Here is a 64,477-nt window from a genome sequence, read left to right on the forward strand (position 1 = left end):
TCCCACCAGGAATTTGCCCCAACTACTGGCCTGTGCAGAAGCCACCTCTAATTTTCTTGGTGGCTTTTCACAGACCCCTTAGAAACAGCCTGGGGACACCAATGGAGCTGACAATTCATAAGACTCAGGTGCCAGGACATGGAGTAAGAAACCTACCAGGACCAGGGCGGCAACTACAGAGCTCAAGGCTGGGAGGGATGTGAGGGTCCCCTGCAGTTGCCTCAGAAGCTGTCTAAGCCAGGTTCTACCAGCCTGCCTCCAAATACTGACAGCTGTAACTTGGGTTTGCTTAAAGCATCTCCATGATAAAAACCACATGCAAAAGGATCCAATTTTGCTCTGCAGACAACGCCACCTCTGATCTTGGTGGATGGGGTTATTTCAGCCCCCACCCCCCCACTGCTAAAACAACTGGAAAACAAAATGGACCTTATTTTTAAGTGTTTTTCTTGTTTGAACTCAGGTCCAGATTCATATTTTCCCTTTCTTTGTTTCATGAGCCAGTCCTTCAGCACTTGGTGATTCCTCCTCACAAAGTGACCAGGGGTCCCCACACTCATTTTGATAAGCTCAATCCACCAGACCCTACAAGGTATTTTCCCTGGGCCTGAAATCCCACCACAGCTCTTCCCTGTGCCAGCTCCAGTGGCACCTCCATCCTCCCACCCCAGAGATGGCACTGACCGTCTGACCCTCCACCCCAGGAAGCTCACAGCCTTTGGATGGCTGCCCCTTGCTGTAGACCCTGGGACAGCAGTGGAACCTGATGCTGGGCTCCTGCCCACTCACAGTCCTGGTTGCTTGGGACCATTTTTGGGGAAAAACTGCCACTGCAACCTATCTCATGGGCAAACACAGCATGCTGGTGCTATACCAAAGACACATCCCAAGGGGTCCTTTCTGCTCTCCTCCCCAGACACAGGATCTTCGATGTCCAGAGCACTGCAAGACACTGCACAACAGCACATCCCACACCAGGATCCAACCCTAAACCCAGTCCCCAGCTCTGGCCAGAGCTGCCCCATCCTTCCCCAGCCTCCACACACCCACACAGAGGACTGGGAGTTTGATACATCATCAGCCTTTCCACAAGCCTCTTTGGATGAGCATGACCCAGGATGTGGCTGCCAAGTGCTTTTGGCATTGATTTTCCCTCATGCTCATATGAGATGAGGCTGCAATGTGTGCTGGACGGGCATCGGTATGTAACGAAATGCAGTGGCCACTCTGACTGCCAGCCCAGCAGTCCTGCAGAACCACCAAGGCACAGACACCCAAGCCAGACATCAGCCCCTGGACAGCTTTTCCCAGTTTCCATGCAGGGGCGGGCTGTGTTTCCTTGGAGGAAACTTTCCCAGCCAGGACAAGGTTGCTACCAAGGATCCGTCGCAGGAGATGGGAGATCAGGCTCCCTAACACCCAGGGGTCTGCCCTAGACCTCAGGCCCACCCTGGTGCCAGGCTGATGCTCCCCAGCGGCTCACCCTGGGGCTGGGACTACCCATCCTGGACCACCCTGACGGCTCTGCTCCTGCACACCTGTATTCCACCCACATCAGAAACAACTTGAACCCCTAAATATAATCCCCCCTCGAGGACTGTGCCATAAAAACCCCTAACCCAGCCTGCCCCGAACAAACTTTGCCCCCTCAGCTCCATAAGCGAGGGTGGCGAGGAGCCAGCCCAGCAGGGAAGGGCTGCAGGTGCCAGCGGCTCTTCAACCGTAATGAAAGTCTCGGGTATCCCAGCCTGGCCAAATCACCTCCTACAGATGCAGCACAGCGCTGGAATAGCAATAAAAGTGTCAGGGACGTCTTCTCGTGCATCACCAGACTGCGGCATTTCGGGAGCGGCCTGCACAGAGGTTAATTATTGCTTCCCTCTCTTCCCCTCTCGCTCCCATTTTAAGATGGATCTGACTGTCAGGAGGGGTGACAGATGAAGACAAAGCACAGGTACGGCTCCCATGAACTCTGCGCCCGCTTGTATCATCCTAGAGCAGCTGGGAACGTGTGGAGTGGAGATGGCGGGGGGGAGGCAGAAGAGGAGGCAAGGAGGGGGGAGAGTTGAGAAAGCAGCAACCCTACCAGCGCTGGAACAGATCCCTACCAGCGCAGGGGATGTGGGGTTGCTGGCCTGGGAGAAGAGAAATTACAGCTCCTTTGGCCCCACTCTTATGGGAGAGGGATTTTTTTTTTTTTTTCCTCCTTGCCTCTTCATGCAGCTTTGAGGCTTCACATAAGATCAGCAGAGGCCTCTCCCCAGACATCAAGGGTTTAGGCTGAGCATGAGAAAGAGCACATGGTCAGATGCCATCTGCTCCACAGAGGTCCCAATCACTGCAAGCAGAGATGCATATTTGAGCATCTCCCCCTTGAGGTTTAACACAAGAATACCTGGGATCAGGGTCTCAGGTCTGCCACCATCACAGGTCTCTGAAGTCTCATTCTGTAAAGCAACCTCTGACTGGAACAACACTCAAGTCTTCTGGGTGGAAGAAGGTTTGGAGGTGCAGTTGCTAGCAGTTGCTAGCAGGCAGACAGCTCTGAGCATCCCTCCTCCATGTGCAGTGCCAGACGACTTGTCCTTCACTTTCTTCCCTGGCTTGTGGCTTTAGTGCTAGCATAATTATTGCCATTAAAAACTTTATTTGGCCACTGGAGGTGGAAGAGAGGACCATGAACTTTCTCTGTTTCCCAGAATACATCTCTTTTAGATTTGCTGGCCTGCTTCGACCACTTTTGTCCTCCCAGTGACCAGACCCACTGCCCAGGAGGCACCCAGCCCCACTGTCCCTTCGGGGACAGGACACAGCTGCCTTCAAAGTGACTTCTCTCCCTTTTCCAGCCAGATGGGGAAAATCAGTTCCTATGGAGCAGACAGGAGTATGCTAGGCTCTCCCAGGAAAGGCCAGCTGCTTTGCCTCCCAGGCAGTTTTTTGGCAGTTGAGGGATGCTATGACAGGGGAGCACGTGCCCTGCTGTTGCTGGTTTTCCCCGCTGTCCCCACACAGGAATTCCCGGGGAGGCGGGAGCAGGGCCCAGCCTTTTCCTCTCCAGGAGGATTTGGAGGGGTTCATCAGGAGGATGGATTTGTGCCCCTTCCCCCAGCACTCCCTACAACCTGGTTTAGCCCTTGCCCATGTGTAGGGGCTGCCACAGCAGCACTCAGCATCTGGCTTCAGGGAGGCTGCAGGCTGGGAAAAACAGGCCTGGGAGACGTGCTGGCTCCTCGGGGCAGAGCGGCACCCAGGTCTTCATCTCCTGCCTTCCCCTTTCTCATGAGCACTGACACTGCAGCCAGTTCAGAGGGGTAGAGCTGCCTCCAGGCACTCAGGAAGGGAAATCACCCCATTCTCTCTTCCTAAAGGGTTTGGATTTTACCCCATGCCATGAGCTGAGGGACCAGCATTGCCAGTTTTCATCCCCATGGAAAGGCTTTCACCGATGACCCCAATGGGAAGGTCTGCCTCAAGCCGTTCCCAAACGATGCCTTGCCTTTCCTTTCCAGGCTTTCCGGCTGTTTCAGCCTTGTTTGATGCCATTTAGCTGCAGTTGCTGAAGGAAACATCACTTCAAATTAAACCAAAGGGGAGCACTTCAGCTGGACAACTTTGAAGTAGGAGGTTTTGATAAAAGCCTGTATTTCCTCCCCCTCTTGATCTTTTTTTTTTTTTCTTCCTCCTCTCCAAATGGTGAGCTTTGGCACGGCTGCTCCCCCACAGCCCAGGGAAAGGCTGCCACACCCCCACCCGGGGACATCTCTCCTGACTCAGCCAAACAGCCTCTCCCCCAGGATGACGGGCTCAGTACCAGCAGCCGAATGCAAGTTCAATCCCTCCCTGTCACCCAGCAGCAAGACAGCAGATTTAAAGCAGAGCCACCCAGGGATGCTTTCTCCCTCCGTGTGCACCCTGAACAGGCCAGGAGGGTGCAGAGCCCAGAAGACATTTCCAAGGACTTGCATTCCTAGAGGAGAGGAGCAGCACAGTTGTCCTAACCTGCTGCCAGCCTCCCCCTTGGCTTATACACTGAGGTTGCCACACTGCAAGCAGGGTACGATGGCTTCTTCAGAGCCAGAAATGTTCTGCCTCATCTATACCATGGGAATAAATGAGAAGACACTTTTAAGCTGCCATTTAGTTACCCTCTGCCTTCCAGACAGCTCCCACGACCCCAGGAGGCTCCTGTCTCCCCAGCTGCTTTCCCAAGCCCTTTAGAACCCCAGTGCTCAGCCCTGGGCAGGCTAGGCCATCAGTGCACCGAGCAAGCCAGGGCTCTGCCCAGCCCCTGGCAAGCCCCCAGTGCTGTCCTTGGATGGAGGCTCATCTCCCACCTCCTCGCCTGTCCTGGAGGGCAGCGGGAACACCCGGGCTGCAGGCGAGCACGTGCGCCTGCTGGGGAGAACACATAGGGAAGGCTGAAGAGCTCGGAGCACATCCCTCTCTGCGTGACATCTAAACGAGCCAAGACAATTAAATGTGCCATTTGATGGCTGCCTGGCAGAGCTAGAGTCTCTCTCTCTTTTAATAAAAGGCCTCTTTCCCAAAGTCGCTCAGACTGCAGCGAGGGCTGCAGCTTGCGAAGTGCGAGAGCCCTTCACATTTAATTAAACAGCCCATCCAAGCCTACCTCATGTTGGCAGAGCTCGCTGCGCTGCTGGAGGTGCCCTGGCACCTCACTCACACTACAGCCCTCACCAGGTGAAGCCACCCCTACCTATTTGGGCACCCCCCTCTCCCTCAGGCAGAGCTGACCCCCAGCTTGCCTGGGCTGCACGATGCCACCCCAAACTGGCCTGCCTTGCCCTCAGATATCAGTGCCCAGAGGGTGCTCAGACCTTGCAAGCTGCCATCCCCTGTGATACGAGTCCTGCTCCCCAGAGACGAGCTGAGACCCAGCAGCTCATTACACATGGGCTGCAGAAATGAGATTCCTCTGGAGGTCTCTGGGCTATGAGACAGCCTGTATGGCACAGCCAGCGACAGGGCATCCCCTCAGTGGGTCCAGCCCTATGGTGGACCACATCATCCCTCCACATCTTTGACCTGCAGATAGAGGCCACCCCGCAGCCGGGACGCCACGGCCATGGCCTCCTTGAGCCATGTGCGCAGTCAGCGTCAGCTTCCGCCTGTCGCCAGCTCTGGTCCTTGTCAGCCCGAGGAGGGGAAATGTCCTGCTCTTGCCGAGGGCAGATAAGAGAGATGGATAAGGGTAGGGGCAGAGGGGAGGCCAGCATTTGGGTAGCTTGGCTGGCTTTTCAGAGAGCACTTGCTTTTCTGAGACCTCCAGCTTAACCCTTCCTTCCCCAAGGCCAGAACAAGCTGGCGACACAAGAGAGCTGGAGGTTGGGATGAGTCCTGAGGACACCACTCTAATGTGCTCAGTGCTTTCAGCCCTCTCCCTGCATTTAAACTGAGACTTGTTGAGTTGGAATCAGCAGCACTTGTTTCTGGCTCCTCCATCCTCAAGCAGGACAGGCAGCATCCTCCCTCTCAAAATGCTTGGGAGGGAACTGCTGCTCCCATCATCCAGCGGCTGACGGTTTGTTATCTACAGACACGGGGGGCTTCAATCCACTGGCAGCAGCTGCTACTTGCAGGACACCCCAGATCAGGGCTCCCAAGACCCTCTTGGTCCCACTGACCCCAGCCAAGATGCAAGAATAGATTTTTTTTTTGTTGTTTGGGTTTTTTTTTTCCTCCCTACCTGAGATCCTCTGGCAGGGAAGGGCTGGCTCCAGCAGGTGCCCCAAAGAGATGCTGAACAGCCACCCCAGCCCTCCAAAACATACAGCAACACGTAGCTCCAAAGCAAGAAGGGTGGGTGGGAATGGGAGACGCTGCCTTTCCTCCCAGCCGGGGAGTGCTCAGACTGTGCTTTGGATGTGGACACCCAGCCAAGTGAATTTTTAGGGTGTTCACTAGTAGCTTAAAGTTGCTATCCCATGCTCCCCTCCCTTGTCCCCAAACCAGCTGAGCCCAGGCAGCCAGGGAGGCTGCTGATGGGTTCAAGCACTCCCCAACCCACCAGGGCTCAGGGGCTGCTCCACAGAGACCCCATCACTCACACTTTCAGGCCTGCCAAGCCAAAGGCACGGTAATTGCAAGCCAGACACCCCTCCACTTCCGAAGCAGTGCGCTCTGGCAGGGACCAGGCACAGGGGCTCCCATTTCCGCCTGCCTCTGGCTGTTACGGAACAGAGAAGTGACAGAGAGCAGCCCTGGGGCAGAAAGAGCTGCGAGGAGAGACAGCAACCAGCACTCTGATAAGGCAGGTCCCTGCTGAGCACATCCTTGCTTCTGAGATAACCTGCCCCAGACACTCGCCAAAGGGTACCACAAGCACACAAGATGAGATATAACAAGGACCATCTCCACCTACGACCAAGGAGAAGTCCTTTCCCCAGCCGAACATGGCTGAAGGCCAAAAGCCATCTGCATTATGAGAAGACCACCCCATTCCTTCACGTGGAGAGCTGTGAGGGCCCTCCAGCCCTCCTTGGGCTGATGCTTCTCCTTATGGAGAGTCACCTCAATAAGACAAGCAAGACACCGCATCCCTTCACTAGATCCAGGTTCAACATCCCACACTCAGCCTTGGTAGCAGATACACACAGAGTCGTATCAGCAGCCCTTGAGCTTTTAAAGCCAGAGGTAGTGAAGCTTTCAGCAAACAGCTGAGAAAAAAAAAAAAAGTAGTATCAGCTTAAAGCCTTCACAGGCTTCACCAGGCACCAGTGCTGGCAGAAGCCAGAGGGTGTTACACAGCATCAATCCCAGCATGAACCCTCCGCTGTCAACACCAGCTAAAGAGCCCACAAAAGCTGCCCCACACATAGCCCTGCCAGCATTTCAGCCAAGCTGGATGACAGAGGCTGTCTGCGTGGCTTTATCTGGCTGGAAATCCCTCCTTAGGATAGGAGGTTACTTGCTCTGATGGAAGGAGGTGCAGGTGCCCTGGAGCCCCTGGCTCAGCCCCAGGCTGCTCCTTGGCTGGACTGGGACAAAGACCCCCATCTCCCACAACCTTAGTGGGGAAGGAATTCTCTGTTGTCTAATCTAGCAAGAGCAAAGCTTGCATCCATGAAAATGCCTCTCCTTGAAGCCATTCCCCCAAGCCAGAGCATGGGGCAGTCATACAAACCTAATTTCCATAGGGAACCCTGCATCATCTCCCACTCTTCTTCCAGCTGCTGTACTGGTCTCTGCAGGATTAGGTACCAAGATTTGCCAGGACCCTTCTCAAACAGAAAGGCAGCTACTGCTAGGATGTAGACTGAGAAAAGAAAGCAAGAAAACCTCCACCATCTCCAAAAGCTCAGCTTCCCCCCCTCTGCTTTTAAATGCAGTCCTGGGGCAGCAAGGGTAGGGCATGGCAGGGCTGCCCAGGCGGAGCTGAGTTAGGAAGGGAGGTGGGTGAGAAAGTCTTGGGGGAGAGGGACTAAAACTAAGGCTTTAATCTGCCCTCAGAATTACGCTCTGATGGCAGGGCAGAGCTCTGCCAAGGTGCCCTGGGCAGCTGCGAGGGGTGTAGCAGGCAGTGTTTCACACCTTATCCCTGCCTGTGCAATAATCCCATTTCCCCCTGGCTCCCATCTCTGTGCCCTGCCCTGGGGTCCCAGCTCGAGGGGCACGTAGCAAAGCGAACCTGGCTCTGCGTGCCCCTGCAGCCAGCTTGGTCAGCCTCCCCCCGCAGCCAGCATCCCCCCGCTTGCCGTGACTGATACGGGGAACCTGGTGCTTTTATTAAACTCTTTGCTTCCTGTTATAAGCTTAATAATAAATTGCATGTCACATTACAGCTGTGTTTATTAAAACCCATTGGCGTGGGCTCTGCTCTGCAATGGCATTTGAATTATTGAAAGCAACCCCCCGTGGAGACCTATTTGCTGCAAACACAGGAGGATTTATTTCCATTTTGTTTATCTGATGGTGTAAGTGCTGGGTGGAGGCAGGGAAGCGGTCTTTCTCTTTTTATTTCCTCCCTGAACCAGCACAGCAGGGTGAAGAGGTGTCATCCAGAGGGCACAAGGGAAAATGCCACCTCTCCAGGGATGGGGACAGGCAAGGGACAGAAGTGTAGCTGGCCCCCCTGCACCGCTTGTCTCTGCTTCAGTTCCCCACGCCTGGCTGCTCTGTGCCTCAGTTTACCTCTTAGCAGAGTGAGGTTGCAGCGTTACCAGTTTCCATCCAGGCGTGACCAGCATTTGGCTCAGGCTGGCCAAGACCCCTGCTAGAAGCCATCCGCCTCCCACGGGAGGTACCGACCGTGCGTGGGGACCAGTGGGGCAGCCAAGAGGTGTTTTGACCCTTTTGCAGCTCCAGTTTAAAGCACACCCCCCAGCACAGAGGCTGAACGTCTCCGAGCTCTGCCCCATCCCAAGTGTTCTGCCACAGCCACCCAGAGCCGGTGCCAAGGGGATGCTTCGGCCCCCGCGAGCGTCCCGAGGGACAGTTTAGGACCCGCATCCCTCGGGATGGCATCGCCCCTCCCTGCAAGGCAGAGCTGCTGCCAAGGGCAGGGGGAGGGCATGGAGCAGGCGGGGCTGGATCTGGGGGGTCAGGGGGCTCCGGGGGTGCCCCGCGTGCCTTCTCCGGCCGCCCAGCACGGTGGCAGGCTCGGCGCGGCCGGCGGCTTTGCCAGGAGGTGGCACTGTTTAGCGGCCGATCGCGCCGGTGGTCCAAATCCGGACTCCTGCTTGGGCCCAGGGAGGCGGGTCCCGGCACCCCCGAGGGCAGGGAAGGACTTTTCACTGCTGGGTCATCTCCATCTTCCAAAGCCGGTGGGGTTTCCCCACAGAACTCCAAGCTCTGTGGCTTGGCCGCTGCTGTGGGTGCCCACTGCCAGGCGAGCTCTGGGCAGCCCTGGGGGGGTGTGCAAGGATGGGGGAGGCACCGGGGGTGTCAGGTTGTCTGTTCGGGGTCACCGCCGTGTCAGCCACCCACCGTCTCGGTGGCCTCCTGGCCAGCGGTGGTCCATGGAGAGGTCTGGGGACCCAGATGGTGTCCACGCACCAGAGGCTGGAGTAGTGGAAAGAGCCGAGGTCCTTCCAGCAGCTGCTTTGGAGGTTGGGGCGAGGGGGGGGCTGCTTTACCTGAATTTCCCCCATAGCACACACAGGTATGGAATGGCTGAAACGCTTCAGGGTGGCAGGGCACTGCCAGCCCTGCACGTGTCCCCGCAGGGACTGGGTTCTGGTGAGTTTTTAACAACATGGTTTTGGCTCTTTAGCACATGTTTTCAGGGTCTTTCAGGTGCTGGCAGGATGAGCCTCTTTCTTTACCCCCAGACTCATGGTGACCTCTGGTATCCTGGGACGTTCCTGCACCCTGCTCATCCCAAGCGTCCAGAAGGTGTCCGGGCCAGTGGCCACGTTAGCGCTTGCTGGTCCAGCTGACCCCATCCCTGACGTCAGCCCAACATCTGGGTCAAGCTGCTGCTCTGAGTGCAGGCAGCTGGGCTGGCAGGAGTCGCTTGGCCCCCTCCACTCCCGCCACCCTCAGAAAGCAACCGCCCCAGAAAACTGTTTGCAAAGTGATTTGGTGCTGCACACTGTTCTGGCACGATCTGTGTCCCCACACTGACACCTGGTGAGGTTGGGCTGGGTCCCCAGGACCCTCCACGTGCCCAGAGCAGAGCAGAGCATCTACCACCAGCAGACCCCGGGGGTCCACCTCCTCAGGGCAGGGGCCACGGGAAGCATCTGAGCGTCCAGCAGCAGAGCTGACCAAACGTTTTTAGAGCCAACAAATAACCTCAATTAAGTTCTGTGGCAGTGACCGATTCCAGCCATGCAGCAATATTGGCTCCTTTAATTTTTAAGTGGCTGGAAACGGCCAGACTGGGAGCTGGGGCAGGGGGACACCAGCCCACTCCATGCCCCTGGGGCTGCTCTGCCACCCGTTATCTCGGGAGGAGCAGAGCCCCAATACTGCCCTGTTGTGGGGCCAAGCTGCCAGTCTGCAATGCAGACAGCCCTCTCTTGCACAGGGATTTGGGGAAGCTGGGAGATGCAGCCCCCAGTGTGGTTAATTTTGGCCAAGGGCTCTTGCTCAAGCTCCCCCCTCTCTCAGCCACCACATTGCCGCTGCCCTCCCTGCAGGGCACGAGCGGGAGCCGGCAGCATCCCCTGCCAGGTAGCCAGGGGGTACCACATGAACCAGGTGTGGAGCTGAGGGGGACAAGGACTGAGGCCAAAATGCAGATGCCCGCCCACGCCCGGGCACGGCATCACCCTGCAGAGCACACAGAGCACCCAGGATGGGGGTCCAACCCATGCGACCCCCCCGCCCACAGCCAGCCCACTGGTGCACCCACTCCCAGCGCGACCTGGATTCATGCCGGCATGGGCAGGGGGAGCCAGGCCCTGGGGAGGGTTGGCATGGCAGCCCTGGCCGGGGGCCAGGCCCGGGCACCAGCGAGCAGCTCACGCCTGCTGAGGCGCCGGGATGCTCTCGGGTTTCCCCACAGCAGCCTCAGCCTCAACGTGGCCCAGTTCCACCAGCCAATTTGTATGCGAAACCGGGAGGGGATCAGGATGAGTGTAAACACCCTGGCTTCTCCAAAAGCAGCTTTTGCACTCAAAAAAAAAAAAAAAAAAAAAAAAAAGAAGCAAAATAAAAGCAAACAGCATATTCCTGCCCCTAGTCTCTCTGGAACGCCCTCCAGCTCTGATGTGGCAGCCCCAGGAGGATGCTATCACACTGTTAGATGAAAGGAGAAACTAAGGTAGGGGTGGCTTTTGCGTGTCCCCAGCCGAGAAGCAGAGGGCAGGCAGGGCGGCAGCGCTGCTGGCCGTGCCCTGTTACCAGCGGCACAGGGGCCGGGGCTGGCCCAGCCTCACCGGCTGCCGGAATTTTGCTCTGCTGCCAACTCCAGACAAATCCCTTTTATTCGCTCGTTCAGGTTTTGATGCTGTAATTGCATCGTCTGAGCCAGCTCTCGAGAGAAAGAGGAAGAAAAGAAAAGAAAAAACAAGACAAGGAGTGCAGAGCGGCGCCCGAGCCGCCAGCCTCCGTCACATCCTGCCTGGGGACAGGCCAGCTCCTTCCTCCCGGGATCTGGCTCCCCACTGAACCTCTGGACCTCCCTGGAGCTGGGACTGAGTAACCAGGAACAGTTTGGTTCATGGGGAGATTTTGAGTCTCAAAAGTCCCGTAAATGCTGCTGGTCTGGAGGGGGAAAGCCCCCCTTGAGCGTGAGCTCATCCCGAGATGCCTGTGGGAAGGGGTCCTGCCAGCCCTCTCCGGGCACGGACCAGCACAGCACAGCTCTGGGTTTCCTTCCCACCCTCCCCCAAAATGATAGTTTGCTCTGTATCACCAGCACCAGGAGTCAGGTGGGTTTTGTTTAAAAATGGAGCATTTCCAGTGGAAATGGGAGCTTCCCTGCCCTTCCCCAGCCAAGCACAGAGTTGCTCTGGAGGGGCTATGGCTACCTGGGTGGAGACCGCGGTGTCATGGGGCACAGGACCCCAACATGAAGATGGGAAGAGGAAGGATGGGACCTGAACTGACAGGGGTGCAAAGAGCCACCCTGATGCATCCCCACTACACAGGGGAAGGTCTGCTGGGTACCTCCATCCCCATGCAGGGCGAGAGGGGCAGGACCCATGCTGTGAGCACCAGGATGGGCAGGAGGGCTCCTCAACCCAAGCACCCCTACAACAGACAAGGTGGCATCGACAGTGTTTGCGCCCTCCCGCATCCCCAGAATAATCCTTGCGGATAGAGGACAGTCACCTGATCTCTGTTGGCTTGGACCTACGTGTATATTTTAGCTAACGTCAACTGAAATGGCAAAGTAACGAGCTGCTTGGTAGGGAAAGCACAAAGTCGGTCAAAAAAGGCCAACGTGTTTCTGACCACAGGGGCAGTTGGGTCAACATTGTCCAGAAGAGCAAAGATAGCACTGGAAACCACAAGTGTCTGGTTTCCTCAAATCACTACTTTTCTGGTTAAAAGCAACCTGGGAAAGAAGGATGTTTTGGCAGAAAGTTCCCCAGGTCTTGGGGAGAACCCTAGCTGTTCCCACCTTGGGGGACACAGATTGCCCCTGGGGGTGACACACTGGGTGTCACGGCCAGGTCCTAGCCCTCTGGTCTGGCTTCCCCAAAATGCTTCACACAGGGCAGAGAAGCCCCTGCCCAGGCCTCCCTCTCCCGGAGGGGCTGCCTCCACCCCCAGCACCAAGTCCTTGCCACACATGGCGTGGCTGTTCCTGCAGCGTCCCACCTGCCACCACGTCCTGCTCAGTGCCACAGGACAGACCCACCTGCCCCTGGTCCCAAACCTGTGCTACTAACCAGACAGTGTCCCCTCCCCGAGCATCTCCAGCAAAGGGATGTGTCACCCTGTCCCCCACCCCCAAAAAAAAGAGGCTGCTGTGCCAGGATTGTCCAGAGAAGGATTCTTGGGCTGGAGTGTGCTTGCTCCGGAGATGTCCCCAACCTCTGGGAATGGCCACCATGGGCAAGGTGATCTCTGCAGCCGGGCGTCCTGTCTCTGGGCTAGTAGTAGTCCTCCTCACTCTCCCCGTAGTCCTCGGGCATCATGCGGGGCTTTGGCAGGGAAAAGCCTGTCAGGTTGAGCTGGTCTGAAACGGCAGCACAAGGACAATGTGACTTTGCCCGCCTCAGTGCCTGTCCCCTTCCCCACCAGGACCAAAGCCAAACCGTGCACAGCAGCTTACTAGGGCATCCCCAGCACAGCCCTGTGCACCAGCAGCTCCCACCATGCCAGTGCACCCTGCCCCAAACATCCCTCCTCTTGTCCCCATGAGAGCATGGGGACAAGGACTCGGTGCTCACCCGGCGTGAGGACAGTCAGGCTGGCTAAGGCCACCACCTCCCCGACCCTGTTCCTGGCGAAGCAGCGGTAGGTGCCTTCATCTGTCACCCGCACGCCCTGGATCTGGAGCCAGCCCGTCACCTCGTATTTCTGGGGGCCACCTCTGAACTGCAACAGCAAGGGGTTTCTGTTAGCCCTGGGGCCAGGAAAGCGCTGCATGGGGCTGGGATAGATTAAAAGGGGGACACAAGCCCAGGGAAACTCTTTGCCCCCCGGAAAGTTCCACTTTGGGGACAGGTGCAGATGCCCTGGACGCAGGTCCCTTCTTTTCCCACTACCCAGGGAGGGTGGGGGGAATGGGCATCTTCTTGCCCCCAGAAGGGTCTAGGAGCCCTGCTTTGGGCAGGACCCTGCAGACGTGCCCTAGACTCCCAGGTGTCCCTCCAGTGCCACCGTGGTCCCCAAACAGCAGGAGGATGCTAGGGCTGATGCTTGGCAGAATGGCAGAAGCAAGGGGGCATCTGTGCTATGGGCACAGCTAGCCTGGGATGGCTCGGAGAAGCCCCAAGACCCTGTTTCAGCAGGCAGTGAGGTCCTAGGAATGCTCTGGCACCAACTGTGCTATTTTTGTTTGTCCCCAGAAATAAATACCCTTTTCCTGACCCAGCTGGGCTGCAGCTGTGTTTGCAGGCTGCTATTACAGTGCGGTGGCCAGGGTGGAGGACAGCCGAGTCTCCCCCAGCCAGGCAGGGTGGCCCTGCTCGGGGTGAAGGTCCTCAGCCAGACCCTGTGACAGGGTGTGGGGTGACATGAGGGTCAGAAAATGGAGGGGAACCAGCACGTTACCCTGCAACGGTGCCAGGTCCCACATGGTCCCCTGGCTTCCCCATCCATCCCACCACAGTTTCCTTCCTGCTGCTGCCTCGGTGCAGTGCACGGTCCCTGTGCTGCTGCCCACACCCTCTAATAGCTGGGTACACCCGACTGGGCACTATATTTGGGGCAGGATGCTGACCCCTGGGTGCGCCAGCTCTGAGAGGGGAGCCCTGCTTGGAGTGATGGGCAGAAAAGGGCAGGGACTGCCAGAGTCTGCTGGTGGAAGCAGAGGATAACCCAGGCTGGAAGGCACCTTGGGAGGTCTTCTCCTCCAGTCCTGCCAGTGGGACGGCAAGGGAAGCCAGCAGGCAGAGCAAACTAAAGTCAGGGAGGTGGGAAAGTCCCTGCTGCAGGATGCTGCAGGACTCTGCAGGTCCTAAAAAATATTCAGAAGTTCAAAAACTACTAAAGTTGCAGAAGAGACCTACGCTTCTGGCTCCTGCCACCAAGACACAAGCACTGGCTCAGCCAGCCCTCATGGTGTGCAGGCTCCAGTCACCACTTCTCATCCCCAGACAGCCAGACTTGGCCATCTCCTGAGTAGGACCATCCTCAGGTCTGGTTGCCCAGGAGCTCTGGGAAGTGCTGGGTCACCCCGAGGCCACATTCAGCATCCCAGGTGCACACTGCTTACCTGGACAGAGATGTGGGGATCATCTCCAGGCAGCAGCATCTCCGTGCCATCCTTCCTCCACTCGATGGATGCCATGGGGTAGGCAAAGACCTCGCAGCCAAAGATAACATCCTGCCCGGTGACATTCCACGTGTCGTAGGGAGGAGAGGTGATCTGGGGCTCTGGGGAGGGGGGACAGGAGAGCAGGGTGGGCTCAGATGAGGTCTCACCCTCGGCAGGTCCTAGGGGCTCTCCTGGGCTGGTCTGAGCTAATCCCCTCCGGTGCGGGAGCATTTGGCTCACATGGAGATGCCAAGACCCTTCCTATGCTCCTCTCCCACCCACAGCAGACCCTCACCTTGCCCCAGGACACAGTCCCTCCTCGCAGCCAGGACTGGGGGCTCCTTCCCCAGCCCCCAGAGCCCCTGGAGGTTGCCATCCCTTGTGGCCTCACTTTCCCTTTTTCTCCTCCTGTGGGGCAAAGGCAGGCCGGTGGGAATGGATGAGGTGGATGAGCTTCCAGGCGAACGAGGACTCTGCTCTGGCACCGGGCTCATGATAGCAATTAAGGGAGCGAGCAGGCCCCTGCTGCTTATGGAGCCAACACCTCCAGGTCCCACATCCCTTCCCTAGAGCGATGTAGTGAGGACCACCCTTCCCACCCACACCTGCTCCGGGATCTGGCCTGTAGCACAAGCCAGAGGTTAAGGGAAGTCCTCCACCTCCAAATATACCTGGGGGAAAAACTCAAGAACGTGATGATCTACAGAAACTAAAGTCAACCTTGCCACCCCTCCGGCTGTGGCGACAGCTCTTTGTGGACTGGGCAGGCTGGGGCACGGCTTCCCCAGCGCTGCCTGGCCCCCCCCAGCCTCCCGATGGGTTTTAAACAGGAGATGGAAATCACGCAGACAAGTCAAACCAACCCGGGTTTCCATTTGCAGGAGGCAGCCACATTTCTCAGGAGCACCGGGCCAGCGTGAACCCAGCAGCGCCGCCAAGAATTGGCTAAAAATTCCCTGGAACTTCCCCATCTGCTCCAGAAGGGTTTGCCCCTTCCCATAAACCCTGCTCCCACTTGGCAAAGCTACTCCCAGACCTCTCTAGGCACCGGCTCGGCAGGGGCTGCCCTGGAGCAGCAGGGTGGGGGGACTGGCAGAGAGGGACCCCGCAGGGTGGGTACCCTGTACCCAGCCTCCGGTGCTGGCGTGTTCCTGTGGACGCTGCAGGCTTGCTGCCAGGTGAGACAGTTAAGTCAGACCCCTCCCTTGCTTGTCCCTTCCCGAGAGGTACGAGCCTCCGTCCCACTGCCCGCATCGCTGCTCCTGGGGCACTACCTGACTCGCAGGGACCCTCGTGGGCCACGGTGAGGTTGGCGTCGGGATGGGCACGAGCAACCTCCAGGAACCTGCAGATCTGGGGGTAGGTTTTGCCATCAGAGCCGCAGAGGGCCAGGTGGGAGAGGCAGGTGCACTGGGGCTCAGGAACCTCTCCATTCTGCAGGTCTCCGGCCTCCAGCTGGCACTCCAGGTGCTCCCCACACTTGCCATAGAAGTGGTTGGTGTTGTCCAAGTCGCAGATCTGTCCCTCCAGGTTGGCACACTCCCAGCAGCAGTCGCAGGCATCCCGTACGGTGCCAGCCAGGCAGCCACGCGGCATTGGGCACTCTTCCGGCCGGCACTCAGCACAGGCCTCCCCTTCCTCCAGCAGCCGCTGCCAGCCCCGCTGGAGGTAGTCAGAGGTGCTGGGAAAAGACTGGCCCAGCTGGAGCAAAGCCCAGTGCAAGGAGAGCAAGGAAAGCACCAGGCAAGAGGAGCTCAGGGTCTTGGCTTCAGACATCCTCGCAGCAGCTCCTATCCCAGTCCCACCATCACTTGGACAGGGATCTCCAGCACTGCTCTGGTGTCCCTGGCTAGATCCGAGGAGCCATCCAGTCCTGTGAGGAGTGAGGATGTGTTACGGGTGCAGGAAGCATCTCCCACCCTTCTGGCTCCCAGCTATCTTGCCCTGAGCAGCAGCGCTGCATGATGCACAGGGGAGGGTCAGTCTCAGCCCCTCTCACCCCCAGCCCCACAGGCACGACCTTCTGCCCCTGGGGCTCCCCAACCAGCTCCTGCCCTGAGACGCTGAACCTCCTGCGGTGGGATGGGGCTGCTGACCCCAGACCCACCAGGTTTCATCCTTCTTTCCCGCCAGCCTGGCGGGCAGACCACAGCCTGCTCTAACCCCACCACAGCCTGGGAAACCACAGGGCTGGTGGGGAGCTGGACAGGCTGCTCTACACTGTCACAGCTCAGCTGTTTGTACCCAGCTCCTCGTCTCCTCTCAGGAGGCAGCTCTCAAGCCAGGCACCCCTTTCCTTTCCCCATTGCTCTGCAAGAGTCACGAGCCCTTTTTTCCTCCCTTACCATCCAGACAAGCGCAGTGGAGCGGCTGATCCTGCAGACAAGGGGCTCTTTTCCACGCTGGAGGCAGCCAGGCGAGAGGAGCCGAGCCAGGAGGATGCTCCCAGTCACGCCTGGCTTTTGTCCTCCTCCCCTCCCTGTGCCGAAACCCCTCTTTTTAGGCACCACCCATCTAAGCAGGGGAAGCAACATCCCCCCAAGAAAGCTGTGTGACCCCCTTGTTATCACACAAGCAGCTGAGGCTGAGCACAGGGGAACTCAGCGCACAAGTGGGCAGTCAGCAAACTGGCAGCAGGCCCAGTGTGGTCAGCCCGTACCAGCACAGTGGGGTGCCCGTCCCCAAACTTGCATTACCCTCCCACCCTAGGTAAGCAGAGAGGCTGATCTGCCCCGGGATTGCCATCTCTGCTGGGGGGACACAAGGGGTCTCGGTGCCTCACCTGTCCCCAGAGGGGGCGACAATGAACCGAACCCCTCTGTGAACATCCCCCGGTTACACCCTGGCTGCCTTCCCTGGAATGGAGTGAAATTACGTTCCCCTGGTCACTCGGCATGAGCAAGCGGGGCTGGGGAGGGGGACCCAGGCAGCTGGGCTGCCCCCTCCTCTCCTGCTGGGAACAGCACCGAAGCCCCCCCAGCTGCACCCCACAGACACACCCCCCCCACCACCCTCGGGGGCTAACGCAGCCCAGAGCTGGGCTGGGGTGATGGAGATGGCCGGGTCGGTGGGTTACACACGCATGCACCCCCCGGATAACAAAACTGCCGAGCTTCGACCCGTTTACCGGAGACCACCGAGCCCCCCAAAGGGGTGGAAAGGGGCAGGGAGTCCTGGTGCCGGACCCCCTCCCCGCCCCCAGCCCTCCCGGGCAGTACGGAGCAAGGCTGCAGCCCGTGATGGATGTGGGGGGCCAGGGAAGGGGGGATGGGGGGGCAGATAACTGCAGAGTTAGTGTCCGGCTCCTCCAGGTCCGGGGTGTAGGCGCGGGGGGGTCTCTGGGTGCCCCGGGAGCCGTCACTTACCGGGGGTGCCGGTGCCGAGGGGCGGCGGTGCCGGGGGCCGCGGGCGCGCGGTGGCCGTGGCGGCGGGGCTGCTGGCCCCCGGCTGCTCCGGCACCCGCTGTGATGTCAGCGAAACGTGAGTCCCCCCCCGCCCCTCTCCGGGCCCGCGGCCCGGCCCTGGACAGGCACCCCTTCCCTGCCGGGGTCCCACCGCCCCCCGCACCGCTGCGAGCCCCCGCCACCGGGGCCACCCCAAACCGGGTGTCGGCAGCTAGGGTGATGCTCAGCTGCATCCACGGGGTGGGAGGAGAACGTGGTTGGGGGGCAGAGACAAACTTTGCAGGGGTCAGTGGGAACAACACGAATGGGAGGGAAAAAGCTGGGGGTGGGCATGGCTGGGGAAGTGAGGAAAAGCCCACCCAACCTGTAATTTGGGTGGGAAATGCAGGCTGAAACCTTGAGCAGCTGCCATAAATAAACACGGGGATAATTCCTGGGGGATGCCTGTGCTCACTCCACCCCGGGAGCCAGGGACGAAGCGGGTATCAGGGTGCAAGCAATGGCATTACCTTGGCTGGAGTGGAGCCGTCGGGAGCAGCGGTGAGGCTGCTCCACGCCACGGCAGGGCAAAACCCTCGTGCACTGAACTGGGGCTCCAGAGCCCCCCAGTAAGCTGCCTCGCTGCTCCCTGCCTCAGTTTCCCTGGCCCCAAAGAGCAGGGGACCCAGCACGCCTCTGCAACACGAACACGCTGTGCATTTGCATCTTCCTGCCGCCGCCGTGCCGAGAGGATCCCACAGCCCTTTCCCCTCCTCCAGGCGAGGAATTTGTGGGATTTGCTTCCCTGGTGAAGTTCAGGAGAAGCCAAGCTGCTGCAGGACCCCTTGGAGGATCTGGTTTCCTTCACCACACTGCAAAAATCTGCTTTTGCTTTCCAACACTCTCCTGCAAATTCGTTCCGGGCTCTGGGGCTTTTGCTCAGTCACGTTGTGAATCCGGCCATAGCTAACGATGGAAAATGCGCCAGGCTTCGGCTCCCCTCAATCTGCCTTTGCCGGCCAAATTCCCCCCCTCCAGCCCCCGGCCACAGAGGGGGGGTTTCCTCCCGGCTCTGCCTTCAGCCTCGCCTCCCGCTCCCCCTCGGCGGCCCCCAGCCCCTTGGCTCAGGGCTGCCTCCCTCACCAGGCCCATTGAGCACAGTCCCAGCGTGCCGCAGCTTTTCAGCCCCGCATCCACAAGTCTCTGAGCGGCTGGGGCTGCAGCTGCTTTGGGAGCAGGGAAAAACTCAGAGGGGGCTGAGATTTCCCTGCCCGCACCCTCCAGAGCTGGTTCAGAGGCCGAGCAGAGGGGACAGGTTGTGGGTGACCCAGCCGAAGGTGCTGAGCCCCCCAGGATGCCTCCACCATGCCCCACTTCCCTGCTTTGGGACAAAGCATCACTTGTGCACTCGGGCACCCCTGTGCCACTCACACCCTTGCCTGCCCCTGTCCCACACTGGGGGCAAAGCAGTGGGGTGAGCCTGGCCCCAGAACCCACCTTCAGTTGATGCAGCTCCTGACACAGAAATAGAGCCAGTGCCTAAATCCCACCACTGAAAAGTGGGGCCAGTGCCTGGAAGCCACGGGCAGCTCAGCTCAGCAAGATGGAGCTCAAATTTGGCAGGTAATTAAAGCTCCTGCTTAATGAGACTATTGAATGCGCTAATAAATAGTAGCGGCTATGAAGGAGAGGTGGAAGACCTAACCTGTGCTTAACAAGGAGCTGTGCTCAATCACACCTAGATTCGATCAACGCAGCCCCCAGCTGTACCCGTTGCTGGGAGCAGATTTTGGGGGAAAGGGTGGTCACAGCCCTGTGTGGCCTGACACTGGCTTAAATCATTCCCAGCTCCCCATCCATGATGGCCTCTCTCCTCACTTGCCCCAAGACCAGTGAGGCTCCTGAAATTGGACTTTGAAGGTGCAGCAAACCCCAAACACCAAAGCCCCCTCCTCCCTCCCTGCTGGGTTGCTTTCCATCACCATTTCCACCCCCTACACCCGTGATGGTCCCACTGAAGCCAGGATTCTGTGGATGCTCCCAGCAGACCCACAGCCATGGCATCCCTCCAGAGCTCTGTCCTCAGGATGCGCCCCTGATGGCAAAGCCATCACAGCCCATCTGGGGTGCCCCGTTGCTCCTGGCCCCACTGACCCCGCCTTGGCCCCCGGCTGATCTCCTGCACCACCCCACGGGGATCTGGGGCTTCCAGCAGTCGAGGCCAAGGAAAAAACCCACCCTGGAAAAAAAGCCCTGGGCCAAGTGACTCAACCGACATTGTGTCAGGGAGAGCTGGCAAGCAGCGTTGGGGCTGGAGGGGATGGGAATACAGGCTGCGTCACAGCAGAAGCAAATGTCACTGGGAGATGCTGGGGCAGGGGGTGCTGCCGGCACACTGCCTGGAGGTCTCGTTCTGGTAATAAACCAAATCTCCCTCATTTTACCTCAAACCCGCTGCTGCTCCTCTCCATTTCCTGCTGTTCAGAGCAGCTTAATGCAGCCGGGGCCCAGCCAGCGTACCCCACGGCCGTGCGGCTCTCAGGGGTCCCAGCCACATCCCAGGGGTCCACCGTGGGGACAAGGGATGGACAGCAGGCAGGTCCCTCCCGCTCCACTTGCCAGGCAGGACCCGCACTGGGAAGCAGCTGGGCTTAAGTTCCTCCAGGCTTTTCCAGAGCAAATTCCTCCCAGGAACAAACCCGTCAGCAAATTCTTGGGGAAATGGTTGCAGATGTGAGCAGGGGGGGCAGGGGGGGCTCTCAGGCCGGCCCCGAGGAGCAGTGACAGGGTGGCAAGGGATGCTCCGGTCGCCAGGTTGCCACGATGTCCCCAGCCAGAGGCTGCAGGGCCCCTTCTGACACGGCCGTGCCAATTTTGACACCTCAGGGCTGGCCGAGCGTGGTTCCCACAGCCCAGCGACATGCCAGGCTCCCCCTGCACCCCAGACCCCGCACCCCCTAAACGTCCCCGCCTGTCCCTCGCAGCCCCCGCCTGCCCCCCGCTGCCTGGGGAGCTGACTCGCACTGCAGAGGGATGCGGGCTGCGGGGTCTCTGCTGCCACCTCCAGGACACTGCTGGCCTCGTCCCCTTGCAGTGACACTGTCCCTGTAACCCGGGCCCTGCAGACCCTGGAGCAATGCATGGCCACCTCAGCCCCCCCCCCCATCTTCCTGCATCCCAAAACAAGCCCCCTCCCTCGCCCCCCCCCATCTTGCTGCATCCCAAAACAAGCCCCCTCCCTCGCCCCCCCCCGGGGGACCCCCATCACAACGGGGCATTCTGAGGGGCTTGGGGACCCTCCTGAGGTGCGAGGACCCTCTGCTCAGCCTGCTCTGGGTGCACGCGGCTGCACAGCACCGCCCCCCCCCCCCCCGGCCGGGGTGGGTGCTCCAGAGGGTGCTGCCAGCTGGGTGGCACCGTGCCTTGTGCCCGCTGTCCCCTCTGCCACCCTCCCCTTTCCGCAACCTCCAGGAGCTGAGACACAGCCGGGAAAGGTGACCCATTGCCAGGGCCCCGGCAACCCCTGCCACTGGGGACGGGGGGCCTGCCCACCCACCCCTGCAAGAGGCTGCCCATTTCCAGGCGTCATTAAAGAGCAATTAGCTGGAAATTAAGCTGAGAACAAGTATTGATTAGCTCATTAAGGCTGGGGGAGCCGGCTGTGGCAGTAGGAATAGCTGCTGCTCGCCCTCATTATGGGCAAGGTTAAAGCTTGCGGTCGGGCAGCTCATTAAAAATGCCAGGGACCAATCGATGTCCCCAGCCCAGCGCCACCCAGCACCCCTGGTGACACCCAGCCGCTGCCTTTTGGGGGCTGGCCCGTGACCTCTGGGATGAACTAACTCGGGAAGGGACAGAGCATCCTCACTCCCGTGCATCCACTGCTGGATTCTGGGCTCCCCTGCAGAGGCAGGGTGTCACCTCTGGGCTTGTCAGCCCCCAAAACTCACTGGCTGGGGGTCATCTTTCTCTGCCCCTCAACTAGGGGACCCATAGGGACAGGACTCTCCCAGCCTACTGAGTCCGTGGGCTCACAGCAGTGCTGCCAGCTCCAGGAGAGGACAGCACCCCAGATCTGCTCCCCACCAGACCCGAGTTTGTCAGGTCTCAGCCTACCAGTGCCAGCTTGTGTAGGCAGGATACAGACCAAAGGGGATCTCAGGGATGGGATAAAAGCGGCTGGGGAACAGGGACAGGTGAAAGACACTCAGTGGCTCTGTGTGGCCGAGCGCTGCTGTGCCACCTTGCCCTGCACCCCAGGCCCACAGCTCTGGGGGCTCTTGGGGTGAGCCCAGACCCTGCCCAGCCATCCAGCCAGATTCAGCCACCCTGAGCCTCTGTGTCCCCTGTCCCCTCCAGTGTCACTCCCATCCCCACCTCTGCCTCTCGCAGCCACCAGCAGCTCAGGGTCAGCTCCCAGCCGGCGTAAGCATGGAGGGCGTCCCCACACAGGCTGGTGTGGGTGGTTGGGGGGGCAGGTGTCATCATTATTTTTGTTTTCTTTGCACTGCCCTGGAAATATATTGTATTCTCATCTAATCCCGTTCAATTACTCCACAATAAAACACATAATAAAAACGTAATTCATTTTTCCCGAGCGCTCCATCTCCCTGTGTCTTGGCAAGCTATTAAAAATTTGTCTTCATTTTTCTGGCAAGAGCCTTGTACCTTTTCATCTTTAATTTATGAGAGCAGAATAGCTACTGACAAGCCCTTATTGCGCGGCGAGGGGCTGCATTATTTATAAGCCGCCAATGGCTGGCTCAGGGGAGATATTTGCAATATGCCGGGGCCAGCAGAAGGAGGGGGACAGATCGCTGATGCGCCTGTCCCAATCTGCTCCCCCATCCTAGGTGGCTGCTGGGTGCAGGTGTCCTGCTTGGAGGGGGGGCATCTCTGCTAGCCCCTGCCCATTGGGGAAGCTACGGCACGGGGTGGCTCTGGGCCGACTCTCACTCCTCCATCCCGGCTTGGCACTGGAGCTCTGCGGAGCATGGTTGCCTCCATCCTTCCTCTCCCTGCGTGGACATCCGTCACTTCTGACTGCCCTGGCCTGTGGGTGACACAGCTGCTGCCCGCAGCCTTGCCAGGGTTCCACGACAGCAGCGACGTGCTCTCCGATAGCCAGGCATAGAGAGCGGGATAAAAATATCCTCGCCGGAGAGGCCGGCACAGGCCCAGGACTGAAGCTGAGCGTCCTGTGAGCGGGCTGTGAGAGGGGGTGGGAGCGTGGGCAGAGCCGGGGGAGACACTCCAAATCAGCAGCATCCAGGGCAGCAGCTTAGCAGAGCCCTCCGCGTGTCGCAAAGCAGAGCATGCTAAAAAAAGCCCTCCTGACAGCTGGATGAGCTTAACCGCACAGCGAGCCGGCTGGAGCGGCGGCAAAGGCAGCGGGCTGGAAAACGGGGAGCAGAGCCCGGAATCAGGGACACCCTGGCAGCCAACCTCCCCCCATCCTCACCCTGACGGCAGCCCCTTTCCACCACACACAAACCAGCAACTGACACGCTTCTCTTGGCTTTTGGTTTTGTACAAACGACCCGCCTTTATTATTTGGTAATGTATAGGTGCGTTGTATGTATATCAAAAAGAACTAGAGGAAACCACGGTGCGCTTAAAGCTATTTGAGACAGTCCACCCGAAAGCAAGCACTCCAGGAGGGGGTAGAGAGACCCCTTGGGGGGAGCCCAGCCCTGAATGGAGATGGCGTTGAAACGAGAAGGAAAAAGGGAGACTCTGCCGGGATTAAAATGTGCCATTTGCTCTGGGGACGGAAGGAGCGGGAAGCCAGATTAAATCCCCGGAGCAGCCCAGAGCAGAGCAGAGCGTGAGCAGAGAGCGCACACCCGGGCTGGGAGAGCTCCCCCTCGGGTTCGAGCCACCGTGTGTGCTTGATAATCGCTCACCCACGGGTATTTTGGGGGGGCTTCCTCTCCGAAAGCTGCTCTGCCATCCCCAGGCACCAGCTGCTCAACTGCTGGGGAAGGTGGGGTGCCTGCAGAGGGGTTCAACCCCCAATCGCTGTGATTGTCTGCTGCCTCCTAAAGCTGGGGAGCACCATTTTCTCCCCCATCCCACATCCCCGCTCACAAGGTCCCTGGTGCCGCTGCCCACGCTCCCCACCCCATGCCCTGCACACAGCTACGGGCACACAGGGCGAGCAGCGGAGAAACGCAGCGGGGTGCCAGCCAAGAGGTCCCCAGAGCAGGGCTGAGCCCAGGCGCAGGGATGGGGTTCAGCGCGGTGCTGGACAGCTGTGGGCTTCCCACAAAATGGGACCGAGCACCTGGGACCTAAGGACTCACGACGGCCAAGGGAAAGCTGCGGCGGCCCCGAGGGGATCCGAGGGGCGAAGCTCAGCAATGTGCCGGCCCAAGCGGCTCCGTGGCGCGTCTCGGCTGTGCCGGGACCCCCGTTCAGAGCCCTTTGTTGAAGTAGACAGTCTCCAGCTGCGGGTCTTTCTCCTGGATCCGAGCTTGGACTTCAGGCTCCAGGCGCCTCACGGGCATCGAGCTGCCAAGGAGACATGGACGCAGGGGATGGAGGGGGGATGCCCACTGGGGTCTCGGGTTGGGAAACCGCCCGCTGCCACCCCTTCCCCACCTGCACCCCATCCCACAGCCCAGCGTGTATGCACAGGGACTTGCGCACACACAGTTTGAAGCCTCTGACAGCTCAAAGGAGTCAAATCATCTTTTGGGAGTCAGAGAGCACAAGGACCCCACGCTCCCTCCATGTACAGCCTGTGCCCTGCCCCACGGGGCTGCACACACGGGCGAGGTGCTCGGCCTTACCTTTTCTGTGGGAAGAGCGCACAGCACAGCGGGGTGGCGAACACCAGGCTGCAAGGGAAAGACATGGAGAGGAGGAGCTGGGCTGCAGAGCAGCAAGGAGGCAGCCCAGAGTCGTGCCGGCTGCTCAGCTGGGGAAGGGGTCAGATGACGCCTCCTCCAAACTCCAGACCCGGCATTTGGCTTCCAAAGGGGGGCAAAGCCTGACCCCATCAGCGTGGAGGAACAGCCACGCTGAGCAGGAGCCCATGGCAGGCTGTAGAGATGGCAAGACAGAGCAAAACAGCTCCTTGTCCCAGGACCTGACACCCCATCCCATCCCATTTCCCTGGGGGGGCACCAGCCTGGCCAAGCTCCACCTGCCCTCCCCAGGAGCTGTGGGATGGGTCTCGCCCCCCCTGCCAGGCAGACCGCCGAGCAGCACTGTCCCCCGTACCCGGGCTCAGTCTGCGCCCGGGGTGGCAATGCCCCTTCAGCAGAGGATGACGTACCAGAGTCCCACCAGGCCGACCTGCAGAGGAGCGTTCAGGTACGGGTACCGCTGCGGAGACAGGGAGAGGCTGCGGTCAGTGGGGCAGATGGGGCAGGAGGGTGTCTGCTCCCCAACGAGGTGCCAGCCCCGAGGGGTGCCAGCCCACCCTCCCATCCCAGGACCACCAGTACCTTCAGGAAAGCTCTCTTCTCCAGCGCGTTCATGATCACTGGGGGGATGGCTGGGGCAGAGGAGAGGAAGATGAGCTCCCAGCGCTCACAGGCCCCTGCCAGCTGTGGGACCCCGACCCACACTGCCAGGGGCTGGCTGCAGTCCTCAGACAAGGGCAGAGGAGGAGACACTTACCCATGGCTGGGACCGCCATGCCGATGCGGGACACCACCACCTGGAAAATGGCCTTCTGGGCTGCGGCCGTGGACTCGCCCAGGCGGTTCCCGTTCTCATCCGTGACAGGGATCCCCAGCTTCAGCTCTCTGCAGGGAGAGCGGGGGTGATGGGGCCGCACGGTGCATGGGTGTGGGGATCAAGGGACAGGGCAGGGACACTACAGAGGGGCACGTCTCATCCTCCTGTACTCCCCATCCACTGCCTGTGTAATAAGTCGGGGGAGGTCTCAGCTAGACCCGCATTCACACTTGGGGGCGCTCAACAGGGCTGGACGGGGATGGGAGGTTCACAGCCAGTTTAACCGACAGCCCCCTGGGACGCAATGAGGTGCCTGTACCCTCAAAACCAACATGCCAAGGTAAGGGATGCCAGCAGGGCCCCTGCAAGCCCAGGCCCCCCCACCACCTCGGTGAACCCTGACACGAGCCCAAGCACCCTGTCCCAAGCCCAGGGGCTCACCTCTGCCTCATCAGCGGGATGTTGATGCAGTTGGCAGCAGCCACGGCGGCGAAAGGCACGTACCGGCCGACGATGGCTGGCAAGTGCTGGAGTTGGGCAAGCAGAGAGGATGTCACGCAGAGGGTCTGGCTGTCCCTGGGGTTCTGCCACCGTCCCCCTGCAAGACCCTGGGGTGTCCAACCCCACCAGGGAAAACTTCTCCCCCCTCCCCTGCAACTCCCAGTTGGTGAAAGCCACACAGTCTGGGGGGGGTGCAGGGGATCCCATGTCCCCTCCCAGCCCTGGGGGGATCCAGTTGGGGACAGAGCAGGGCTGGGGGGACAGACGAATTCCAGAGCTGTCGCTGGGAGAGGGGCTGCCCCCCAGAAAATCCCTTTCCTCTATTTTCTCCCAGATGATGGGGTGGAGACCCCACGGGGAGGGTCCAGCGACAGCCAAGGGGTCACCTTACCTTGGTGAGCGCTTTGAGCCCCAGCGCTGTGACAACCGCCCCTGTGGTGGCACTCGCATAGGCTGTCCCCAGCTGCCTGCCAAGAGCGGGAAGGGACCATAAACCAGCATCCTCACCAACCCCCCCGCCACCTCAGCATTCTCAGGGTACCTTCAGGAACCCCTCCCCGGGTCAGAGAGATGCTTACCTGGGGGTGATGGGTGCATCCCCGCTGCGGTTGGTGTAGTTGACAATGGCGTTGAAGGACTGATTGACCCACTGCCAGAAAACCACAGCCGGCGTCGTCCTTACCAGAAAGAGCACTGGTAGCACTGGGGGATGCCACCCACGCTCCTAAGGCACAGGGCATGTGCCCCCTCCTTGTCCCAGGGCCAGGAGGGTGCCCGGGCGGGGTTCCCCCCACCCTGGGCACCCTCCTGGCCCGGGGGCGAGGAAATGATGGGTACCTGTAGAAGGTCAACATGCAACCGGTGATGGTCATGTTCATGGGGACCTGGGCGGACATGCGCCCGATGAGGAGCATCTTCTCACCCGTGTCAGGGTGGAAAGCCGAATCGTAGATGTACTTCGCCCGCCAAAGCTGCTCCTCCGTCAGTCCTGGGGGTACCGTGCCCGCCCTGCCAGAATCAGCCAGGTAATTTGGGGAGGGGGCTGGCTTTGGCTGGGTGGGGGGGGTAACATCGCTCCTGTTCTGTATCCTGCCCGGGAGCAGTGCTGGGGGTATCTGTGTGTCCCCCCCACCCCTCCCAACCCCGGGTACCTGTAGTCCTCCACCACCCGCCGGGCTTCCTCCAGCGCGGCCCCCGAGAGCAGCAGGTTTCGGGGGTCAGTCACGGTGAAGAAGTGCTTGGCCCGACCCTGGAAGGTGCCCTGGTCCCAGCGGGGCTCACGGATGTTGATGGTGGCAGGGAGGGATGGTGGCATCTTCTGCGGGGGGGTGGCGTGGGGGCGGTTAAGTGGGATGTGGGGCCTGTGCATCCCCCTCCCCTGCTCTGCAGCTCCCACAGCCCGGGAGGACACGGTGGGGGGGGATGGACACAGGGAACCCCTCTGCAATGGGGCTGAGCGGGGACCCCCAAGCCCACCCAACAGACAAGGCAGCTCCCAGGTGGAGTGACCCCCCCAGGCACCCCGCAACCTGTCAGTGGGGAGCCCCCCAACCCGGCTTGCACCAGCCACCAGAACAATTTGGGCTGCCTCACCCCAGCAATGCACCCCGGCCACGCGTGGGGGGATGGAGACTCGCCGCCGTGGGGTAGCGCTGCTGCCAGTCACGGGTGGGGAGAGGAAGGGCACGGGAAGGAGGAATAACCCTTCCCCCACCCGCCCACGGGAAGGCACCGAAACACACGGCACGGCCCCATTTCCACGCCGGCCCTTCCCCGCGAGAAGCGGGGCTCTGCTCCCCCCACCCCAGGCCGAGCATCCCTCCCCCCACGCGTGACCCCCCCTCCACCACCAGGCCCCGGGCCAGGGTCGCCCCCCGCACTCACGGCTTCCCGGGCAGCGCCCGCCGTCCCCGCGCCGCCGCCGCCGCCACGCTCCCGCCCCGCGCGCTGACGTCCGGCGCCGTCACCGGGGTGGGGGGGGAGCGGCCCGCGGCGTTGGGGGGGCCGGAGCCGGGCGAGGGCCGCGCGGGAGCGGGCCGGCTGCGGGGGGAGGGCGGTACGTGCCCGGCCGCACGCGGCTTCTGCCCCCACCCGCTCACCGCGCGCGCGGGTGCGCGGGACGGCTCGCGCGTGGGCTCGCGCGCGCGCTGGCGTGGGTGCGCCCGCGTGCGCTCACGTGGGTGTGCGGTCACGTGCGCGGCTGTGTCCGTGCGTGTGCGTTCGCGTCGGCTTCCGCTCGCCCGGGTGCTCGCGTGTGTTTTCACGTGCGTGTTTCCGCGCGTGGCCGCGCGCACGAGGGTGTCCCCGTTCCAGCCGTGCGTATCCGCGGGCTCCCGCGGGTGTCGCGTTAGTGATCACGCGTGCCACGGCAGCTGCGTGCGAGTGGGCGCGGGGCAGCGCCTCTGACGAAGCGGGCGCCTGCTTGCGCGTAGGGCGGTGCGCACGGTCCCACGCGTGTGCGGAGCTGTGCGTGTGCGCGAGCGGGGCTGCGTACACGCGTGTGCTCGGCTGCGCGTGCAGCGGCCCTCCGCGGGTGCCTGTGAGTGTGCGCGCACGGCTGAGCTTGCACGCGTGTGGGCGCGCAGGGGTATAAACACGCATGCCGTGGTCGTGTGGGTGCATGGGGTGTATGTGTGTGTGGATGCACGTGAGTGTCCCCGCAGCCCCCGTGCCCCCCCGGCCCCTGCCCCCGGCGCTGCCCCCCCGCCCGGTGTCGGCGTACCCCCGGGGGGCTGCCCCGCGGCGCGCCGTGGGTGTAGGGGGACCCCCCCGCCCCGGTCCCCGCCCCCGCCGCCTGCCGCGCATCACCTGAAACCGCCGCGGTGTCAGGTTCGCGCTGGCGGCGCCGGGCCCCGCCGGGGGGGTCACGGCCAGCCCGGGGTGCAGGCGATGCCCCGCGGGGAGGGGGACACGGGTGGACACTGGCTTGCATCACCGGGGTGAGCTGGGGGCGAACACGCACTCCCCCTCCCCTGGCCGTGCCTCAGTTTCCCCTGTGTCCCCTGCGCTAAGGGACGGGCTCGGGGTGGGGGAGCACCGCATCCCTGGCCCCACGCCCCCCGAGCCCCACCACGCCGTGGCCGTGGGGACACACACACGCACACGGGGCTCCCCCGCCACCTCCGCGCTGCAAGGCCAGCCCTGGCCGATCTTGATTGACAGCTCCCGCGACCGATGGCCGCGCCGGTCCCGCCGGGGCAGCCAATCCCCGCGGGCGGGGGGAGCGGGAGGCGAGGCCGCCCCCCCCGGCCCTTCGGTCCCCCCCGCGCTGCCGGGTGTCTCTTTCGCAGGTGGCACCATGGGGACAGGTGAGGAGGGCATGGGGCGGGGAAGGGGGCGGCAGGGGGGTCCCCGGCGTCCCTTTTGGGAGGGGTCATCACGGATTGATGCTGGGGGGGGGACACACACATCTCGGCGTGTCCCCCTGGCCGGGGCCATCGCTTATTTATCGGGGTCAGGCTGGGGCGAGCGGGGCGGGGGGAAGCGGGGGCGGGGGGGGGCGGCATCGTGGCGTTTCACCCACACCTGGAAAATCCCCACAGGAAGTGCTCCGGGGGGGGGGGCAGCTCCCGGCTGTGTAAATCCCGGGGGGGGGGGGGCGTCCGGGGGAGGCCAGATCCTGCTCGCCGGTGTAAAGCTGAGGTCCCCGCCTCCCCTCTCCAGAGCCTTTCCGGATTTATGCCGCTGGGTAAAGCCCCTTTGCACCCCATATCCCGGATTTACACCGCCGGGTAAAGCCCCTTTACACCCCCTATTCCAGATTTATGCTGCCAGGCAAAGCCCCTTTGCACCCCAGCATCCTTGCCCCAGGGCAGGGTACCTGTGCCCTCTGGTACCCAGGACCCTGCAGCAGTCTGGCCCCCGGGGTGGCATAGAGGGGACAGGGCTGGAGAGGGGCTCACAAAGTTTCTTGTCCCCCTCCAGGTTGTGCCGCTGCACCCAGGACCCGTCCTGCCAGCACCGAGCGCCCGCACCAGCCGACCCTGGCGTCGCGCCGCTAAGAGGGAGCCGTGCCCGAGCCCGGGCATGTGCTGCTGGACTATGCCATGTCCCCCCCCGGCCGGCGGGCAGCCCCGGCCCCGTGAGGACACGGCCAGCCCCGACCCAAACGCCGGGACGCCGGGGTGCCCAGCGCCACCATGGCCCAGGGCTGGGAGGCGACGCTGTCGGGGATGACGGCGGGCAGCCGGTCGCGGAGCTCCAGCAGCGAGGCCAGCCTGGCTCCCCGCTGCCTCCTCAGCAAGCAGAGCCGCCTGCTCAACGGGGCCACCCGCGGCAGCCGCACTGCCTCCCCCATGGGCCGCGTCATCCTCATCAACGCCCCCATCGAAGGTGCGCAGGGTGTCCCAGGCCCCCTGCCCATCTGCATGGCATGGGGGGTCCGGATGAGTCTGAGGACAGGGAGAGTTGTCGTGGGGCTGGGGACGTCCCCAGTAAGAGAGACACCCCCACCCCATCGCTTGCACCTGACCCAGGTGACACGTCCTGTCCTCCGTCCCTGCAGCCAGCAGCAACGAGAGTGACATCATCAACGCCATCACGGTGGAGAAGAGCGTGGATGGCAAGCTGGGCTTCAGCGTCCGCGGTGGCTCCGAGCACGGGCTGGGCATCTTCGTCAGCAAAGTGGAGGAGGGCAGCGCTGCCGGTAAGCGGGACAGAGCGAGGGACGCCGATGGGGCTTGGTGCATGCCAGCAGGACCCTCTCGGGGAGCCCCCGGTGACATGGTGCCGCAGTGACGATGCCACCCTTCGCGGTGGGGCAAGCCACCGTTTGATCTCGGCTGCCTCTGGCAGTGAGAGAAGGGCAGGGGACAGGAGTGGGTAGCCCCATGCTGATGGCTCTAAGCTCCATCCCCAAACCACAGCGAGGTGACAAACTCCCCATGTCCTCGGTGCAATTGCCAGACATCCCTGCCTCTGATCCCATGGATGAGGCTGGGGACACGTTCAGGGAGGGGATGCCGAAGAAGGGCCTCGGTGTCAGGTCAGGCGCCCAGCCAAGCCATGTGTCCCTCACAGAGCAGGCTGGGCTGTGTGTTGGTGACAAGATCACGGAGGTGAACAGCGTGAGCCTGGAGAACATCACCATGAGCAGCGCTGTCAAGGTCCTGACCGGCAACAACCGTCTCCGCATGGTGGTCCGGCGGATGGGCCGTGTGCCAGGCATCAAGTTCTCCAAGGAGAAGACAGCGTGGTGAGCAGGGTGTCCCCCACATCACCATCCCAAAGCTCTGGGGAGGCTCAGTAGGGGATGCTGGGGTGCAGGGAGGATCCTAGAGCTGAGAGACCCCCAGGCTGGGGGACATCGGAGGTCTCTGACAAAGGTGGGGAGAGCCCGGGGTGGGACCCAGGATGGGATAGGGAGGTCCGGAGCAGCCCCATCCTCACCATCCCCCATCCCCACCCCTCTTCTCTGGGTGACACCAATGGCTCCATCCTGCCGGAGGACAAGAGCCGGAGCCCTGAGCCCCCCTCTAATGCCGTGCCTGTGCCCCAGGGTGGATGTGGTGAACAGGCGCCTGGTGGTGGAGAAAAGCGGCTCGACGCCGTCGGAGAGTGGCTCCGAGGATGGGCTGCGGCGCATCGTCCACCTCTACACCACCTCCGACGACTACTGCCTGGGCTTCAACATCCGTGGCGGCAGGGAGTTCGGCCTCGGCATCTACGTCTCCAAGTACGGCTGCCCCGGGGGTTTCGAGGGGAATGTGGCACCCCAATCCCCACTGTGCCCATGCTGGGGCTTGGCACCCCCTCCGTGGCTGAGCCCCCCCCCCCCCTCACAAGTCTGGGGGCATCACCACGGGGCCACCTGAGCAGAAGCATGGGGCAGGAGCAGGGCTCCAGCGAGTGCTGGGCCCCATCCTGTCCCCGCTCCTGCTCCCCTAGGGTGGACCCCGGAGGGCTGGCGGAGCAGAACGGCATTCGGGTGGGAGACCAAGTCCTTGCAGCCAACGGAGTCAAGTTCGAAGACATAAGCCATAGCAAGGCAGTGGAGGTGCTCAAGGGGCAGACCCACATCATGCTCACCATCAAGGTACCCATGCCTGGCCCCGCGGGACCCCTGAGCGAGGCGGAGGGGGGGACGGTGTCCCCCCACGCTGACGCTGCCCCAGCTCGGGCCGGCGCCTGTGGGGCTGGTGCGGGCCGCTGGCTGGTTGGGTTTCAGGCAGGTGGGAGGAGGGGGGGATGCATTATTCATGGCTGGCACTGGATCGGGTTCGCCTGGGGCGGCCGGCACATGCTGACCCCCATGTCCTCTCCCCCTGTGCCTAGGAGACCGGCCGGTTCCCTGCCTACAAGGAGATGGTGGCCGAATACTGCTGGCTCAGTCGCTGTAAGGGCAGTGCCGCGCGGGTGCCAGAGGGGACACCGGGCTTGGGTGCAGAGGGGCTGGGACCCCCATGCAAGGGGCATCCAGCCCTGGTGGGGAGGGAGAAGGTCCATGTTGCATGGGGTCCCATGGCCTTGGAGAGGGCATGAAGCTCCCTGTGCCACACTCTGCATCCCCATGGCTTCACAGGGTCCCACCTGTCCCCCATTCTTATAGGGGACATGGAGAACCCTGTGCTGTGGCCAGCTGCCCCGTGGTCCTGCAGGGTCCCACCTGTCCCCATTCCTGCAGGGAACATGAAGATCCTTTTGCAATGGCCAGCAGCCACCCCAGTCTCCATGACCCTGTGGGTCCCCCCATGCCCCCTATCCTCAGTGGGGATGCAGAGCTCCCCATGGCCCCACAACGCGTCACCCTGTGTCCCTGCCGTCCCTTTGCAGTGACCAACGGGCAGCTGCAGCAGCTGTCTCAGACCTCGGAGACCAGCTCCTCCATCTCCTCCTACTCCTCGGGGCCGGCTCCGGGAGCGGTGAATGGGCTGGGGACGGCCACCCCTGGGCCCCCTGCCCGCACTGTGGATGTGGCCATCTCCACGGAGGACGGGCCCCGGCGGAGCTGGGCACGGGAACGTGCCGAACGGGCCATGCAGACCGAGCCGGCTGCTGAGGGGCTGCCAGAGACACGGCGCACGGTGCGGCCACCCGAGCTGCTGCGGGACACGGCCATCCGGGGCCACAGTGCCCGCGAGCCCCCGGGCACCCACCCGCGCCGGACCTTCACCCACTCGCCCAAGACGGCGCTGCTGTTGGCGCTGAGCCGGCCCCGGCAGCCCATCACGCGCTCCCAGAGCGACCTCACCGTCGCCGGTAGGCACCGGGGCACGGCCCCACGTGTGGGGGTCAGTACCAGCTCGGGTCCCTCTCCAACCCTGCACCCCCAGCCTGGACTGTCCCACAGCTCAGCCCCTGCTCCATGTGGAGCCTGTCCCTCGCTTGGGCATCCTATAGCCTCCACCCCATAGGGACCCCTGGCCACCAGCCCTGAGCCTCCTATAGCCCTGCATAGCCCCAGTCCTGTCCTCAGGGCTTGCAGGGCACCCAAACCCAGCCCCACAGCCCATGGAGACGCCCTGCACCCTGCAGCAGGTTTCTCTTCCAGTCAGTGCCCCCTAGTAGCCCATCTCGCCCCAGGTTCTTAGCCCAGCCCCCTTCCCAGTCCCCAAACACCATTTGAGGTGGCATGCCCTGGCCCCTCCACTCCAACTAACCCCCCTCACCCCACCTCTGTCCCCAGAGGAGAAGCGGAAGAAGGAGAAGCCAGAGGGACGAGCGGCACAGGGAGCACCTCCGGGGCTGCACCGCTCCAAGACCCTCGTCAACCTCTTCTTCAAAGGGGGCCGTGCCACCAGCCAGAGCTGGGCCCCCCCCAGCCAGGAGCCCCCCGTCGCTGACCGCCGGGCACGCGCCAAGTCCCCGGGACGCCCCGATGGGGACAGAGGTACCGGGCTGGGGGACAGGGTGGCAAGGGACCCAATCTGGGACTGGTCTGGCACCACACCACTGTTACGGCACCCCGGGCATGAGGGGGAAGTGTGGAAGGGGGGGGGTCCTCAAGCACGCAATTTTAGTGATGGGCGGCGACGCTGCTGGCCCCTGCGGGCGCTCACCCCTCTCCATCTCCCTTGCAGTAGGTGCCGTGCAGAAGTTTGTCATCCGGAGCCTGAAGCGGGGTAACGGGGGTGCCCGTGTGCCCTGGGGTTGCGGGGCTGTGGGACAGGCTCTGCATGCACCTGGCCCCATGCTGTGTGCATCTGTGACTGGTGTGGATCGAGCTGGTGGGGTTGGGGGGTGCGTGGGGGGGTGTGGAGCGCTCCGGGTGGTCTCTGGCCCGCTGGCCACCTCTCCTTGCTGTGATCCCCTCCAGAGAAAAGCCGGCGCACCAGCATCCTGGGCCCCACGGGCATCGCCTCCCTGCAGCCCAACGGCAGCGACCCTGACGCCCGGCTCCCACGCATCCAGGACACTGCTGCACGCCTTCTCAGCCCCGACGAGGTGACGGCAGTGCTCCGCCACTGCTCCCGGGTACGGCACCCTGCGCAGGGTGTGGGCAGGCTCCATAGGGCGCCGCGACCAGAGCTACGTGGCCACATTAAGCTCTGGGAGGTAAACTGAGGCACGGGGTGGGGGGCACCCGTCGGCTGACGCCTCTTCTGTGCCTGCAGTACCTGCATGAAGGCAGCGTGGAGGATCTGGTGCGGCCGCTGCTGGCCATCCTGGACCGGCCCGAGAAGGTCCTGCTGCTGCGGGATGTGAGGTGGGTGATGCCAGGCCATCCAGTGGGATGGGATGGACCTGGAGCCTTGCACTTGCTTTCTGGCCCTGGTCACGCTCCATCCTGGAGGTGGCCACAACCTGTCCTCGTCCCCATTTTGCCATGGGCAGGAGCGTGGTGGCCCCCACAGACCTGGGCCGGTTCGACAGCATGGTGATGCCCCTGGAGCTGGAAGCCTTCGACGCCCTGAAGAGCCGCTCAGGTAGAGCCTGGACTCATGGGGACCTTGGCCAGGGGGGCAGCAGACAGGGGTGGGCACACAGCCCGGGGTAGGGGGTGACCGGTGGTTCTCCCCGCCTGCAGTGCGCTCGCCTGCCCTCCGCCCAGCCCACCACGATGTCCCCCCCAAGAGACACCTCATCACACCAGTGCCTGGTGAGTGCCACCCCATGGGGTCTGCCTGGCCTCAGGGCTGCCCCGTGCGGGGTGGGGGGCACCAGGAAGGAGTAGGGGGTGCAGGCTGGAGCAGGTGCAGGGACAGTTTGCGGGAGGAGAAAGGGAGCTGGGGTGCCTGGGTGTAGGGAGTCCCAGGGGAGGAGGGGTTTGGTGTCCTTGGGTGCTGGGAGGTCTTGGAGTCACAGGATCTGTGGACCCTGGGTGCCAGGGGGTCTTGGGGAGGAGGATCTGGAGTCCCTGGAGAGAGCTGGAGGTCCTGGGGCTCCCTGGAGGAGAAAGATCTGGGGCCCTTGCTGCCAAGGGGCATCCCTGGTTGGGGGGGGTCCCCAGGGAGCAGGGCTTTGGGGTGCTAGGGGAGCCCTGCGTGGGGGATCCCTAGGGAGCAGAGCTTTGGGGTGCCAGGAAATCCCTGGGTGTGGGGGGTCCCCAGGGAGCAGAGCTGTAGGGTCCTGGGGCAGATCCCTGAGCCCCTCTCGTTGCAGACTACCGAGGTGGGTTCCTGCTGAAGCCAGCGGGGACCCCGGAGCCGGAGGAAGCCGGGGGGCTGCAGGCGAGTCCAGCCCGGCCGCGGGCCTCCCCCAGCCCCCGCCGGCTTCACCCCCGCACCTACACCCCGCTCCCTGATGTGCCAGTGGATGCCTATGCCTGCACCAGCCGCCTCCCACCCGCCGCCAGCCCTCAGCCCCCCAACTGGCTGCTGGCTGAGCCCCCTCCGGGCGAGGGGCGTGGGCGCTCGCGCAGCCCTCGGCCCACCTGGCACAAGGAGCCCCCCGGGTCGGTGCCTGACGGAAGGGCCGATGTACTGGGGAAGCCCCGGCGGGCACGGCCCCCCCTTGCACCCCTCTTTGGGGGGCCAGGGGGAGAGGCAGGGGCTGGGGTGGCCACCAACGGCCCTGGGGATGCTGGCAGAGAGGAAGAGGAGGAGGAGGAGTACCGGCTGCTCACCGTCACCCTCTCCAAGCTGAAGCACTCGCTGGGTGGGTGGCACACGGGTGGGACCTCAGGAGTGGGGTGGGGTTGGGGTGGGGACCCTTCTTCTGGCACCAGCATCACTGGGATGGGTGGGACCCCCTTGGCAAGGGGCACCCCATTTAGGGGACAAGGGGGCAAAACCCTGAGCACTGCCCTTACCTACTCCTTCAAAATTAGATGGGGTGAAGAGTAACTGCCACTGTCTGATGCCCTTGTCCCTGTAGGATCTACCAAAACAGGGCAGGACAGAGGCACAGCTCCCCGGGGAGGAGGGTGCCGTGCCCCGGAGTGGGTAGGGGTCTCAGCCTACCCACGTGTGAGGGTCTTGTGGCTCCCTCACAGGGATCAGCATCTCCGGTGGCATCGAGTCGAGGGCACAGCCAGTGGTGAAGATTGAGAAGATCTTCCCCGGGGGAGCTGCCTTCCTCAGCGGCATCCTCAAGGTACAGGGGGACCTCAGGGGGACACAGCACACCCCAAGGGGTGGGCAGGCATCCAGACATGCCCGCCCCACGGTGCTGCTAGGTGCTGGCAGCCCCCCGGCATCCCAAAAGCTTCACCCTACTTCCTTCTCTGGTGGGGGCCAGGCTGGGCAGGAGCTGGTGTCGGTGGACGGTGAGAGCCTGCAGAACGTCACCCACCAGCGCGCCGTGGACATCATCCGCCAGGCCTACCGCAACAAAGCCAAGGAGCCCATGGAGCTGGTGGTGCGGGTGGCTGGAGCCCCCCCGGAGTGACAATGCACCTCCCCTTCAAGGAGCCATCCCATGCTCTAGAGGAGCCAGATGGTTCATTTCTGCACCGAGCTGTGGCTGGTCTCAGCACAGCCAGAGGGTGCGAGAGCCGGAGCTGTCCCATGGGCACGGAGGAGCTGCCCGCAGCGGGACCTGAAAGGGGACAATGCTGGCGATGAAGGAGCGGGGCATGGAGCCCTAGACCCCACTCTGTAGATACGGATGCAGCCCTGAAAAAAAACAGCCAGGGGCTCGTTTTTAATTGGTGTTTCCGGGTGGTACACAGGCAAGCTGGGCTCTGGGAACAGGACACAACCGAAATAAAGTACAAAAATCCCCCCCCAGAGCTGGGGGTGACCAAGCCAGAACTGGGCACAGCCAGGCTTTTCCTTTGGTTTGAGCCCCCTGGGTGCCCAGCTGGGCCCCCCATCTCTGCCACCCCCGGGGTGTCCCCAGCTGGCACCCCCGGCACCATGCCCCTCTCCCCTGGCAGGCTGGGCATCACAGGGGCATGAGCCAGGCTTTTTTTTGCGGGGGGGGGGGGGGGGGGAATCTGAGGGGTGCCAGGCGCAAGGGCACGGGAAAGGCACTAAGGGCAAGCTGCCCCACGGCAGGAGTGAGGGGGGCACAGACAGGCAGGGTGTGAGCTGGGAGAGGGCGATATGTTTTGGTAAGTCCTATAAAAATAGAGTTATTTAAAATGGCACAGAAACGAATCCCCTGACAAACACACGAGGGGCAGGGGGAAGGCTGGCACGGGCAGGGACAGGGCACATGCCATCCCCTCTGGAAGTGGCTGGGTGACAGTGCCAGCAGGGACGAGAGGGAAGGGACAAGCCAGCCCTCCCCCTGCCCAAGGTGACCCTGGCTGAAGCCAGCGCCGCTAATCCCCCAGGTGCTAAGAGGATCAGTGGGAACCAGCTCCGGGCGGCCCCGAGGCCAGGACTCAGCACCCACCTGGCCCCACATCTCACGGGCACGCCCCCGCTGTGGTGGGTGCTCATGCACCCTCGCCCCAACTCCTCCATGCTGGGGAGGGGGCAGTGCTTGTGGTCCCCTCTGCCCCCTCCCAGTGTCAGCAGTCTCAGCAGAGCTGGGGGCAGAGCAGGGATCCCCCACAGCCTCACAGCTCCCAAAATCCCAAGGACTGGAGGGCCCACCCTGGCCTCCAAGCACAGGGTGAGGGCAGGCAGCATCTCAGATCTCGGTGGCCGTGATCTCTTCGAAGGGCGGGTCGGGGCCAGGGGCATCGCAGGGCTCGGGCGGGGGATCCTCACCCTGGAGCCGGAGATGCTGGAGCCGCTGCTCAAGCCGCCGGTTGCGGCGGTACATCTGGATGTAGCTGTACTGCAGCTGCTTCTGGTAGCGGATGACCCGCTCCTTCTCGCCCTGCCACGTGCCGCGCTCCTGCTCGAAGGCATCCCGCTGCTCCTGCCCGCGCCGCCGCTCCAGGGCCACCTCTGCCCGCAGCTGCTCCAGCTGCTGCCGCAGCCCCACACTGCCCCGGGGCTCCTCGCCGGGCTGGGGGCATCCCTCACTGGTTGGGGGGCATCCCTCGCCGGGCGGGGGGCATCGCCCACGGACGGCTTCCCGCAGCCCCGCCACCTCCTGCTCGAGACGGCCGGCTTTGGCGCGGAAGAGGTCGGCCTCGCTCTTGCGGCGCTGCAGTTCGTTGGCGCAGACCTCCAGCTCCAGCGCCTTCAGGCGGGCGGCCTCCTGCAGCCCCTGCGCCCGCCGCTCGCCCGCCTGCAGCTGGGCCCGTGCCTCCCGCAGCTGAGCCCGCAGCCCCAGCAACTCGGTGCCCCGCTGCGCCAGCTCCGCCTGCGCCTCCTTCAGCTGCTGCTTCAGCAGCGAGATCTCCCCCGACTTCTGGCATACCTGCGGGGGTGACAGAGTCTCAGGTGCTGGCTGGGACCCCCCCAGCCGAGACCCTCAGACTCACCCAGCACCATTGTGCGACTCACCTCCCACTTGGTCTCCTCCAGCCGGGGTGCCAGCTCGGTGCGCTCGCGCTGGAAGGAGGCGCAGCGACGCTCCAGCAGCTCCCGCTCCTGCAGCAGCTGGGCAAAGTCCTCCTGCAGCTGCTTCTTCTCCTGCTGCAGCTGCAGCACCTGCAGCTGCAGGACCTGCTGCCCTCGCTGCGCCGCCTGGGCTGCCTGCCGTGCCTGGGCCGCGCAGCGCTGCCGCAGCCCCTCCAGCTCCTGCTCGCAGCGCCGCTGCTTCTCCTCGTACACCTGGAGAGGAGGGGAGAGACATGGGAGGTGGTCAGCACGGCACCCCCCAACTTCTGCTGCCCCCCCCCAAGATGGCATACCTTGCCCACAAGGAGCAGGGACAGCGCACCCCCGCAAACCGAGGGGTCTGGAAGGGGTGTGATGTAGTGGTGCCCCCTGCTCCTCGTGTCCCCCATCCCTTCATGTGCTGGCCCCACCATGTTGGCACCCCCAGAGTCTGTAAGGCTCCCCCAGCCCCACCACCAGCGGGGAGAAGTCCCAGGGACATCTAAAAAAGGGCACCCCTAGATGAGGCACCCCAGCCAGTACAACCGCCCCCTCAGATCCTACGAGGGTCCTCCAGGGACTACATAGGACCACCCACCTGTAGGAAAAACCCCTGTTCCCAGACCCACAGAAAAAAGTATCCCCATACAAGGGTCTGTAGAGGGTCCCCAAAGGGAGTCCCTGCCCCCCAAACAAGGGGGAATGTCCACATGAGGTGTGCTGGGGTGGGGGACAGGGACTTACCTGGCAGATGGCCACCTCGTTCTCGTCCAGGCTGTCACGCAGAAGCCGCAGCTCGGCCTCCCGTTCCCGCAGCTTGTCCTCCAGCTCCCGCACCAGCATGGCCTCCTCGCCAGGCAGGGGCGAGCGCCCGCAGGAGCCGCTCTCCGAGGAGGGCCGGCCACGGCCGCTCAGCGAGCCTGTGCTCTTGCTGGAGGACGAGCGCCCGCTGTCCGAGTTGGAGGGGCGGCAGCCCCCCGAGGGGTCGGGGGGACCGTGGGGGGTGGCTGGCAGGGCACCTGGCTCAGGGTGCTGGCTGCAGCCCGTGCTGTAGGTGGGCAGGCTGGAGAGGGAGTTACGTCCCGAGTCCGAGAGGGTGCTGGCGCGGCAGCTCAGGGAGCCGGGCTTCTCGGCACCCAGCAAGTGGGTGAGGCTCACCTGGCTCTCCGAAAGCCCTGGCCGCGCACCCGGCTGGGTGCTCCGGAGCTTGGGCACCACCGGCTTGAAGGCCATGGGGCGGATCAGGGTCTTCTCCACGTTCTGCCAGGGGAAGAGGCAAGCGTGGGGGGGCTGGGGGACCTGCTGCCATCCCGAGGGGCTGCCTGGGGCAGTGACAGCAGGGTGCCCTCAGCCCCGATGCCTTTGCATCCAAAAGGTGACAAGGGCCAGTCGCTGTCTGCTCCATCCTCCATCTGTGGGGTGCCCAGGTGGGTTCCCACACGCACCCCTGGCACGAAGGAGGTGATATCACCTCCCCAGCGACACCAAAAATGTGGCCATGTGGCCCCAGTTCATATGCCCAAGCTGACAGCCCCAGTGTGGCACAGAGAGCAAAGCCAAGACCCCAGCACCCACTCATTCCCGCTGCAGCCCCCCTCTCACCTCCTCCAGCTTGCCGGAGACTGGGACGAGCTTGGGGGGCGGCCCCCGGAGGTGGTCACTCGGGGCTGGGTCATCGCGGGGCTCATCCGAGTCACTGCAGGGGCTGTCAGGAGAGGGGGCGTCGAGCCAGTCGCCGCAGAAGCCCCCATTGGCGTAGGCGTGAGTGACACCGTGCACGGCTACATGGGGCTCTTCAGGGGACGGGGGGTACCCAGGGGTGGCCCGGAGCAGCCCCTCCTGCTTGCGGAAGGAGGTGGCGAGGGGGCCCCTGTCGCAGGGCTGGCCGGCACGGTCGTAGCGGGGCTGGCCGGGCAGGAGGCTGCTGACGCTGCCCATGGTGGTGTGGGGCGAGCGGGCGGCGGCACGGAGCTGCGCGGCCCCCTCAGCGGTGGCCTCGAGGGGCACCGGTAGCGTCTGCACAATGGCCATGGCGGGGGGGCCCCCGGCGGGCAGGGGCGCACGGGCAGCCTGCAGGCAAAAGAGACCGGGTATCAGAGCTGCGGGCACCGCCGGACATACCCCACCGGCTGCCAGCATCCCCGGGTGAGCACGAGGGCGCCCCTGGGACCCCGTCCTCGATCTTGCGGGCACGGGCCAGCCCGAAGGGAAGCAGGCAGAAGGAGATGCCAAACGAACAGGAATGAAACTGACGTGAGCCAGGAGGGGAGCACCAGCACCCCCCCAGCCAGGCTCAGCACCCCGAGGGAGAAGCCCAGGGGTGCCAGGGGCTGTGGGGTGCCGCTGTGGGGCAGCAGCGATGCGATCCTACCCCACGCTGTGCCCCAGCGTGCCCCCGCCATGGGAAGCATGCCAGGGCCGGAGGCGAATCCCAAGAGGCCAACGGAGAGCAGGATCCCGGGCAGCCTGCCCACTTGCCTGCCCCACGGGGCTGCCTGCCCCACGGCGCCCGCCAGCGCGGCCCCCACGGAGCCATACGCCTGCGTGATGCGAGGCAGCCGACGGGCCAGATCCATCCCCGTGCTGCCTCATCGCATCTAGCACATGGCTGCTGTGGCTGGCACGGGGCGCGGGCGGCATGGGGGGGCCGCTGCCCGCATGGTCTCGCCCACCGAGCTGTCACCTGAAATCAATCCGCCTGCCAGTGCCCAGGAGGGGAGAGATGTTGGCGAGCCAGCCCCCCCCGCCGCCATCGCCCCCACTGGCACATGCCATCCCCGGGCGCTGTGACGTCACATCGTGCCCGTGACACCCCCGGGGTGGGAAGGTGAGTGACTCCCCGGGCCTCTGCTCACCTCGCCAGCTGCTGCCCATCCGTCCGGTCCGCTCGGGCCCCCGCACCACAAACACGGCTCTGCCGGCCCCTGAAGTGGGAAGGAGGAAGAGGAGGGAGTCAGGGCACCAAATGGCAGCAGGGGTCCCCATGCCCCCACAGCCTCTGTCCCAAAGGGACATCTTGGTCCCCCTCAGCCACAACCAGCCAAGGTGCAGCATCTCATCCCAGTTAAATCACCCCCAGGACACGCGGGTCAGGGGGACGCCCCTAGGGACAGCTGGGTCCCCGCACAGCCACGGAGGGAACACTGCCACGGCGCTCGGCAGTTGAGCTGGGAAGCAGTGGGAAGGGACTCCATCTTCTCCCTCCCGCAAGCCTCCACGGCCATCAAGAGGGTCCCACAGCCGCTCGAGGGGTGCAAGCGCCTGGGGGGGGGCGGGGGGGCAGCTGCCTGGCCAGCCGCCAGCACCCTGTGAAACCTCCCTCCAGCCGCCCAGTAAAACCAGTCAGCAACTGGGGTGGCGTCACTGTCAGCTGCTCCGGCCGGAGCACAGTGAAGCCAGATCCCACCGTTCCGACCCCGAAAAGACAAGGGAAGGCTCGCCCCCTCCTTGGCCTGTCCCCCACCCTGGGCTGCTGGGTGCTTCGGGCCCCTGAGGACCCCCATGCCTTGACGGAACCTCAGGGACCCCCCAGGGCAGGGGGAGGCAGCCTCTCATCCCTCCCCACGCACTCAGCATGTGTGGGGTGGACACCCCCCATGCCTGGCTGTGTCCCCCCTCTAGCCTCCCCCCCCATCCCGAGGCTCTTTGGGTGATGCTGCCCCCTTGTCTCCCCCACGCCCCCCCCGCTTTGCCATTCCACACACCCCACGCTGCCCCACTGAGCCCCACAGCGCCCAGCCTGCCCCACGGGGCTTCTACCCTGCCCAGCCCCAAACTTCCCCATGGCACCTCTGGGCCCCCGCTGCCCCACATCTCCCCCAAAGTGCCCTAAAACACCCCCAAAGTTCTCCATGACACCTCCGAAGTGCCCCATGGAGCCCCTGGGCCTTTGCTTCCCCAAAACACTCCCAGAGTGTCCCGAAAACACCCCTAAAGTGCCCCGCAGCACCCCGGGGCCTGTACTGCCCCACAGCTCCCCCGAAGTGTCCCTAAAGCACCCCCAGAGTGCTCGAAAACACCCCCAAAGTGTCCCACGGAACCCCTGGGCCTCTGCACCCCCAGGATTCCCCCAAAGTGCCCTCGAAACGCCCCCAAAGCGCCCTAGGGGCGCCGCTGCCCCCCAGCCCCCCCCGAGCGCCCCAGACCCCCCCAAAGCGGCCCCCGGGGACCTGGCCCCCTCAGCCCCCTAAGCGCCGGCAGCTCCCCGGAACCCCTCCCCTCGCATCGCTCCCCGCGCCCCGGCCGCCCCCCGCCTCGCCCCCAGCGCGGCCGCAGCCCCCCCGGCCCCGCGGGACCCCCCGGGCCCGGCCCCCGCACTCACCGCGGCCCCGCTGCCGCCCTCCCGCGCCGCGCCGCGCCCCGCCGCCCCGCCCCGCGCCAGGCCACACCCCCTCCCGGCGAAACCACGCCCTCCCTAGGCCCCGCCTCCCCACCAGGCTCCGCCTCCACTCCGCCAGGCCACGCCCCCCGACTGGGAAGAGTATGGGGCTATTGGGTGGGGGGGCTATGGGGTGCGTGGGGCAGCCGTGTCAGGGGAGCCCCCGAGGATCCGCCCCCTCCAAGTTGCGTGGGGAGCCCAGCACCCTGCCAAGGGGGCAGGGGGGGCTCTGCCCTGGCTGCTGCCCCCCCCACCATGGGACGTGTCAGCTATTGCTACCCCCAGCTCTGCGGAGCCCCAAATTGGGATGAAACAGAGGAAAAACCCCACATCAACCCACTCGCAGCCCACTCGCAGCGGGTGTGCACCTGCCCCACGGGGGAGCCAGGGCCCCCCACCCAGGCTCAGCTCCATCGCCCCCTCCCAACACCAAGGAGGGATGGGTGGGAGAGGGGGGGCCTGGGCTTTCCCACTGCCCCACTTCCACCCCACAGCCCTGTGACAGGACCCACACTGGGCTAGACTGGGGGGGAAATGGGGGCCGTTGGGCCGAGAGGGGACGCACACAGCCCCCACCCACGCCTCCACGCAAACCCTGACCCAGCTGTGCTGGGGGCCAGGCTCCCCCCGCCATCCCTCCCCCCTTTACCTCTGTGTCCCCAGGACCCTGCTCCGCCATCGCCCCCGGCCCACTCTGGGCAGGGGGCTCACACCTGCGCTGGCAGCACCCAAGGGTGCTCTCCCGGCCCCGGAGAGCCAGGGCACCCCGGAAACCCGGGGCTGGGTGTGTACCGCCCGCCCGCCCCGGCCCCTCATTATGGCTCAGGTTAAAACTATGCCCGGCACGGAGGCTGGTAATAACCCCTGCGCCCGGGACGGGGCGGGATGCTCTGCGCAGCCAGGACCGGCTCTGGCACCAAACCCCTCCAGTTCTCAGGGGTTTGGGATCCACCCCCCTCAGCCCCAGGGTCCCCCAGTCACAGGGACAGCAGCACAGGAACAGCACTCATTTCTCCTTTAATAAAACTAGGAAAGGGGGGAATAAAAAAAAAAAAAAAAAAAAAAAAAAAAAGGATTAGACCCAGATCCGGCTGTGGACTGGTCCTACCACGGCCAGGTCACAGTATTCACCGCCCTGCAGCCCAGAGGGCATGGGGGTGGCCGCCCCCCCAGCCCAGCAGAGCAAGGCAGGGCTGCTCCCCCAAAAGGTTTTACTGCTGGTGATGCCCCTCGGAGAAAGGGGCCGGGGGAGACCCTGAGCAAAGGGGGCTGGGTCAGGCGCCAGCCCAGCGGGCAGAGCCAGCGAGCGGGACGCCAGCACTGCCTTCAGAGATGCCGTGAGCAGTGACGCCCTGGGGGTCCAGCTCCCCACCCCGTCCCAGAGCAAGCGCACAGCTCCGGGGCAGGAGCCATCCACAACCTCCCACGCCTCCCCCATCACTTTCCCCGGGTTGGCTGCACCGAGCCCAGATGCCCACCCGTGACAGGGAGATATGTGTCCCCCTGCACAGTCCCTCTCCCCAGCGACAGCCCAGGATTCAGCTCCATTTTAGCCACAAATTAACGACCTCCCCCAGGTCCAGAGATCCCAAAGTCGCGGAGCTGCAGGCTACTCCCCCATCGCCCAGCCGACGGCTGACCCCGCACCCCGCCGTGCTCCCAGCACTCAGCACCAGTACGGAGCAGCCAGCGTTTGCCAAAGCACCGTCCCCTGGCCGCTCTTCTTCACTCCTCCTCTCACAGTGGCCTCACATGTCTCAGTGACACCCTCTTGGTGGCCAAGAGGCTTCTTCGTGCAGGAGGTGAAAGGGCTGCTGCTCCCAAGGGCGAGGAGCTGGCACACCCCAGCCCTGAGCTCCCAGCACCAGTCCCCGTCCCTCCTGACCGACCAAGGAAGAGACCTGCTGGGCTCACGGCTTCTTGGAGGATCCCGAGCCTCCCTCCAGAGCTTTCTTGGCTACAGGAGCCTTATCCTCCTTCATCTTCTTCAGCTTGACCTTGCTTTTGCCAGAGGATGAGAAGGTGAGTGAGGCCTTGCTGAACTCCAGGGGGAAGACGCCCACGTCCCCATCAAAGCGGTTCTTGGACACCTGCAGGTAGCGCTTCCCCGGCCCCGTCATCAGCTTTCGGTCCTGCAGGATGAGGACGTTGTCGGCCTCCTGGCTGGCCTGGGGAGAGAGAAACACCTCCAGGAGGGTGCTGGGGATGCAGCCGGAGCCACAGGGCTCGGAGGCGCTCGGAGGCTGCCTGCCCGGCTCCTTTGAGCCACCCCAGGACACAGCAACCCCAGCACCTCCCTGACACCAAGCCCTCACCTGCCCCCGGGAGACCCCCGCGACCTGCCGGGCAGACAGGCTTGAGCTGAAGCCACAGCACGCTTTGGGGAAACGAGGGCGCATGGGAGGGCCATGCACGCTCACAGAGCACCTCCTGCCTACCACAGCATCACAGCAGAGGCTGGAGCACTCGGAGAGCTCATCCCTGCACCCTCCCCGGCTCCTTCTTTAATTATCCATACTACGCCCCACTCACAGTCAATGAGCATTAATTAACTGCACCTAAAGCCCCAACAGAGCTTTAGCTGGCAAAGGGTTTGCTCCCTGTCTGCATCTCCCTACCAAGGCCAAATAGGCCACCAAATTTGGTGGCCAAATAGGAACTGCACCCATCTTCAGCAGGTGACAGGAGTCCTGGGGACCTCCTGCCCCTCACAACACCAGCGATGACTCGGGGTGCTGGTGGAAGCTGGGTCGGCTGCCCAACGTATCCCAGCCCCTTCCTGGGAACACGCTGTGCCCGAGGGACGGGAAGGGTCACCCCAGCCCAGCTCACCTTGGCGGAGCCGAAGATGGAGGCCGTCTGCAGCTCCTTCTCGTCATCCTCCTTGCGGGGGTGGATGACGAGCGTGATGTGGCAAGTGTTGTCCGTGGCGAACTTGCGGAAGGCACCGACGATGTAGTCCTGGGCAGCGAGCCTGCGGTGGCAGCAAGGAAGGGGTCAGGTGCTGGCAGTGCCCGGTGGTGGGGGCAGTGCGGTGCGGACAGGTTCGGCTCCACAGCAGGAAGCACTCAGGGGTCCGGGTTCACTCTCCGTGGGGCAGCCAGGCCCACATGGGCAAAGGGATGGGGTGCAACAGGGATCGCAGGTAACCAGCTCGCCCTTTCCCACCGCCTCCTCCCCAGGGCAGTCATTGCCCTTCAGAAAAACCAGGGCTGCCAAACGGGACTAAAGGGCCAGCTCCAGCGATGAGGGTGGCGGAGGAAGGAGGGGGCAGCTTGGAGAAGGGCTACCTGTCCACGGAGAGGTGCTCGTGTCCCATCATGAACTGGAGGTTGTCGACGACCACGTGGGTGATGTCATACATGTAGACAGCGTGCTGCATGGTGTCAATCACCGTCCTGGGCAGGGGGAGACAGAGCTCAGCCGGGACCAACCCCAGGCACGAGCAGAGGCGAGGACGGGGACGCTAAGCCAGGCACACGGTCGGGGAGAGGCAGAGTGGGGAGGCACCAGGCTGGTGCCAAGGGCAGCTGGCTGCTGATGACCAGGCCCTGCGCACGTCCCACCTCCACATCTCCTCTGTCACAGGATGGAGGCAGCCCCATCCCCATAGGTAAGGGTGGTTGGACCAGGAGGACCCAGCTGCTGCCTCTTCCCACCTTTCCATGATTCCCCCAGCCCATTGTCACCACCAGGTTCCCCCCTCCTCAGCACACGGCAGCGCTGTCAGGTGCACAGGATGTGAGTGGACACATCCTGCCGGAGGCAGAGGCCGGTTTTGGAGCAGCCACCTAGCAAAGGGACAGGTCCTCTCCCTTCACCCCCACCCATGTGACAGTCCCTGTGACAGCAGGGATGCATCCGGTCGAGCCACACAGACCCCATGTGCCAAATCTGGGACTTGACCATCCCCAGCATACCTCCTGCCAGCCCCCAACCCACAACCCACCCTGGGAGACGAGCCCCAGGGCCCCACAGCACACGCTGTGAGGGGCAAACGCCACGAGGGACGAAGGTGTGGAACCATACTTGATGTTCTGCTGGCCATGGAAGGTCATGAAGTAGAGCGGGAGGTCCTCAAAGCGATCAGCCCACTCGTCGTACAGTTCCAGCTGGTCCTCCAGGCGCTGGGCAGCAAACTGCGTCAGCATGATCTTGGCCAGGCGGACGTTGTTGATCTCGAAGCTGCCCCACAGCGTGCACACCCCCTGCATGCACAGGTCCAGTGCGTACTCGCTGATAAAGGTTGTCTTCCCGCTGCCCGTCGGGCCTGGCACAAGGACGATGACAGACAAATTAGCTGGGGGAGAAGATCTGACCTGTCCTAAACGCACTGAGGGGTTATTTAGAGGTGGAAGCACCAGGCAGTGGACTAAAAGCAGCCCATCCACAGCACTCCCACCATAAACAAGCACAGTCTCACGCCAGGCTGTGCGTCTGGGCACAAGTGTGTCACCCCCAGCAGGTCCCTGCAGGGTGCGGGGCTGGGCAGGGCAGCTGGGGGGAGGCACAGGGAGGACTCAGACAGGAGGTGGCGGGTGGGAGCATGGGGGCCACACCCCAGGAGTCCCTGTGCTGCCCCAGGCAGGGAGCCCATCACCACACACTAGCACATCTGGCCCCACTGTACCCAGGAACGCACCCCAGCCTCTCATACACCCCCACAACTGGCTCAACCAAAACCACGAGCAGAAAGGGACCGGGAAGACTTGTGAGGCATCACCCCCAGGAGAGTGAAGCCACCAAAGAGCCCTCTGTTCCCCCCCGTCCACCAGCCATTCACCCATCACCTGTGAAGATGGTGAGCTCCCCTCTGCGGTGCCCTTTGAGGAGCTTGTTGAGCTCAGGGAAGCGCGCCCACTTGACGCCAGCCACCTGCTCGGTGTTGACCAGCTCCCCGAACACCTCCTCGCGCAGCTGCCGGAAGGAGACAATGGATTTGTGGCTGGCGGGCAGGGCGGCACGCAGGATCTTGGTGAGGTTCAGGCCCTGGTTCAGAGCCTCCAAGGGCCGGGGCTGGAGGTCGCCGGGGCGCACCAGGGAGCAGCGCTTGAGGCTCAGCTTGCGAGCGAAGAGCTTGGCAGCTTCCCAGGAGCGCAGGTCCTCCCCCAGCCACAGAGTGATGCGCCGGAACTGCTCCAGGTAGGGGAGGAGGGCAGGGGGCAGGCAGGTGGCCCCCCGCGGCAGGGCCAGGCTGGCCACCCCCGTAGCTTGGTGCAGGGCCAGGGCGTCCAGCTCCCACCCGGTTAAGACCAGCTCCGTGTCTCGGCGGCCGATCAGGGGCAACCCAAACAGATTGTGATAGGAATCGAAGCGGGGTAAAGTCTCTTCCACGTAAGCTATCGCATCTCCCTTCTTCTCCACCTTTAGGAGCTTCAGGCCCTTCAGAGTCGCATCGCGGGGGCTGAACCAGGGGAAGACAAGGGACTTGGCAGTTCTTAGGTAACGCACCCCGAAGCGTTTCAGGGTGGCGTCCGTCACCAGAGAGATGCCGAACATGGCCTTGGTCTCGTTGGTCTCATCCTCGTCCAACAGCTCCCAGAGCGGCAGCGCCCGGTCCCAGATGCAGCGGGCATCCTCGCGAGCCCGTCGCACGTCCCCCTCCGGTTCCTCCGAGCTGGCGGGGGGAACACCGCGGTGCCGCAGCTCCACGTTGGCCTGGAAGTCCTGCCAGGTGCCCTCGGCCAGGGTGGCCGTGCACAGGAAGCTGCCCGTGGTCTTGTCAATGAAAAGCGTGTAAGGGGCGCTGGCAGCTGACGGCGGCGGCTGGTCCTCCCGGCCACCGGTGAAGAGGCTGGGGGTGTGGAGGCAGCTGTAGCCGTCGTGGAAGGGGATGCCCTGGGCCCGCAGGTACTGCCGGATCTCGGTGATGGAGACGGCGGGCACGGGCCCCTCGGGGGAGGGCAGCACATCCTTCTTGTAGCGCCGCTGGGTGAGGCGGCCCGACACCCCGGGGCTCAGGCAGGCTCCCTTGCTCCTCACCCCCCCGCACAGCAGCGGCAGGAGGCGGCCGGCGGCTCTGCAGGGCCGCAGGGGCACCGCCGCCATCCCGCCCGCGCCCGCCTCCGCCCGGGCCGCCCCGCCACCCGCCCGCGCCGCTGCCGATCCGCATGGGCGGCGGCCGCCCGGCCCCCTCGGTGCCGCCGGTCCCCCCGGCCCGGGGCCGCTCAGGCCGCCGCCCTCACGTGGAGCTGCACGGGCGCCGCCATTGCCTGACCCCGCCGCCGCGCTCAGCGCGTCACTTCCGGGACAGACAGGAAGTTGGTTATCTTCCCCCCTTCTCCCCTCCCCGCGCGGTTCCGGTTCCGGGGGAGGCCGGCGCCATGACGGGCCGCGGGTCGCCCAGCCGGTTCCTGGCCGCTGTCTTGCACAACGGCGTGGGCCGCTACGTGCGGCAGCTCCAGCGCCTTCAGCTCCTCTTCAGCCCCACGGCGGGCGATGCCCGCGGAGCCAGGTACCGTCAGAGGCGCCCTGACCCTGACCGCCTGGGAATGGGGGGTGGCGGGGAGGCCTGGTGACCCCTGACCTCTGACGTGAGAGGGAGGGGCTTACGAGAAGCTGTGGTGACCTCTGACCTGTGTGTATAGGGAAGGCAGAAGGTGCTGCTGACCTCTGACCCACAGAGGTGGGGGGGGGCTGTGACCTCCGACCTCTTGCACAATGGCGGAGGGACTAATAGGTGGCACTGCTGACCCCTGACCTTTGACCCCTTGGCGCAGGCTGGGCGATGACCTCTGACCTGCAGGTGGCACACCCCTGACCCCTGCACTGTGACCCCTCCCATGGGCAGGGGCTACAGTGACCTCTGCCCTCTGACCCTGCGGGGCTGATGGCCACCCCCCCCCCCAGGCAGTTCGTGGAGGAGGCGGCGCTGGACTTTGCTCGGCGACACCCCGACGTCGTCCTCTACGTCAGCCCTCGCCCCGGCCTGGCCCCGACGCTGGTGGCCGAGTACTGTGAGTGCAGGGGGAGGGTGGGGGGGTTGAGGGGCACAGGATGGGGCTGGGGAGGGGGTAGGATGGGGATGGGGCTCTCCCTGCCCTGCCCCAGCTCTGCGCTGCCTCTGCCCAGTTACAGACGGTGCTGGGGCCAGCTGCCCTGCGGGACAGGGAAGCAGCAGCCGGCCCCTGGGGCGGGGGACTGTGAAGTGGGAGGGACCCTGGCCTGACCCGTGCCCACTTTGCTGCAGTGAACGGGACAGTGCGGGAGGAGCTCATCGCCAGCAAGACAAGCGAGGAGATCGTGCAGCTGGCCACCAAGCTGGCTGGCCAGTCCGGCCTGGACATCATCCGCATCCGCAAACCCTTCCACACCGACAACCCCAGCATCCAGGGCCAGTGGCACCCCCTCACCAACAAACCCTCCGCCCTCACCGTCCAGGGCCCGCGCCTGCAGCCCCAATAAAGCCTCCGCCCCGCGCCTCCGCATCCATCTCTTCTCTCGCCCTCCCCCTGCCCACAGAGATGCTGCCATGCCACATCCAGACAGAGCCGTGTTTATTGCCGGGGGGCATGTGGAGCTGTGCATGAGGGGTGCCAGGCACAAGAGGGTGATGCCCCTTGTTGCAGGGTGGCGGTGTTTGGGGGTGGCTCATCCCCCACTCTGCAGCAAAAATGAGGGTGGGGACAGGATGAGAGAGCCCAGGTGTCTGGCTTTTGCCTCTTCCCACTAAGCCTCGCTCTTCGGGGGCAGGAAGGTTGGGATCCAGCCCGTTAGGGACCCCAGGGGCTGCCACCCCCTTCCGCTCCCCCTGCAAGGCTGAGCTCCAGGCAAAGTCCTGATCCTGGAGCTGCTGGTGAGGAACATGGTGGGGACACACACCCCCCAGCAAGTCTGTCCCTCCCCAGCTTCTCTGGTGTCATTGCCCTGTCCCAAGGGCATGAGACGCTCTTGTCACTCCAAGTCCCTCAGGTTCCCCCAGGAGGCGGCAGGAGCAGAGGTAGTTGGGGGGATTTAGGGACAGTGGCTGCCCCTGGAAAGTGCCATGAAGAGCAGGAGGTTCCAGAGGGAGGCAGGCCATGGTCCAGGCTCCTCCTCCTTGCTGTGCGAGGACATTTCTCCTCCCACATGTTGTCCCATGGGGGACAGGGCTGTGCCTGAACCCCAGTTCTCCAACAGCACCACGCAGGAGGGCAGGAATGTGGTGCCAAGGGCTGTGGGGGCACTCTGGATGTCGGGGGCACGTGGGTGCTGCGCTGGTCCCTTGCCACGCTGCAGGGCACGGCGGTGGCTGCCAGTCCTGCCGCCAATGCACGCTGCAGCCTGCTGCTGCATTCCGCTCTTCCCCTGCAGCACCCTGGGGAGACAGAGCAGAGCCCTGTCAAGGTTGGAGGCCCTGGGGACGCCACCTCCCCAGGGCACCCAGCTCTGCATTTCACCTGGGGCCTCCTCACAGCAGGCACACGCCGCTCCACCAGCCGCTCTGGGGCGTTTGGACATCGGCTCCTCGCCCCAGCTCCATCCCTCGCCGAACCGTCCTCTCCCAGAGGGGAAACCCTGGAGGATCAGACATTAGAGAGCAGGCAGCTGCTCCCCGCAACGTGAGATGTATCTGCAGCCCCTCTCCTGCCCGTGAGTGGGCAGCTGGGGGTAAATCCTCCCAGCCCCACGCTGGGAAGGGACCCCGCACTCTGCGAGGCATGGGCACCTCGGGGCAGCCCCCATCCCTGCTCCTCACACCCACCTCTCAGCAGCTGTCCGGCTCCCGTGCACCGAGGGACGTCCAGCAGGACAGGCTGAGTCCGCGCATCCGCAACAGCGTCTCTCACGCCTGGACGGACAGACAGACAGAACCTGTCCCTCCCCACAGTGTCCACCTTCAGTCGGGCGCCAGCTCCTGCCTCCAGCTCTTGGCCGCCATTGGTGGGTTTTTATACATAAATAGAGCTCCCAAATTTAAATAGATTCTTTTTCTTTTCTTTTTTTCTGTACAGTGAGTCTCAAAAGTGAGTGAAAAGCCAAAGGAATGGCTGAGCCCGGGCCTGGCCCTGCTCTTGCCATCCAGGAGGTAGTTTCGCTTGAGTCTTGTAACACTGTTGGCAGGGGGTGGGAGAAGGGGGCAGAGGGGAGGAGGGTCCCGCTGGCAGGACCCCCCCCCCCGGCCCCTACACGGAGCTCTCGTCCAGCTTCTCCACTAGCTGCGTGTGTTTCCGCTTCTCCAGGATCTTGCTGAGCTCCTCGGTGAAGGACGCGCTGTAGAGCGGGGAGGCCAGCGGCTCCTCCTGCTGCTGCAGCAGCATGTAGCTGTTGCCGTTCATCTTGCGGAGGACGTTGGGCAGAGCCCCCACGCCGTTGGTGAGCTCAGCCGGTAGCGGCGGCGGCGGCGGCAGCGGGGGCACTGCGGAAGCTGGCAGCTCCTTGACCGGGGAGGTGGCAGCCGTGGGCGCCTCGCCGGGGATGATCCGCAGGCAGCCATCGGGGTAGGCGAGCTCTTCCTCCTCCTCCTCATCCTCCCGGCGACCCTTGCGCAGGCAGTTGGCTGAGACGGTCTGCAGCTCCACGCTGGCTGGCCGCGGCTCCCCCAGGACGTACTTGCCCTTGCGCTTCTCCAGGCAGGACACGTAGAGGAGGACGGCAGTGAGCACGGCGCACAGCGCCACTAAGGTGACGATGGCAGAGATGTAAGCCACCTTCACGTCACCGGCCGCCTGGCTGGCAGCGTGGGGCCGAGGGGCGGCCGTGGGGCTGCGGGGCAGCTCAGGCAGCACGGTGAGGCTGTAGGCGGCCAGCAGCATCCGGAGACCCCGCTCCTCCCCGTAGCAGCGGTAATCACCGCTGTGCTGGGGCTGCGTGTCCGTCACCAGCAGCCCGTCCACCCCCACGCGCAGCCGGTCCTGCCCCGCGCCCAGCGCCTCGCTGCCGTTCAGCAGCCAGACGGCCCGTGCCAGGTTGGAGCGCTGGTCGCAGGGCAGCAGCACGTCATCCCCTTGAAGCACCGTCCGGTTCTTCCGCGGCAGGGAGCCTGCGGGGGACACACAGTGCCTTGCACCCGTGCCGGCCACCCTAAGGGACACCAGCATCCCCCATGGTCGCGCAGACTCACCCCGCCCGGAGCTGCTCCGGCATCCCTCGTTGCCACTCTGAATGTCCTGCACCAGCCCTGGGCTGCAAGACATGGCGGGGGCTTCAGCTGTACAACCCCACCTGAGCCCACCCTTACGGGGTCACAGCCACCGGCAGACCTACCGCTGGATGCCAGACCCTCAGGGGTGGCACGGGGGCAACTGTGCCACCGGGTGATGTGCAACAGTAGGGGACAGGGCAGGTGGAACCTCGCGGGGACCCCACCGGGGACAGGCGGCCCGTCCCTACCTGTCTGCGGTGGCGGTGGCACGGCAGGCCCTGCCATCCCAGGCGCAGTAGGGGTCCCGGGCAAGGACGCAGTCGTAGCAGGAGGCGTACTTGGCGCAGGAGGCCAGGGGCACCTGCAGGATCCCGCTGGCTGCTCCCACGTACAGGCTCCTCTGGGGGGGAAAGGGCTGGCTCAGCACCGCCCTGGCGTGGTGCGGATGGGCTGTGGGGTGCCCAGAGATCCCCCCAAGCCCCACAGCACAACTCTCCCTTGGTGGGGGTAGGCGGGGAAGGGGCACAAACATGCCCTGTACTTGGTGTCCCCCTACTTCTTCCACTCCTCACCTGGCTGTGGGAGATCACCAAGCTCTCCACGGGCTGCAGGTCCCTAAACACCTGCACCTCCTCCACGATGTGGATGCCGGAGCCCACCACCACGGCCTTGTGGATCCAGCCATCCCCTGGAAAGCAGCGGTGGGTGTCACGAGGGAGGGCGCAGTGTGCCCCCTGCCCAGCCAAGACCCACCAAACTCACCCCGCACTCACCCGTCCCCATGAAAAGCACATCGTAGGAGCGGCCGTCCAGGGCCCGCACCCTGTCCACGGCCAGCTGGCTGTACACCACGTTCTTCTTCACCAGCAGCGGCTCCCCGCCAGCCGGCTTCACCTCCTCAAACATGAGCGGGTGCAGCTTGACAAAGTCCAGGACACTGTTGGGCAGGTCCTGCGAGGAGTTGTAGCCCCTCCTGCGGGAGTGGTCCGTGATGCACTGCCCGGGGGAGACAGGGGTCAGGGGGGGATGTGGCCAGCCCACGCGCCCCTGATCCACACCCCTGGGCACTCACGGAGCCAGGCCGGGGCTCGGGCACCGCACCGTCGTAGCGGGACCACTTGCGAGCCGAATCCTGGTACTCCATGTAGGGGCCCTCGAAGACACGCTGCACCGCCGAGATGCTGTAGCGGCACACAGCTGAGGCCTCCATGGTCCTCCTGGGGGGCAGAGCCCCGCCTGAGCCCGGGCAGACACGTGGATGCTCCCCACCGATGCACCCCCAGGTGCTCAGCGCCTGCCTGCGCCTCCCCTCGAGCATCTCTGGGCTCCCCCGTGCCGCAGACTTTTAGCCCCAGCCGTTCTAGCCGCTGCCCTGCTCACCACTGTGCCGAGAGGACGAAGGCGGCGTAGAAGACGGTGCTGGCCCAGCTGCCCCCGTCCAGGCTGCAGACGCTGCGCAGCACCTCGTAGTAGGGGATATAGCAGACCAGGCGCGCCTTCATGAAAGATGTCCACTTGCGCTGCAGGATCTTCTTCCCCCCCACGTCGCTCTGGGAGGGTGCAGGGAGCGTTTCTGCACAGGCTGGTGGGGTAGGAGTCCCCTCCTCTGCCTGTGCCTCAGTTTCCCCCAAGGTGCAGGCACGCAGGTCGTGCACCAGGAGGAGCAGCGCTTGGCTCCCCGTGGCTGGGGACATGCCTACCTTGCAGACACGGGCCACCCGGGCCACTCGGGCCACCTGGCTCTTGTCGAAGAAAGACGTGGTCTCCTCACCCGCCCGCTCCGTGAAGAAGTAGTAGATTTTGTCATCGTCGCCCACGGGGCTGTCCTTGCTCTCCCGGACCAGCACAGAGGACACGAACTCGGCATCTGGGGGACACAGAGCGAGAGGTGGAGATTGGGGACACACCATGGGACAGGGGATCCCTCCCTGCCTCGGTCTCCTCTCAAGACAAACCACACAGGACCCTAGGGCCACCACCCACCCTGCTCCACGCTCCCCGAGGCGATGCACGGTGTCCCTCAGCCCGTGACACCGGTCCCAGGGAAGGGACGGGGATGTCTCACCGTTCAGCCAGTGCAGCGGCGACTCCTCTGTCTTCAGCGGCCGCTGGTGCAGGTTCCTCCGGATGTCAGGGAGGCTCCGAAACTCGTAACGCGTGGCCGTGTACAAGCCACCGTCTAGGCAGGGCAGGCACTCGTCAGCATGGCCCCTCACCCTGGGGGCAGCCCCAAAAGCCACCAGCATCCCCCTGCCCCAGGCAGAGGAGGAGGAGGAGGACCAAGTCCTGGCTTGCTGACGCCCCCGCACACAGAGCCCACTTGGCTGGGGACCCCCCGGGGGGCGTTGGGGATCGGGCCAGGGTCGGTGGCATCCCGCGTGTCCCCGCCAGCCCTGGGAACGGTGCCGCTTACCCACGATGAGGCCAGTGTAGCCACGGGCAGGATCATACGGGCACTTCTCCTTGCCTTCCTCAAAGTGAGACGGCAATGTGAACCTGTTGGCATCCTTGAGGGGGACAGGGAACCAGGTTAGGCAGGAGGGGACAGGCCCGCCTCGCCTGCCAGCCCCAGGCTCTCTGCAGAGGCTGCAACAGGGACAAAGCGATGCCCACGGCCGTGCCCTTGTCTGGGCAAGACAAATCCCCCCGGCACCCTCCAGCTGGTCAGAACGCCCAGGGGCAGCCAGAGCCCCCATCCAAGAGTGGGGAGAGGGCTCAGGGGGGAAAGGCAGCCCCAGTACCCCACTTTGGCAATGCATGGGGACCCAGCAGGAGCTGGCCAGCGCAGCCGATGTTCCGGGCTGTGCCCAGCTGGCAGACGCTGCCCAGCTGGGCTGGGTCCCCCCAGGTGACGTCCTCGTCACAGCAGGAGTTATTTTCTTTGGGGTTTGCAGTTCAAAGAGCGTCAAATAATGACGGGGCCCTTCCAGCTCGGCAGCTCCTCCGCCTGACTCCCAGGGCATGCGATGGCCAAACCGGACCGGCAGCACGACCGTGGGAACAGGAACGGCCCCTTCAGGGCTCCCTGGCCAGGCTGGGGACATGGCCCCAGGCCCCCTTGCCCCCCCCAGCTCAAGGAGGGAGGTGGGCAAAGGGCGGCCAAGTCACCAAGGAGCCACTGCACGGGGGTGAAAGTCCCACTGCCAGGGGAGGTGGCTGCCTCCGGCTGCTCAGCCATGAGTCACGGCCATGCTGGGACCCCCGGCCTGGCCCAGGAAATCCCTGGGGAGGGGCCACAGAGTCAGCCCTGCCACCGTCACCCTCTCTGCCACCGTCACCCTCCCTGGGCACGCTTGCCACCAGCCACCAGCCAGTCCGCTGGGGACCAGCTCCAGTGCTGGCACGTCCCACCCTGCCAGCCCCGCTCAGCCCCATGTGTCCCCCCCACAGCACCGATCCACCCCCAGCCATCTCGCTATGGGGTCAAAGTCCAACCTCAGCGCCGAGGTGGGGACTTTGGGTGTCTCAGTCACGGTGGCTGCATTCCCAAACCGACCCACCCCAGCCTGGGCATCACTCACCTGCCCCCCAAGCCCAGGGGCAGAAAGGGAGCGGGGCTGCGGGTGGAGATGGTGGGAGAGAATGTGGGCTGCACCACCGTGGGGTGACACGGTGGCACGGGCCACGTGACGGCCGTGTGGCCAAGCGGTACTCACGATGGCGGCGCAGAGCGGGTGGAAGGCGTAGGTCCCGCAGGCGTACAGGTGGGTGCTGTTCAGCCTCTGCAGAAACCGCACGTGGTTGAAGCACTCGGTCTGCAGCGGGGGAAAGCAGGCGTCACAAGGCTGGGGAAGCGGCAGCGGCCCCCCCGCAGCAGGCGCCCACCCACCGGCCCTACCTTGTTGTTTTTGCCTTTCTGCAGGCAGTCCATCTGCTTCTCTGGGGAGGCTTCCCAGTGGATCTGCAAGGGGAAAAGGGACTGCCACTGTGTGACCCCCCATCACCGCGTGGTTCCCGCGGTCACTGCAGGCTCCAGCCTCTGCCAGAGCCCTCAGAAATGCTAAAATCCTCTCTTTTATTTAGAGAGGGGACAGCTGCTCAGAGCATGAGACAGCACCCTGCCTGGGGTGAGAGCGGTCCCACACCCCAACCTGCAGGTAGAAATTCCAGAGCACCCACAAGAGCCTGGAGGATTTTGGGGTGTCCTTCCCAAGGAGGGAGCAAAGGGGTGCTCTTCCCCTCCTATTCCAGGGTTCTGCAGGGGACCTGGGGACAGACCTGGGGACAGCACCCAGGCAAGACCTGAGATGGTGAGCGGAAGAATGAGCAGGGATAGGGTGGCCACAATTCGGGCAGGGACCGGGCAGCGCAGACAGGAGAGGACAACCAGCGGGCAGAGGCCGGGCTCACCGTGCGGTGGGAGCCGTCGGTCACGTCGCTGGAGTTGAGGGCGAAGATGGCTCCCCTGGCGCCCACGTAGAGGATGCCCCGGTCGTCCTCCAGCAGCAGGGTGCTGTAGTTGAGGGTGCGCGCGCTGAAGCGCCGGACGCCCGACAGCTCTGCAAAGGGAAGAGGGGGCTGAGGTGGGACCCTGGGGCAGGCACGGCGCGAGCCACCGGGAAAAGACAAAAGATGGAGCTGGGAGCGGAAGGCACGCGCCGAGACTATCAGGTAGACAGTGCCAGGTGCCAGCGGTTACGGCAGGAGGAAAGGAAGAGGGGAGGTTTGGTAGGAGGCAAAAGGCACTAATTGGACTCAGGCTCACAGAGATTTCTCCTCGCTAATTAAAACGGCAGCTCAAGGGTGAGAGCTGTGACGTCAATGCCCAGCATGGACCTGCCACGCTGTTTGGGGAACCACTGGAGGAAGTGAGAACACGCCGGCAGTGACCACAGCTCCAAACCAAATTCAGCCAGCCCAAAGGAAGGATGCAAAAAAACTTGAACCAAAACTGCCGTGCAAAGGGAGGGCTTCTGCAGCGAGGCTGGGCGCTCCCTGCCCACCGAGCCAGAGAAACCATCCAGTCTGGGGTGCTGAGAAGGGTGAGGATGGACTTGGGCCTGGCCAGAGGGACCTCAAGGCTCGGACTCTCCTGCCGCAGGAGGAGAAAGTCCCATGGGGCTTGGGACCCTGGAGGCAGCTGGGGAGGGAATGACCCCTTCAAAAGAAGGCAAAGGGCACCCCAGCTGCAAATGAAACCCTCTCCTGCCATTGACTGCTTCACTAACGAGGTCAATGAAGTTGTGTGGATGCCCAAGGCACGATGACACTGTGGGGCTGTCTGACATCACAGAGGCTGGAGGCCAAGAGCCCAGTGGCAATTAGAGAAAATGATCAGGAAAGCTCCCTGCTGACTATTTGGGCCATGGGAGCCCAGCCTGGGTGTGATGCCTGGCTCAGGACACGCTCCAAGGGCTGCTGGGCAGGGCCAGGGGCTGGCCAAGGCAGGCTCCCCTAGCTTTTGGAGAGATGCCTTTGCCCTGCTCCATCCCTCAGGGCACATCAACTCCAGGCACCCAAGGCCAGATAGCCATGTGGGCTCTTATTTCCAGAATCCAAGGGACCGGAGGTCCCCCTGTAGCCACCCCCCACCCCGCCCATGCTGAGCCCCTCCACTCCAGGGGGTTGGTGAAGGCTGGACACAGTCACAATGCACCGAACTCGGTGCCAGCAAGATCCCAAACCTCACTGCCACCACCAAGACCCGCAGCCCCTTACCGTCAAAGGTGACCGTTGTCCTAGGGGTGGCATCAAGGTCGGTGGCAGACCGCCGTGACGGGTAGCCCATTGCCGCCACCATGAAGAGAGCCGTCAGGAGATGGGCCGTGCTTCCACTCATCTTCCCACTCCCTCAGCGAGGGCGGCCGCCCAGCCCGCTGCCGCCGGGCCAGCACAGCCGATCCTCAGGATGAGCTCCCCAGTTCCCCGGGACACGGCCGGCTGCCAAACCCTCCTGAAACAGAGAGCACTGGGTCAGACGCTCCCACTGTCCCCAGCACCTCACGGGCAAGCGGGCTTGGGAAGGACCTGACCGCGCACACGCATGGATGCTTGACCGGTCACGGCTTCAGCTCGGGAATGGCGTCAGGGAAAAGCAAACCCTCGTTTGCCAAAGGGAAAACTGAGACACAGCACAAGACATCAAGCCTGCAGCCAGCACAGGGCCAGGAGGAGAGTCTGAGTGGAGCGATGAACCCCAGCATCCCCCGGCGCAGCGCTGGCTCTGTCACAGCAGTGGCAGTCGCTTGGTTCAGTTGCTCGAGGCTCACTTACCTCCAGGTCTGCTCTGCGCTCCTCCCTCCTCCGCTCCCAGCCATCCCCTCGTGCAGCTCCCCCTGACCACAGGATCCACTTCAGTGGAGCCAGCTGATCCCCCGTTGCATTTTCACACCCAAAAAGCAGGCACATTTACCCCCAAAAGCAGAGAGCGGGGCTCAGGCCCAAGCCCCTCCATGTGTCTTTTGGCACGCTGGGGTACCCCAAGCCCCACTCCCCAGAGCGGCCGCAGCAGGACGGGTGGCAGGGGAGCTTCCGGGGAGCCCAAGGGCTCCACTCCTCCCCAAAAACACAGCTGGCTGTCACCTGCGATGCAAGATGCTTGTCCCCAAAGTTTTGCGTCTCCTGAAATGATGAGTACTGAGGCATGGGGAAGGATGCTTCAGGCATAAAGTGATGCGGGGAGAAGGAAAACCCATACAGGAGCCACCTGGCATCTTCATCAAGTCTTTTCAAGCAAGAATAGTTTTCCCCCCCAGTGTTTTTCCATGAGATTCCAGCTTCTCTTTCATCCCAAGCTGCCTCAAAGCTCAGCATCTACCTCAGCTCTCGCCTTCACGCACCCGATCCCTCCCGAATAACCCCCCGCCCCTCCCCACTGCATCAAGCAAAGCCACCGGTTCATTTCACAGGCGCTAAGGAGGAAGGAGACGACCGGATATCTCCAAGCAGGAGAGCTCCTCACGAGCAACCAGCACCTGTATGTTTGCTTAGGGTTGTTTTTTTTTAATAGATATATAGAAACCAAATACCTGGCCCTGTAGAGAAGCTGTTCAAACACGCTTGCTGCAGACGGTTTCCCCAAAACAAATACCTCGCCAGGTCTCAGGCAGAGAGGAGGTAAAACTGAAGTGAAACGAAAGCGAAAAGGGCTTTGGGGCTGAAAAGGAGAAGCGAGGGGCTGGCTGTGGGGTCCAGCCATAGTCTCGGAGTCTGCGTTAAACCCTTGTTTCCTTCACAGGGGTTCAGACCTCACGCCTGCACTGGCTGCTGCCCCAGAACATCCCGGGAATGCGGCAGAGGGGAGATGTCCCCCCTTGCTCCCCGCCAGGCGCCGGCCCAGCACAGAGCACCCATCTCCAGATGCAGGCAGGGTGCTGCCCGCGGGGCTGAGCTCCCAGGGGAGCAGAGGGCAGTGACCCAGAGCATCCTCCCTCCAAGTAACTCCCGCTCCCAGCGCAAGCCCTGTGTGGACCGCGGGGCTCCCCGTGAGCGATGAGCCTCGCAAGGCGATGCCAGGCAGGTGAGCGGGGATGGAGGTCAACGAGAAACAAGTTGCTTTGGTGGCACCATGTCTGGTACCAGGCAAACCCACCAAGCTGTCTGGGCAAAGCAAGCGGCAGGGTCACATCTGGAGTATGAAAGCACCTGAAAGCGTTGTGACCAGCCCCACGCCAACACCTCTCCATCCCGCCTGCGGGACCAGGGCCACCCCAGGAGCTGCGGGGACCCTTCCCCAGGCCTCGGCGCAGGGATGCGAGCCCAGAATCACATGCGACCCAGAAGAGCTGCAGTGCACCTGGGCTGGGAAAGCAGAGGAGAGGAGAAACCTTACGACAAGGCAAACAACGATCTCTAATAAATGAGTAACAGTCCTGCCAGCTACCTGCGCCCTGCCAGGCGTCCTCGCCTTATCGCCCCCGAACAAACAAGCCCTGAACTTTGCCTGCCGTCTGGCTCTGGGCGCGACGGCAATTGGAGCCGGGAGCGCGGCCGGGCAGGGAGGCAGGGATGGTGCTTATGGCAGGGCAAGTGCCGCGCTGCCAGCCAGCCCCAGCTAACATTTAACCAGGGTGAGCACCAAGCCAGCAGAGGGGGAGGAAATATAAAAATAATAAATTCAAGCTGCGGGGCAGTGCTGGGTTCCCAGCCAGGCAGGGGAAGCGCAGAGCAGCCCCCTTGCTGCCGGGGCTGGGCTCCTCTGTTTTTTCCCGGGGCGCAGCTACACCCATTTCCAAAGGCTCCTTTCCCCGAGATCAGATGTAACTTTGTCCTAAAGGACGTGTAATCAGTTCGCTGTAAGAGCCAGTTAATATTTTACTAGAAGGGAAGGGCTGCTCAGAGCTTCCCTATTTTTTATTTTATTATTATTTTCTTATTTTTCATACCTAGGTTGTGGGAGAAAGAGCAAGAAGGAACTGAAACCATCCTTGGCCCCGCTCAGATCATCACCCCGGCTGCAGCCGCTCCAAACACCCCCAAACCCATCATTTCCCCCGTGGCAGGGTGCAAGTTCAAAGCCCTGGGTGAAGGCGAGGGCCAGGGGCTGAGGTGCAAGGCAGAGGAGATCCTGGTCTGTGGGACCCACTGGTTGTGCTGGGAGTGCTTGAACTGCTCAAGCCCAGCACTTCCACGGGAAACAGGGAGAAGCCAGGAGGGGAAACGCCACAGAGTTTTCTCCAGAGAAGGGACACAAAAGGGGGAAAGGGAGAGGCTGAAAAGCAGCAGTAGCTCCAATGAAGTCTAGAGTTTAAGGGAAAAACTGCCCAGAAAAGCCCAGCTCATCCCCAGGAGTGAGCTCCCAAGTCCCTCAGCACCTCACCTACTTCCCAGTGCAGAAGGGGCCAACACAGGACCCAAAATCCAGCCCCAGCTCCCACCACAGCCGGCGACGCTGAAGGAGAAGGGTGGTGGAGGTAGGATGCGGCCGCGGGGCCGACGGCTGCCCTGACAGCAGGGCAATGCTGTGCACGGGGGCCGAAGCCCACTCTCCTACCACCGGCTATCGGTGCTCCTGCGGGATGCGGCTGTGGCTCCCAGCATGGAGCCAGGTGAGCCCAATCCAGGCACCAACTCCCAGGGGGAACACCGGGAAAGCAGCAGGGCGGCGGAGGCATGCGTGAGCGTGCAGGGGAGCGAGCGAGCCCCGGTCAGGTCTGACTGGGTTTACTGGGTCACAATGGAAGCCGTGCGAGTGTGACTGTGCTGGCCTCAGCCTCCCACCAGCATCCAGCTGGCACAGCACGCCCAAACGAGCTGGCCCAGTTGGCACCTCCTTAAAATCCCCACAACCAGCATCTCCGGAGGTGTAAAAAGCTTTTGATGAGTGAATTTCCCGGTCTCCAACCTGAATGAGGCCAAAGAAACCAGCCAAAGCCGCCGCACCCCTCGACGGCCGCTGCACCAGGAGCTTCTGCTGGTCAAGAGGCCCCTTCCCGCTGCCCTGCGGTTCTCGAAGCCACGAGGCAGCAAAACTGGGAGCAAGAGCCGGCCACAAGCTGCAGTGCGGGGAAGCCACGCTGTCATTGGGCTGGCGAACGGATGGACCTCAGCTGGGGTCTTATGGGCCCCCCATGGCTGTTTCCTCAGCGGCACAGCTGAAAACGATGCCCTCTCAGCTCCCCGCTGCTCCCTCCCCTAGGCACGTTCCCACCAGCCCAGCGCCGTTTTATCCCCCCGGGGACCTGCATGAGCTGCCCTCGGGTTCAGCCAAAACAGCCCGGCCCGTTCCCAGCGTAGGGGAGAAAGGCGCCCACCCCGGGGAACGAGGCGGAGAACACTCCCGGCTCCCAGGCGTGGGAATGAGCCAAGGAATTACGGGAAAAGAGCCATCCAGCGAGAGGCGAGCCTGGCCCCTGCCTGGCCGTGAGTGCGGTGTGTTTCAGGCCCCCCTTCCCTGGAGCCGGCAGACCTTGGTTGGGAAATCCTGCGAGATGCGGGAAGAGGAGCCGGGATGGAGGTTGCCAGGCAACTTTAATTCAGTCCTTGACGAACTTCCAGCACTTCCCTGCCTCTGCTGCAGAGCCCAACCAGCAGATGACAAATCCCCAGGTCCACCTCAAGCTCACTGCATCCATCCGTCCATCACTCGCTCATGGCCTTGTGCCTGCGTTGCCCTGCGAGGCGATGGGTCCCCCCAGCAGCATCCCTGGAGGCCAGCCCGGGACAAACTGCCCTCCCCGGCAGAGATATGCCGGGGCAGGATTTGACCCGTGGGACTAGGCTGGCGCTGCCGCACAAATATTTCTCAACCGGCCGGGATTTTTGTCAACAACAGCAAGAAAAAAAAATGCTAACTTGCTGAAAGCCCTCCGGGAAGAGGGGACCCGCACTGGGTTTGGGGCCTGGGGATGGGGAGAGACGGAACACAGTGACCTCCCAGGAGCCCCTCGCTGAGTTTATTTTAGTTGCTTTCTTTAAACAAAACCACGCTTGACCCTGAGGCACTTCTGCGGACACACACGAGAGCTTCGGCGATTCGGGAAGCAGATATATCCTTCCTTTACCCAAATTTAGGATTCAGGCACAGAGGAGGGGAGGGAGAGCAGCAACATGGTCTCCTCTGGAGGAGCATCCCACCCTGCTCCCATCACAAAGCCCCCACGCATGGCACAGCCACCGTGGAGCCAGGGAGGCAGGCAGCAGGCACCAGCGGACCATGGGAACAGGCTCCACATTTCGCTGGCACGGCACAGCCCCCATCCACTGCCAGCAGAGCCCAGCGCATCCGATCAGAACCCAGCTCTGATCCCACCAACGTCACGGTGGGGAGGAGGCACGTGAAGGAGCAAAATGATGGATGGGAGAGCAAGCAGAGCCGGTCAGGGACATGAGCTGGTTTAAGGGGAGCTGACGGGAGCCAGATATCTAAACATCCCTAAAACGACAAGCTGATCTGTCAGGAAAAAAAACCTACCAACAGCCCAATTTCCAACAGATCTGTCCCCCTGGCCCCTAGTGCCGTGCCTTTACCTCCATTCTCCTGCAGCATCCCTCTGGGGAATGCTGCCCGCCCAGCGAGGGGCAGGGACCCGCCACAGCATCCCCCCACATGGCTGCAGGGATCAGGGCGTTTTAGCTTTTCCCCAGCTCCCAGTTTTCACTGATCTTACAAGAACTCGTTCCTCTCCTCCGTCAGGTTGGGTCTGATGCGGAGCAGGAGGTTCAAAGCGGCTGAAAGGCGGCAACAGAGCTTGCTGCCAACTCCCCGTGAGAGTTCTCCTGCCATCCCCATCCAAACCTACTCAAAAAAACCCCGAGAAAATAAGGAGAGCTGCTCCAGCCTGTGTCACGGGCAGGCAACACGGCTCTGCTCTTCCAGCTCCCAGCACATCACAAGCAGACAGCACGAGTGCTGCACCCAGGACGGCAGGACAGAGCGCTCCTCTGCACCCCGTCCCTACGGAAAATCCATCAACGCCA

General features: G+C 63.3%; 7 protein-coding genes across 13 annotated transcripts; 2 read left to right on the forward strand and 5 right to left on the reverse strand.

Annotated features, from left to right (window-relative positions):
* Positions 1-11,754: 11,754 nt before the first annotated feature.
* KAZALD1 (Kazal type serine peptidase inhibitor domain 1) lies at positions 11,755-17,782 on the reverse strand. The gene is made up of 5 exons (XM_086752098.1): positions 17,707-17,782; positions 15,616-16,214; positions 14,300-14,460; positions 12,810-12,957; positions 11,755-12,595 (listed from the first exon to the last, which is right to left on the reverse strand). The coding sequence occupies exons 2-5, from the start codon at positions 16,115-16,117 to the stop codon at positions 12,510-12,512; spliced, it is 897 nt and encodes a 298-aa protein (XP_086608224.1). The 5' UTR covers positions 16,118-16,214; positions 17,707-17,782; the 3' UTR covers positions 11,755-12,509.
* A 5,461-nt stretch (positions 17,783-23,243) lies between these two features.
* Positions 23,244-28,360, reverse strand: SFXN3 (sideroflexin 3). Of its 2 annotated transcripts, none has more exons than XM_086752097.1 (11): positions 28,091-28,360; positions 27,066-27,232; positions 26,752-26,922; positions 26,493-26,591; positions 26,306-26,381; positions 25,855-25,940; positions 25,354-25,481; positions 25,179-25,228; positions 25,007-25,056; positions 24,519-24,566; positions 23,244-24,237 (listed from the first exon to the last, which is right to left on the reverse strand). In XM_086752097.1, the coding sequence occupies exons 2-11, from the start codon at positions 27,227-27,229 to the stop codon at positions 24,141-24,143; spliced, it is 969 nt and encodes a 322-aa protein (XP_086608223.1). In that variant the 5' UTR covers positions 27,230-27,232; positions 28,091-28,360; the 3' UTR covers positions 23,244-24,140. The 2 variants fall into 2 exon arrangements, with proteins under 2 accessions (XP_086608223.1, XP_086608222.1); XM_086752096.1 differs by lacking the exon at positions 28,091-28,360 and adding an exon at positions 27,799-27,937.
* On the forward strand, positions 27,947-37,046 carry PDZD7 (PDZ domain containing 7). Of its 4 annotated transcripts, XM_086752090.1 has the most exons (18): positions 28,720-29,222; positions 29,578-29,645; positions 29,839-30,246; positions 30,419-30,559; positions 30,934-31,108; positions 31,412-31,588; positions 31,801-31,948; positions 32,188-32,248; positions 32,686-33,111; positions 33,539-33,742; positions 33,933-33,974; positions 34,169-34,326; positions 34,467-34,558; positions 34,687-34,778; positions 34,880-34,951; positions 35,455-35,949; positions 36,287-36,387; positions 36,532-37,046. In XM_086752090.1, the coding sequence occupies exons 3-18, from the start codon at positions 30,054-30,056 to the stop codon at positions 36,679-36,681; spliced, it is 2,727 nt and encodes a 908-aa protein (XP_086608216.1). In that variant the 5' UTR covers positions 28,720-29,222; positions 29,578-29,645; positions 29,839-30,053; the 3' UTR covers positions 36,682-37,046. The 4 variants fall into 4 exon arrangements, with proteins under 4 accessions (XP_086608217.1, XP_086608216.1, XP_086608215.1 ...); XM_086752091.1 differs by lacking the exons at positions 28,720-29,222; positions 29,578-29,645 and adding an exon at positions 27,947-27,970; XM_086752089.1 differs by lacking the exon at positions 29,578-29,645.
* Positions 36,912-43,019, reverse strand: LZTS2 (leucine zipper tumor suppressor 2). Its single transcript, XM_086752095.1, has 6 exons — positions 43,000-43,019; positions 41,534-41,602; positions 40,281-40,748; positions 39,423-39,938; positions 38,643-38,912; positions 36,912-38,556 (listed from the first exon to the last, which is right to left on the reverse strand). The coding sequence occupies exons 3-6, from the start codon at positions 40,707-40,709 to the stop codon at positions 37,876-37,878; spliced, it is 1,896 nt and encodes a 631-aa protein (XP_086608221.1). The 5' UTR covers positions 40,710-40,748; positions 41,534-41,602; positions 43,000-43,019; the 3' UTR covers positions 36,912-37,875.
* A 1,037-nt stretch (positions 43,020-44,056) lies between these two features.
* Positions 44,057-49,239, reverse strand: TWNK (twinkle mtDNA helicase). Its single transcript, XM_086752094.1, has 5 exons — positions 47,847-49,239; positions 47,086-47,326; positions 46,347-46,454; positions 45,889-46,030; positions 44,057-45,224 (listed from the first exon to the last, which is right to left on the reverse strand). The coding sequence occupies exons 1-5, from the start codon at positions 49,102-49,104 to the stop codon at positions 44,967-44,969; spliced, it is 2,007 nt and encodes a 668-aa protein (XP_086608220.1). The 5' UTR covers positions 49,105-49,239; the 3' UTR covers positions 44,057-44,966.
* Positions 49,240-49,348: 109 nt separating this feature from the next.
* Positions 49,349-50,475, forward strand: MRPL43 (mitochondrial ribosomal protein L43). The gene is made up of 3 exons (XM_086752103.1): positions 49,349-49,510; positions 49,906-50,012; positions 50,246-50,475. The coding sequence occupies exons 1-3, from the start codon at positions 49,380-49,382 to the stop codon at positions 50,458-50,460; spliced, it is 453 nt and encodes a 150-aa protein (XP_086608229.1). The 5' UTR covers positions 49,349-49,379; the 3' UTR covers positions 50,461-50,475.
* A 60-nt stretch (positions 50,476-50,535) lies between these two features.
* On the reverse strand, positions 50,536-60,132 carry SEMA4G (semaphorin 4G). 3 transcript variants are annotated; one of them, XR_015259059.1, is made up of 16 exons: positions 60,088-60,132; positions 58,778-59,012; positions 57,470-57,618; positions 56,958-57,020; positions 56,776-56,874; positions 55,533-55,626; positions 55,185-55,298; positions 54,820-54,986; positions 54,500-54,669; positions 54,192-54,336; positions 53,893-54,115; positions 53,692-53,807; positions 53,368-53,519; positions 53,099-53,160; positions 51,740-53,017; positions 50,536-51,552 (listed from the first exon to the last, which is right to left on the reverse strand). XR_015259059.1 is itself a non-coding variant. In XM_086752093.1 (15 exons), the coding sequence occupies exons 2-15, from the start codon at positions 58,896-58,898 to the stop codon at positions 52,161-52,163; spliced, it is 2,532 nt and encodes an 843-aa protein (XP_086608219.1). In that variant the 5' UTR covers positions 58,899-59,012; positions 60,088-60,132; the 3' UTR covers positions 50,536-52,160. The 3 variants fall into 3 exon arrangements, 1 of the variants encoding a protein (XP_086608219.1); XR_015259058.1 differs by having other exon boundaries at positions 50,536-51,352; positions 51,435-53,017; XM_086752093.1 differs by having other exon boundaries at positions 50,536-53,017.
* Positions 60,133-64,477: the final 4,345 nt, after the last annotated feature.

Source organism: Chlamydotis macqueenii, chromosome 7, assembly GCF_036417535.1.
Source record: "Chlamydotis macqueenii isolate bChlMac1 chromosome 7, bChlMac1.mat, whole genome shotgun sequence".
Taxonomy (NCBI): domain Eukaryota; kingdom Metazoa; phylum Chordata; class Aves; order Otidiformes; family Otididae; genus Chlamydotis; species Chlamydotis macqueenii.

Bases quoted from the DNA above. Each gene is read 5' to 3' on its own strand.
- KAZALD1 (XM_086752098.1), bottom strand. From the start codon at position 16,117: ATGTCTGAAGCCAAGACCCTGAGCTCCTCTTGCCTGGTGCTTTCCTTG. The intron at 14,461-15,615 runs GTAGTGCCCCAG...CCCCCTCCCCAG, and splicing joins CGAGGGTCCCTGCGAGTCAG to AGCCCCAGATCACCTCTCCT. The intron at 12,958-14,299 runs GTAAGCAGTGTG...TTGCTGTTGCAG, and splicing joins ATCCCCACATCTCTGTCCAG to TTCAGAGGTGGCCCCCAGAA.
- SFXN3 (XM_086752097.1), bottom strand. From the start codon at position 27,229: ATGCCACCATCCCTCCCTGCCACCATCAACATCCGTGAGCCCCGCTGG. The intron at 26,382-26,492 runs GTAAGCATCTCT...CGCTCTTGGCAG, and splicing joins GATGCACCCATCACCCCCAG to GCAGCTGGGGACAGCCTATG. The intron at 25,057-25,178 runs GTACTGGTGGTC...CTGTCTCCGCAG, and splicing joins AGAAGAGAGCTTTCCTGAAG to CGGTACCCGTACCTGAACGC.
- PDZD7 (XM_086752091.1), top strand. From the start codon at position 30,054: ATGGCCCAGGGCTGGGAGGCGACGCTGTCGGGGATGACGGCGGGCAGC. The intron at 31,589-31,800 runs GTACGGCTGCCC...CTGCTCCCCTAG, and splicing joins CTCGGCATCTACGTCTCCAA to GGTGGACCCCGGAGGGCTGG. The intron at 32,249-32,685 runs GTAAGGGCAGTG...GTCCCTTTGCAG, and splicing joins ATACTGCTGGCTCAGTCGCT to TGACCAACGGGCAGCTGCAG.
- LZTS2 (XM_086752095.1), bottom strand. From the start codon at position 40,709: ATGGCCATTGTGCAGACGCTACCGGTGCCCCTCGAGGCCACCGCTGAG. The intron at 38,913-39,422 runs GTAAGTCCCTGT...CCTCCTCTCCAG, and splicing joins ACGAGGTGGCCATCTGCCAG to GTGTACGAGGAGAAGCAGCG. The intron at 38,557-38,642 runs GTGAGTCGCACA...TCACCCCCGCAG, and splicing joins TGGAGGAGACCAAGTGGGAG to GTATGCCAGAAGTCGGGGGA.
- TWNK (XM_086752094.1), bottom strand. From the start codon at position 49,104: ATGGCGGCGGTGCCCCTGCGGCCCTGCAGAGCCGCCGGCCGCCTCCTG. The intron at 46,455-47,085 runs GTATGGTTCCAC...CCCCCTGCCCAG, and splicing joins CATGGCCAGCAGAACATCAA to GACGGTGATTGACACCATGC. The intron at 45,225-45,888 runs GTGAGCTGGGCT...CTCTCTCCCCAG, and splicing joins CCATCTTCGGCTCCGCCAAG to GCCAGCCAGGAGGCCGACAA.
- MRPL43 (XM_086752103.1), top strand. From the start codon at position 49,380: ATGACGGGCCGCGGGTCGCCCAGCCGGTTCCTGGCCGCTGTCTTGCAC. The intron at 49,511-49,905 runs GTACCGTCAGAG...CCCCCCCCCCAG, and splicing joins GGCGATGCCCGCGGAGCCAG to GCAGTTCGTGGAGGAGGCGG. The intron at 50,013-50,245 runs GTGAGTGCAGGG...ACTTTGCTGCAG, and splicing joins GACGCTGGTGGCCGAGTACT to TGAACGGGACAGTGCGGGAG.
- SEMA4G (XM_086752093.1), bottom strand. From the start codon at position 58,898: ATGAGTGGAAGCACGGCCCATCTCCTGACGGCTCTCTTCATGGTGGCG. The intron at 55,627-56,775 runs GTGAGTACCGCT...GTCCCCCTCAAG, and splicing joins ACCCGCTCTGCGCCGCCATC to GATGCCAACAGGTTCACATT. The intron at 53,520-53,691 runs GTGAGGAGTGGA...TTTCCCCCCCAG, and splicing joins TGGTGATCTCCCACAGCCAG to AGGAGCCTGTACGTGGGAGC.